The following is a 72,089-nucleotide window of genomic DNA, read 5'->3' on the forward strand; positions in this document are numbered from 1 at the left end:
ATCTCTGAACTTATGTAACTCAAGTTTGTCCCTTAAATGAGAAACAATGTCTCCCAGCTGCCGCTGGCTATCAAATTCTAACCCAGGGAAAGAATCTGCACAAAACACCTGTTTCTGTCTTTCAAAGCTTTTACTCATCATTTGTCTGGGATCCTCAATCCCAGTGACCAATCCATCCCAATTATGATTGTATGGTTTATGACACGTATGCATTTTCCTCCGAATTTCATATATCCTGTCACAGAAATATCTGGATCTGGGAGACACTGTTGGTTTTTCACAGAAACTCTCCCTTTTTCGTGTTGGTTTTTCAGAACTAATTAATTTCTGTTTTGATTGACTTTTTCTAACAAAATCGATAAATGTCGTACATTCGAATAGGGACTTTTTATTTAATGCCACCGCACAAGCTGCATTATCCAGGAAATTAAATTTCTTGATGAATAAATACATCATTCCATCCAATCTGACATTTGGAATGACCGCCCTATACAAACGTTCAAAAACGGACATAAATAAGAACGTACTCTCATTCTGTTCAATTTGTAATTCCTTCAACATCTCATAATTTGGATCAGATTCATTCCTTGCACAGAAGATGAGATTTTTCAGCCTTATGATATCGTTATCATTTGAACAATCAAATGTCTCATTGTCAGAAGACTTTTTTAATGCCAATTGTCTAAAGAAATGCTGAGGTATCCACATACGGAATAACTGATTCGTCTCACTATTGGTTAAATTTAACTTCTCGATGGAACTTTCAAATATCTCTGAATTTCTGCAAACATGTATTTTAGGATTATATGCGGGAATTAATTTGCATATGTCCAATAGACTCTTTCTAAGTTTAATTCCTAACTTAGCCTGTTCTATTTTTAGAAACTGATCGTCGCCATTTTCTCTCTGCACGTGTCCTTCTCTGACAACTTTCTGCACATGTCCCACTCTGGCTCCTCCCCCTTCTGGCTGCTCTATGTCATTTCCTGCTTCTTTCTCAGCATGCTGAGAGTCACCTTGATTTGGTAGCACGTGTCTGTCGCCATTGTCAAAATTCTGATTTGAATTACAGTCTAAATCTGATTTATCATTTCCAACATTACAGTCAGAATTCACAATATCACTGACTGACATTCCAGGTTCTAAGCAGTCTTTGGATTTCTCTATCACTGACTCTCCTGACAATTCAGGTTGTCTATTTCCACCATTTTTACATTTTTCTACGATTAACTTGTGAAAATCATAGACTAAATGACAGACATTTCTGATTTTCTGTTTCTCTCTATTAAAAGACCTTGCACATGCTATACGTGAATTCTCAAGTTCACACTCCTCATAAAAGCGTAACCAAAGCTCTTCCACATTAGAAATATCTGAATAAGTGAACTGAAGTTTACTTTGCTTAACACATGAAGAGATAAAATCCATTTTCTTACCTGAACTGATCAGATGATCTGATGGATGATCCTCTAAGACTTGGTTCACCTTGCTCAACACGTCCAATGCTTCTTATGGACTGACTTTATCTTTCTTGCTCAAAAATACGTCAAAAGTTAACTTCTGTAGCTTTTGTAAAGACTTTAAAGTTCATTCAAAAAAACTTTCATGCAACTTGACTTATACGTATTTCCTAGGTTCTGCGTGATTTTTATAAATTGTCGATTCCCTATCACTTTGCGGAGGCATATATCTCTCTCCCCCTTATGCAAAGTGAAGGAAGAAGCACAAAAATGAAAAAAAAAAAGACACGAATGACTGAGCTCGCCAAAATGTTAAAAATATACTTCTTAAATATATTTTTCTTCAAATACGTAAAAGCGCATGAAAGAAAGGACTTCGAAAATGTAAAAAATAAATGTATTTTATCTATTTAAGAATGGTTGCCAGGGTTCAGTTACAGAAAGGAAAAATAATATACTTTGTCAGCTTACGTAAAAAGAGTTCATTTAGTCCATACTGATCAATGGGAATTCTTCATCCATCTCTCCTTGGGTTCTGAATGGCAAGGCAGGGGATATACCGTAGGCTGGACAGCATGTGTTCATCTTGCAGCCTCGAGCCTTCTGACAGCTGACAACGTGTAGGAGCGAGCAATAGCCCCCTCCATCGTGTTATATATCAACTGTTCAGTCTATATAGGGTGTTTTAGTTGAACATAGTTCCATATGACATAATCTTCTAGAAGCTTCCAGAAGAATATATAAATATCCTTCCATGTCAGCACTTATGTATATTCAATATGGATATTTTAATACTTATTCCTTACAAAAACTTTATTAATAAACTATGCCCTCCAACATAAACAGAACTGTGAACATATATGTCTTACTATGAAATATTTGATAACTAGATGTATTAATTTTAATGTTTTTACACTCTTATAGCAGGAAGCATAGATGTACCAAACATATAGTAGTTAGCCTTGATGCGGACAAGGCCTTTGACAGGGTCTCTTGGGCCTATTTACATAATCTTTTGGCATGTCGTCAGGCGGGATCCTGGTTTTGCGAAGCAGTCAAGATGATATACACAGAACCCAAATCCAGACTATCTATAAATAATACATTCTCTGAGCCATTTGAGGTACAGAGGGGAACGAGTCAGGGGTGTCCCTTGTCACCTTTATTGTTTAATTTGGCTCTGGACCCAATGTTGAGGACCCTACATAATTTAGCAATATTTCAGGGCATGAGAGTCGGTGGGACAACAATTAAACTTTTGGCTTTTGCCGATGATATTTTATTGTTTATTGCCAATCCCTCTCAAGCGATCCCAGAGATAATGAACACATTGAATAATTTTGGAAAGGCCTCAGGCTTCAAGGTAAATTACAAAATAACTGAGGCATTGGCAATGTACAAATCGGGTAAAATTATTTCCCTTCCAGTGGTGTACCAGGTCCATTAAATATTTGGGGATTCAGCTCCCAGCAAACCCCGTGTTACTAGATCAAATTAATTATAAGCCTCTTATAAATTCATTAATACATCTACTCCAATCTTGGAAACATCTGAAAATAATCTTTTCAGGCTGATATCACTTAATTAAAATGGTAGCATTCCCCAAAATAATGTTCTTATGTCAGACTCTCCCGTTGCTTCTACGCAAATCAGACATTAAGCTACTAAATTCATCCTTTGTAAAATTCATTTGGGGGCACAAGGGGCGTACTAGGATCAGCTTAATCAAGCTTCAATTACCAAAAGGGGCAGGGGGCATAAATCTTCCAGATCTGGGCAGATATAATCTAGCAGCAAATTTGAGATATGTGGTGGACTGGGTGCGAGGAGTATCTCACTTTGCCAATGTACAATTGGAACAACAGCTATGTTCACAAGTCTCGTTAACAGCATTGCTGCATTTAGGGAACGATGAAATACCGAGTGAGGTTAGGGATCATCCAACACCATGGCATACTATACAAACGTGGAGGAAGGTGAGGAAACTTGGTAAAATTAACACTTCAAGTTCCCCATTTCAACCCTTTATTGGAAATCTGAGATTCCTCCAGGGTCGCCCTCCGAGGATTTATGAAACATTGTCAATGCAGGGTTGTGCTTATGCTGCAGATCTAATGGAGCCTGATTGGTCGTTGCTTTCTTACGAGAAGGCGGCACACCGATTTCCAGCCTTTGTAGGTCAGCCTTTTCTTTTTCTTCAGGCGCGTAGCTTGGCACAAAAATATCTTGTTCACAAGCCAAAGGGAGATCTTGGAGGAAGTGTGGATAACTTTCTTAGGAGGGCAAGAAGCCAGGCGTCCTCGACTAGTCAGGTTTATTCAATGTTGCGTACAGTTTGGACATGGGAGGGGAAAACAACGGGTCCAGCAAAATGGAAGGTAGACGTGCCAGAGTTCGAGGTAAAGGATTTTTTACAAGCCACGCTGTTGCAACGTAAATTTCTCTCGTCTAGTAGCTACAGAGATGTAGCCTTGATGATTCTACATAGAGCATACATTACTCCAAAAATTCAATAAAAAATGGACACAAATGCCTTATACTCTTGTTCTAAATGTGGCATAAGAGACACTGACCTGTTTCACCACTTATGGGACTGTGTTCAGATACAGGGAGTATGGAGAAGCGTTCACTCAGTCTTACAAAATACATACAATATTCAGTTTGCTCTGACACCACAGTGGGCGATTTTTAACATGTTGGAGGAGGCTCAACAAAGTCTTCCGAGAGGTACCAGGGCAATGTTAACTATTTGGGCCTCGGCCACTAGGAAAAGTATCCTACATCTCTGGGTAAATCCTGAAGCACCCTCTCTAGCGTTTATCCAAACAAAACTAATGTTCATATTCAAAATGGACTGGCTGGATGCACTGTCGAATAAGGAGAAGTTGACTAAGCGTTTCTTTGAAACATGGTCTTTATTTATACCTAACTTGGCTACAGTGCTTAAGGATAGACTTAAATCTCAGTTTGGACAGACCTCTTGGTACCTTTTTGAACTGCTCAATAGACACATACCAATTACATAAGTTACCATTTTAAGTTGCTTCTGGTCGCACGCAGAGCGGGGGGAGGGGTGGGCAGGACTGTTTTGATTATAATGTCATCAATGGAATGCTCTTTGTATAAGAGCAGATTGTAAAAGAAATTCGGTTAAAATTCAATAAAAAGATGTTTAAAAAAAAAAAAAGTTTGCTTCCAGCTCCTGCAAAATATTCTTCAAAGTGAAAATGTTTTTAAAAAACATTAATTTTATTGGTATTAGCAAAACATTGTTCAAATTGGAGCACAGATCTGTGCTCTATAATTTAAGGTATCATTCCAAAAAAACTTAAAGTACGTTGGTCAATTCGAAGTTGGAAACGGCCTGATGTCTAGTCCAATTGCGCAGCTTGACACTAATCTTTGCTGTCAAAAGTTCATGATCAGTTCCAAAGTCAGTTCCTAGCTTTGTTTTAATGATAATGATCAACGAACTCCATGTATGGCAAACAAATATGTAGTCAATATGATTCTAAGACTTCATTTGGTGATAGCAATGTGTTTAGTCTCCATTTGTTATTTTGGAAGATGCGTTAAAGAGATTAAAAAGTCTTATAATTCAGTCTGAGAAATCTTCAGAGTGTCATACAAGTCTATCAGAACAACTACAATCTATGGAGCACTTTTACTTCATGGAAAATATAAATTGATAGTTCAAATCAGCAAATCAAGCCCCAATTGAAATTTTGGAACTTCTCTTATGTGTAGTCCATCAAAAATAAGGTTTTGTAAAAAAACCCCAAACAAAACGTTTAAAATATGAAGATTACTGCTACGTTTTTAAATCTATTATTCCAACAAAATAAAAGAACGTTTCAAAAATGATTCTCATGCAAAGTAGGCATATTCAGTAGTAAGCATTATATAAAAAAAAGCTATATTCCAGCATCACGTCCCATGAATAAAAAAACAACTTTTACTTCTTCATGTAAAAACCCAACAATATGTTGGTAGGACATCCAAAAGTTTCAAATCTGCGTCTTGCACTTTTCGAAATCATGTAAGGCCTCATAAACACGTCAGTGATTCTGGTACGTAAGTGCTAGTTTTTATACGTACCAGAATCATGGACATACGCAGACCCATTATAATCAATGGGTCTGTGCACACACCAGTGATTTTCACTGACCGTGTCTCCGTGCGGCATACACGCATGTCCTTGTGCTTCGCATGGAGATATGTTCATTTTTTTCCTGGCATCACTGATGCCCCACGGACCACACTATGGTGTGATCTGTGAAACACGTACCAAAAAACACGTACATTTAAAATAAAATGATTTTTATACTCACCTTCTCCAGTGACGCTGTCTCCGGCCACTGCTGGCTGCTGCTTCCTGCCCGGCTAATTATATTCATTTATGCACGGCACAGCCGACCCGGAAGAAGCTGCAGAGGTGACACAGCCGCGGCCGGAGGCAGCATCTAGGAGAGTTCAGCACCATGGACAGCAGAAGTGAGGACAGGGGAATTTTTCTCCATGTGCAATCACGGATCACAGATTGCACATGGACAACCCATGTGTGCCATGAATCACGGCACACGGAGGGACATATGCGTTTTTTACACGTCAGTGAAAAATGTCTATTTTTCACTGACATGTGAAACAGGCCTAATAGTTCTTAATCATAGACATGCACTACAAAACTGACACACGCTAAATACATGAATAATGAATGAACACTCCTCCAGAGTTAGGCTCAGTTACGACATTTCCGGTCCTAATTATAAAACTGCTGAAAACTGATCTCAAAAAACATCAAAAACACATAAAAAAAATTGTTTAAAAGAACTGAGAGTCCTCAGTGGTTGATACCTTTTAATGGCTAACTGAAAAGATGGTAATAATTGCAAGCTTTCGAGACTACTCAGGTCTCTTCATCAGGCATGGTATAACACAAAATCTGAAGAGTCACATATTTATACACAACAGGACATAGAAAAGTGCAGTAAAAAAAAAAACAAAAAAAAAACAAAAAAAAACAAGTTATATAAAACAGAACTATCACTATGGCAGGGGGGCAAGCTGTTGTGGCCATAAATTTTGCTGCAGTTCAGTGTGAAAGTTTTATTGTCCTTTGATAAGGGTCTGGTCCAGGGCTGTGACACGCTCGGATGGTCAGAGGAGCACATCTCTTAATTGATGTAAAAAGACATGAATCCATGAGACACATTCATTCCTGCTCTGAATGTGTCAAAGGTCATCATAAGTTTGTACTCCCATAGCTTATGATGACCTTTGACACATTCAGAGCAGGAATGAATGTGTCTCATGGATTCATGTCTTTTTACATCAATTAAGAGATGTGCTTGTCAATGTATTGTATTCGTATTGAACTGATGATGCCCTACAACTTTGTAATACACTCTTTTTCTCTATCTCGTTCCGTTTTCGAGACAAAAATGCTAACTCCGCTGTTTTCCACCAGGTGGCCCTATAGGTGGTTTCATTGCGTAGCGCATGGATACTTTACTAGACCTAGACACCACTTCTATGCCTATAGCTGCCACCGTTCTCAAGTTAATGGCGGTGTACAGGATATGGGTGGACACACTGTATACAGCACCTACCTTCTATTCTTCAACTGCATAGGTTATAATAACGTAACATCTTACCATTTAGACTAACAAAGCAATATAGAGTCAATCAAGGGTACAAGATTAAAAGCAAATGTTTAATCATGATTAACAACAAGTTTTAACAACAACATTTTCTGAAATATTTTTCTTTTATCTGATTTATCAACAGTAGAGATGAGCGGACTCACAAAAAAACGGGACTGGTGGGTCCCTGATCTCTTTTTTTTAAAAAATCCAGTTCCGTGCCCCGTATAAGTCTATGGGGATCAGAAACTGAAGATTAAAAATGTTGCTGGAAGGGACAGATGAAAGGTATTTTCGGTCTGTTTTAGCACTTATTGAACCATTTGCCAGTGGTTTTAAATGAATCAACTTTTATTGCTGAGCTCCGAGATTCAGCAATCCACTGTTGCTTTCATCAGGTAAAATGAGATACCTGATGAAAGCAACAGTGGATTGCTGAAACGCGTAGTGTTAATAGGAGCTCGGCAAGAAAAGTTTATTCATTTAAAACCACTGGCAAATGGTTCAATAAGCGCTAAAACAGACCGAAAATACCTTTCATTTATGCTTACTCCCTTACGGGAAATTCGGTAGTAGCTGCTAAGGACCTGCCAAGTTCAATCAGAGAATCCAGCTGGAGGATGGATGATCGCACAGGATTCCTGAGATCCAAGGTGACAGTGGATACCAGGAGCCCGAAGCGATACCAAACCTGGATTCAGTAAGCGCGCTTACAGCAATAGAAACAGAGGAGGAATCCCTGTCTTTACACGCAACACTGGGGTTGTGCGGGGGCGCACAACCTGAAAAGGTAAGCAGATCTATATTATAATATATCAAAAATCCTATCCACGGGTGCCTCTCATTTGCGCTTTTATTGTATTTAGTATTCACATAGCTGGAAGGAATAGGGAAGATAGGGGCACGCTCGTTGTACTTACCGAAGATCTGTCATCACGGTATGCGGTTTCCAGGTCACACATTCAATTTTGGAGCAGCTAATTAACTTTCATTTAAAATGCACTGCTTTCTCCACTCATCGGCATCGGTGATTGGTTGCTTCCAATCACAGCTCATATATATCGTAGGCCGTAGACAAACTGGCGTATGGCATCGGATGCGACATGCTAATGACCCTTGTCTCAGGATCTGCTGCAAGCGTGAGCCGAGTGTCATGTGACTGAGATCAGAGCTGCAGAGGAGAGGGAGGGATAAATCCCCCCCATCTCCTCCATTGTCAGCCTGTGCGTATATCTCACTGCACTGATGTCATCCGAGTGTAGTCCGATGTTTCCCTTGCACCCATAGATTTGTATGGGTGCGAGTGAGAGGAGACTCACAGACAATCGCAGCAGTCTGCGATTTTTTCCTCAGTCCGATTAGAGCTCAGGAAAATCTCGCAAATGTGAGCTGCAGCATTAACTGACATGGGGCCGAGTGCAATGCCAGATTTTCTTGCATTGCACTTGGAAGTCATACGCCAGTACACCCATACAGTAAAAATAAATTAATTAAAAATTTGGCATAGGGTCCCCCATATTATGATATCCAGCACAGATAAAGCCCAAGGCTACAGGCTACAGCCCCCAGTCCTCAGCTTATCTTGGCTGTGTGCCAAAATAAAAGGAACCATATGCAACTTTTTTTTTTAATTATCTAAATAAATAATTTTAAAAAATAGTGTGCGGTCCACCCAATTTTGATACCCAGCCAAGATAAAGCCCAACAGCTAGGGGATGGTATTTTCAGACTGGTGAGGGCCCTGGCTATTGCCCCCCAGCCTAAAAATAGCAAGCTGCAGCTGCCCGAGATTGTCGCATCCATTAGACGCGACAAGCTCGGCACTTTACCCGGCTCTTCCCAATTGCCCTTGTGCGGTGGCAATTTGGGTAATGAGGGGTTAACCACTGCACACAACGGTCATTAAGCCCAAACTTAGTGATGGGTAGGGGTCTATGAGACCCCCCATTACTAACCGTAATAAGTAAAAAAATCAATAAACACAGGAAAATCCTTTATTTGGTATAAAATACTAAAAACACCCTCTATCACCACTTTATTAACCCCCTAAACACCCCTGTAGGTTTGACATAATCAACACGAGGTTCAACAGCATGAGTGCCCGCTGTCAGTGCAGACAGACAATGACTGAGCCGCGATGATGTCACTCAGGTTATTTGCAGTCACAGGTGGAAACCTCCAGTGTCATCGCGGCTCAATCGCTGTCTACAGTCACAGCGGGCAATCATGCTCTATGGCGGCGCTGTGACTGAGATGTAGCAGAGCTGAATCGTTGTGGGACCTCATGTTGATTATGTCGGACCTGAAGGGGTGTTTTGGGAGTTAATAAAGTGGTAAAAGAGGGGATTTTTTTGTATTTTATTCCAAATAAAGGCTTTTATTTGTGTTTATTTACTTTCACTTACAGATTAGTGATAGGTTGTCTCATAGACGCCTTCCATGACATATCTAAGGCTTAGTAGCAGCTGTGCTCTGTTATTAACCCGTGCTATTACCCCGATCACCACCACACCCGGGCAACGGGAAGAGCCGTGTAAAGTGCCGAGCTTGTTGCATCTAATAGATGTGGAAATCTTGGGCGCCTGCAGGTTGCTATATTTAGGCTGTGGGGCGGTCCAATATGCATGGACCTCCCCAGTCTGTGAATACCAGCCCCCAGCTGTCTTGCTTTATCTTGGCTGCAAATCAAAATTGGGGTGGGGTGGGGGGTATCGCAAGTAGGTTTTTTTTTTAAATTATTTATTTAAATAATAATAAAATGGAAAAATAAAAGCCTCATGTAGTTACTCTTATTTTGATGCACAGACAAGATGAGCACCCGGCTGGGGGCTGCAGCCTGTAGCCATGGACTTTATCTGTGCTGGGCATCATAATACGGGGGGACCCTCCAGCTATTGTTTTGTTTATTTATATGTATACCTCGTATTGACCCGCAGAAAGCTCCTGTGATTGCTTGCAGTCAGACGCTGTCACACAGGCTGAGAGCGCGTCTGACTGCAAACAATCACAGACACCAGGACTGGCAATGGGCGGGGAAAGCAGTGCATATGCGATGAGCAATAATGAGCGGCCCAGGAAGTAAATGCGTGACCTGGAAGCAGTTTGCCGCAACGACAGAGCCTCGGCAAGTATGAAGCGCTTGTTTCATTCTTATTTACTTCACCTGAGTGCCTTTGAAACCGCGCGGATCCAAACTTTTACAGTCCGGGTCCGCTCATCTCTAATCAAGAGGCATCTGATTTGGACAGTTTCAAAAGCAACGATCTGATTCCTAGCTGTTCTCATCTGATTAACTTCACCCTATCAATTAGATAAAAGCTACGCAGAGGTTGGGTGTCTCAGCAAGCGTTCTGATTAAGTATAGCAGCACCTCACCATGCCATTTTCTCATCCAACATAAGTCAGTCACTGAACAACCCCTTTAAGATGCAGTTATAATATGTGTATACTGTATGTGTATATATATTTGTGTGTATATATACACAGTTAGGTCCAGAAATATTTGGACAGTGACACAATTTTCGCCAGTTGGGCTCTGCATGCCACCACATTGGATTTGAAATGAAACCTCTACAACAGAATTCAAGTGCAGATTGTAACGTCTAATTTGAAGGTTTGAACAAAAATATCTGATAGAAATTGTAGGAATTGTACACATTTCTTTACAAACACTCCACATTTTAGGAGGTCAAAAGTAATTGGACAAATAAACCAAACCCAAACAAAATATTTTTATTTTCAATATTTTGTTGCGAATCCTTTGGAGGCAATCACTGCCTTAAGTCTGGAACCCATGGACATCACCAAACGCTGGGTTTCCTCCTTCTTAATGCTTTTCCAGGCCTTTACAGCCGCAGCCTTCAGGTCTTGCTTGTTTGTGGGTTTTTCCGTCTTAAGTCTGGATTTGAGCAAGTGAAATGCATGCTCAATTGGGTTAAGATCTGGTGATTGACTTGGCCATTGCAGAATGTTCCACTTTTTTGCACTCATGAACTCCTGGGTAGCTTTGGCTGTATGCTTGGGGACATTGTCCATCTGTACTATGAAGCGCCGTCCGATCAACTTTGCGGCATTTGGCTGAATCTGGGCTGAAAGTATATCCCGGTACATTTCAGAATTCATCCGGCTACTCTTGTCTGCTGTTATGTCATCAATAAACACAAGTGACCCAGTGCCATTGAAAGCCATGCATGCCCATGCCATCACGTTGCCTCCACCATGTTTTACAGAGGATGTGGTGTGCCTTGGATCATGTGCCGTTCCCTTTCTTCTCCAAACTTTTTTCTTCCCATCATTCTGGTACAGGTTGATCTTTGTCTCATCTGTCCATAGAATACTTTTCCAGAACTGAGCTGGCTTCATGAGGTGTTTTTCAGCAAATTTAACTCTGACCTGTCTATTTTTGGAATTGATGAATGGTTTGCATCTAGATGTGAACCCTTTGTATTTACTTTCATGGAGTCTTCTCTTTACTGTTGACTTAGAGACAGATACACCTACTTCACTGAGAGTGTTCTGGACTTCAGTTGATGTTGTGAACGGGTTCTTCTTCACCAAAGAAAGTATGCGGCGATCATCCACCACTGTTGTCATCCGTGGACGCCCAGGCCTTTTTGAGTTCCCAAGCTCACCAGTCAATTCCTTTTTTCTCAGAATGTACCCGACTGTTGATTTTGCTACTCCAAGCATGTCTGCTATCTCTCTGATGGATTTTTTCTTTTTTTCAGCCTCAGGATGTTCTGCTTCACCTCAATTGAGAGTTCCTTAGACCGCATGTTGTCTGGTCACAGCAACAGCTTCCAAATGCAAAACCACACACCTGTAATCAACCCCAGACCTTTTAACTACTTCATTGATTACAGGTTAACGAGGGAGACGCCTTCAGAGTTAATTGCAGCCCTTAGAGTCCCTTGTCCAATTACTTTTGGTCCCTTGAAAAAGAGGAGGCTATGCATTACAGAGCTATGATTCCTAAACCCTTTCTCCGATTTGGATGTGAAAACTCTCATATTGCAGCTGGGAGTGTGCACTTTCAGCCCATATTATATATATAATTGTATTTCTGAACATGTTTTTGTAAACAGCTAAAATAACAAAACTTGTGTCACTGTCCAAATATTTCTGGCCCTGACTGTATATATGTGTGAAATATTACATACACGTGATTGAATTATATAGGTATATTATTTTTATGCTTTTCGCTTTCTGATTACCAAAATTTACTGAGATTTTTTCCTTATTGGTATTTTGATAGTAACAGTTGTATTTTTTACTCCATTAATTTGTCAATACAATGATGAAAAAAAAAAAAAAAAAAGATGAAGGCTACTATCCTGTGTGACTTCTCTCATGTACAACAAGATTTGATTTCTGGTTAAAACATTTTCCACATTCTGAACATGAATATGGCTTTTGCCCTGTGTGAATTCTTTGATGTGCAACAAGATTTGATTTTTTAATAAAATATTTCCCACATTCTGGGCATGAAAATGCCTTTTGTCCGTTGTGAGTTCTCTCATGTATAACTAAATCTGATTTCTGTCTAAAACATTTTGCACAGTCTGAACATGAAAATGGCTTCTCCCCTGTGTGAGTTCTCTGATGTCTAACAAGATATGATTTTACTTTAAAATATTTCCCACATTCCAAACATGAAAATGCCTTCTCCTCCGTGTGAAGTCTCTGATGTGTAATAAGATTTGATTTCTCTGTAAAATGTTTCCCACATTCTGAACATGAATATGGCTTCTCCCCTGTGTGAGTTCTCAGATGTGCAATAAGCTCTGATGTCTGATTAAAACATTTCCCACATTCTGAACATGAAAATGGCTTCTCCCCTGTATGAATTCTTTGATGCTTAGCACGATCAGCTTTCTGAGAAAAACATTTCCCACATTCTGAACAAGAAAATGGCTTTTCCCCAGTGTGAATTCTTTGATGTGTAACAAGTTTTGATTTGACACTAAAAGATTTCCCACATTCTGAACATAAAAATAGTTTCTCCCCTGTGTGAATTTTGTGATGTCTAAATAAGCCTGATTTATAGGTAAAACATTTCCCACATTCTGAACATGAAAATGGCTTCTCCCCTGTGTGGATTTTCTGATGTTTGTCAAGATAGCGTTTTGCTGTAAAACACTTGCCACAATCTGAACATATAAATCGCTTATCTGTTAAGTGAGGTATTGGATGTTCAGTGTCCATCCTATTATCTTTATTTTGCATAACTGTCAGTGAGGAATCAGTAGTTAGCAATTGTTGAAACGGACCAAATAATGGAGTTTTGCTGTTAAGGACTGGAGTTATATCTTCCATTGTGGCATGCACTTCACATGTATCTGGTGTGATGTCATCATCATCTGTTTTAATATCTGAATATAGCAGAAGTCCCTCGGAGCTCCAGTTACAGTCATCTGCAAAAATAAAATTAATTTTATCATTTTCAATAACTTTGCCTTGCAATCATAATTATAAATTATACTGTTTATCGGATTTCTATACAAATTGTAGTAAAATTTAAGTATCAAGTGATTAAATGAGTGATTGCTACAGTAGACGTCACAGTAACCAACAATAGTAACAAAGTAACCAACAATAATGTTAAAGGGAATCTGTCAGCAGGTTTTTGCTATTTAAGCTGAAGACATCATGCCACAAGGGTTAACACAGAAAATTCAAGTATGCCTGTCTTGTCAAAGTCCGATCTGTTGTTTATTTGCTATGTTTATTTAAGCAGCAGGACCCTTATCATTACTCGAACTACAAAGTCATGCGCAGGGCAATCCGTTACACCTCCTGCTGTGATTGACTGATTGACACCTCACTGTCAATGTACAATCTTTACAGAGAGCCTGGTGTGGGCTGGGCGGCTCTGCTATATGACTACAATTAAAAAGTCTAATTGTATCAGAACGGCTGCACCCATCTATGTGATACATCATTAGATTCAAGATCTCTTTGCCTACATCATGATGCTCTCAGATGAGGTACCAAAACCCTGTTGGAAAATTCTCTTTAACCACTTCACGACCATGGACGGATCTATCCGTCATGGATCGTGTGCCGTTAAGCCCTGCCCCCTGCCACGGGCAGGGAGCGGCGATCAGCGCACATATCAGCCGTTTTCAACAGCTGACATGTGTGCCTGCATGTTATGAGTGGAATCGCATTCCACCCGTAACATTAACCCCTTACATCTCGCTGCCAAAGGCTGGCAGCGAGATGTATATACGCACGGTGAAGATTTTCACTTACCGCCGCCCCCACCGGAAGTCACGTGAGTGATCACGTGACTTTCGGTGGTTGCCATGGTAGCACAGGGTCGTGTGATGATGACGCCAGCAGCTATGATGTTTCACTTTCGTTTTCACTCGGCCTGGAGGCCAGTGAAGCAGGAAGTGACCGTATCTGCTGTTTACAGCTGTATAGCTGTGATCAGCAGATAGATCAGAGCGATCGGATTGCTGATCGCTATAGCCCCCTAGGGGGACTAGTAAAATAAAAAAAAGTAAAAAAAAGTTTTAAAAAATTAAAAAAAAGAAAACAAAAAAACCCTAAAAGTTCAAATCACCCCCCTTTCAACCCATTGAAAATTAAAGAGTTAAAAAAAACCCCAAAAATACACAGATTTGGTATCGCCGCGTTCAGAAATGCCCGATCTATCAAAATATAAAATCAATTAATCTGATCAGTAAACGGCGTAGTGTCAAAAAAATTCCAAACGCCAAAATTACGTTTTTTGGTCGCCGCAAGTTTTACGCAAAATGCAATAACAGGCGATCAAAACGTAGCATCTGCGCAAAAATGACACCATTAGAAACGTCAGCTAGAGACACAAAAAATAAGCCGTGACTGAGCCATAGATTTCAAAAAATGAGAACGCTACGGGTTTCGGAAAATGGCGCAAAACGTACGCCACTTTTGTTGGACAAGCTTGTGAATTTTTTTAACCCCTTAGATACAACTAAACCTATACATGTTTGGTGTCTACAAACTCGCAATGACCTCAGGCATCATACCCACACATCAGTTTTACCATATAGTGAACACCGTGAATAAAACATCCCAAAAACTATTGTGCCATCACACTTTTTTTGCAGTTTTTCCACACTTGGATTTTATTTGCTGTTTTCTAGTACACCATGTGGTAAAATGTATGGTTTCATTTAAAAGTACAACTTGTCCCGCAAAAAACAAGCCCTCATATGACAAGATTGACGGAAAAATAAAAAAAAGTTACGGCTCTTGGAAGAAAGGGTGCAAAAAAAAACAAAACGCAAAAACGGAAAGTGCCCTGGAGCTGAAAGGGTTAAAGGGAACCTGTCAGGTGCAATATGCACCCAGAACCACGAGCAGTTCTGGGTGCATATTTCTAATCCCTGTTTAACTGTCCCAGCATCTATTAGCATACATAAAGAGATCTTTAGAAAAGTATTTCTAAAGATCCTTTATGAAATGCTAATGAGCGCAGGGACTAATTGCAAGGGCATTAGTTCCTGAGCTCATTCCGCCCTCTTAGCATGTTAACACGCCCATGGGGGAGTGCTAATATGCTATTCAATATCCACTGCCTAACGTAATCAGCGGTGACATGCAACCTATGTCCGTTGTCACCGCATCAGAACTCCAGGCAGTGCACATAATCAGAAGTCCCCGGCACTTCCAGTCATGTGCACTATGAAGCTAGGTGTACGCATCCCGACTTCAGAGACGTCTAGTGCGCATGATCAGTAGTGACGGGGAGTTCTGATTATGCATACTACCTGGCATATTGATGCGGTGACAAGGACACAGGTACACTCGTCACCGCTGATGACACTAGGCAGTGGGCATTGAACAGAATGTTAGCATGCCCCTGTGGGCGTGCTAACATGCTAAGAGGGTAACATGAGCTCTGGAACTAATGCCATTGCGACTGGTACCTGCGCTCATTAGCATATCATAAAGGATCTTTAGAAATACTTTTTCTAAAAATTTCTGAAGTGTCCTTTAAAAGCTCCAGTCCCTGGTTCTTGGGTAGGTCACCTAAATTAAAATCATTAAAATGTATATTCTATAAGAAAAGTTTGGCTACTTCTACATAAAGGGTTTTTTTTTGCCTAAAGTAGCTCAAAACAAAATATCATATGAAACAGGATTTCATTAATAACTAGTGTACAGCAAATATAGAGCTACTACTTGAGAAATTACATGTTTGCATGTCAAACAAGGATTATGTTGTCCAGTGGCGTAACTACAGTTCGATGGGCCATGATGCAAAAATTGGAGACAGAGACTGATACAAAGACACACACACCCACACAGAAACAGACTGATACACACACACACACACACACACACACAGACAAACAGACTGATACAGACACACACACACACACACCCACACCCACACCCACACACAGAGACTGTTATGTTGAATATGTATATTTTATCTGTTGACTGTATTGTGCCTTTTAGTGTATTATATGAAAGTTGCATGTAGGATATGTCACAGTCCTGCCAGCTACCACTAGATGGCACTGTACTCTCTAAGTGCTAGGAGGGAGTTCAGATAGAAAGCACAGTGGCAGGACTGCAAGGGTTAATGAAGGAAGCCTGGCCCACAGGTTAGGGGGATATGGGAGGTAGGATTTCCTGTATTAGTTCAGTAAATGTAGAGATGAAGTGAGAGGAGTAGTAGAGAGGGAAAGAGCAGTGTGGTGTGCGGTAGAACAGGCAGAAGCATTGAGCAGGAGGGAGACTGAAGTCGGTGACCACAAAAGGTTGATACAGAGTGGCGACCGAGAGATATATCAGCAGCGCCTCCGAGGACAGCAGGCAGACTGAAGTAGTGCGAGAGAAGATCAGTCCCTTATTCCGACATTGCCAGTTCTGGGATCTTTGGATGGTAAATTCAGGGTAGCCTATCGTTAAGGGAGAAGTTACTTGCCAAAAGACTCGGAGAGGAGGATCTGTATACTCTGAGCCGGTGGGACGTTGTATACTTATGCCTGTAAAGAATGTGTGCCTCACCATGGGAGAAGATTGTTGGAGTTAAGTTGACTTGTTTTACAGCAACCCAGAGTGTGTTTTTGATTCCTATGAACAAAGATTCGCAGCCTGTTTACAGAACCTGCAGCCCTCAGGTAACCACACCACACACTGACTCCACCACACACTCAAACCCCTTTTCATGTAGTGCGTCGGGCGGGTGCATGACTACCACCCCAGGCCTCAGCCAACACCCGTACCGACCCTACAATGGCACTAGACTTTACTGTTTATTTAGCTGTATTGGTTACCTCTATTAGTAAACCTCAGTCAAAATCTGCAGGTGTAGAAGTGAGCTTCAGGGGAACTACAACTATTATTACAAAAAAATGCCAGATTATAATCATATTTCCAGACTCCCCTCTGCTGTGTTTCAGGCAGCTCACTAATCTAAGAAGACTAATTTTCAGATAATCCCTGTCCTCTCCAACAATAACAACAGGAACATTTCCCTGCAACCAAAAAAGAAAATGTAAAACCTGTCCATAAATAAACGATGACCAAGGAAAATATAATTCCCAACTCCCGTTAGGACTAAAACATTCCAGGTACTTTCATCTGCAACACAACTAATGAATAGTGACAAAAGATCATTACCATGCTTGGGTGGTCAGTACTCGTAATGAGCAGTTGATGCTCGGATGTGTGTGACTCGAGTACCCGAGTATAGCGAAAGTCAATGGGGAACTTGAATATTTTTCCAAGAACTTTTTGGGAAAAATGATCAAGTTCCCCATTGACTTCCATTATGCTAGGGTACTCAAGTGGTGCACATCTAAGCATCCACCTGCTCGTTACGCGTACTGAGCACTCAAGCATGGTGGTGCTTGCTCATCACTACTAATGAAGTGTACCTAATTATATTTATCAAAAGTCCAAATGAGGGTCTATATGTAGGAGACACAGGACAAAATAAAGGATGAACAGAATAAATATTAGAATAAAGGGTGGATTCTCATAGCCACATAATAATGGACAAAGGACACATCTAACTGTGGCTGAACATTTTTGTACCCCAATTACATAATGTACAATAAAATGTGCTTATCAAAAGGAACCTTAAAAACTCAAGAGTTTGGTAGTACAAACTTATGACAATCTATGACACATTCAGAGCAGAAATGAACGTGTCACATGCATTTATATCTTTCTAAATCAATCAAGGAATGTGCACCTCAAACTTGATCGGAGCATCACAACCATGGACCAGATCTCAAAACGGTGGACAATAAAACTTTAACCCTCCTTATCTATGAACTGCTACAATATTTACTGACAGGACTATTTTTCCACTTCCCTTATTGCTGCGTCACATCACTGGTGTCATCACGCACTATTCTATGTCCTGTTGTGTGTAAATATGTGACTTCAGATTCTGAGTTATACTCTGCCTGATGTAGAGACCTGTGTAGTCCACAGTGCTGCTTTTTCTTACAATATTATCAGCTAGCGACTAAAAGGTATCAACCACTGAGGACTCTCAATTTTGATATTTTTCTATCTTCTGTTTTTGTTGAATTTGGAAAATTTTAAACAAAGCCTTTTCCTCCACTACGAAAAAAAACCCCTGAATTGTTGTCGGAGATCTGCTTGTTATCAGAAGGCTTGGGAGATGTGAAGACATCAATTTAAGGGGGCTCATTACACAGTGATTACCGTATTTTTCGGACCATAAGACGCACTTTTTTTCCCCCAAATGTTGGGGGAAAGTGGGGGGTGCATCTTATGGTCTGAATGTGGCTGCGGGGAATGTGGGTGCTGTGGTGGAGCGGGTCATCGGGGGCACGAGCAGGCTGTAGCAGCCTGCCATGACCACGTGGACCCGCTCATTTAATATGCACGCCCATCCCCCGCCCATCATCCCTCAGCGCTGAAGACGGCGCTGACAGGTGGGCGGGATGATGGGCGGGGGATAAACAGCCAGCTCGCATAATCACCCCTGGCAACTACGGCCTGGAGTGATCATGTGCGGCTGTATTCACTGCACCCCGTGCATCATCATCAGCGCGGGGAGTAGTGAATCAGTGTACAGTACTCACCATTCCCCTGCAGCATCGCTCGTCCTCCCGTCTGTGTCAGCGGCAGCGCCGCTGATTGGAGCCGTCCTCATTACCCTGCTGGATCGCGATCATCTCCTGTGTTTGTGCCGGCGGCTGAGTGGAGACTAGCGGCGCGCACAGCGATGACGTCATCGCTGTGCGCACGTGTCCACACGCAGCCGCCGGGACACTGGCACAGACACAGGAGATGATCGCGATCCAGCAGGGTAATGAGGACGGCTCCAATCAGCGGCGCTGCCGCTGACACAGACGGGAGGACGAGCGATGCTGCAGGGAGTGAGGTAAAGTGAGGTGAGTATGAACGTTTATTTTTTTTATGTGCCACAGGATGCGGCCATACACCAGGATGGGGGCATATTATGAGCCGGATGGGGGCATATTATGAGCCAGATGGGGGCATATTATGAGCCAGATGGGGGCATATTATGAGCCGGATGAGGGGATATTATGAGCCGGATGGGGGCATATTATGAGCCGGATGGGGGCATATTATGAGCCGGATGGGGGCATATTATGAGCCGGATGGGGGCATATTATGAGCCGGATGGGGGCATATTATGAGCCGGATGGGGGCATATTATGAGCCGGATGGGGGCATATTATGAACCAGATGGGGCCATATGCCATGATGGGTTATATAGCAGGATGTGGCCACATGCCAGTATATAGCAGGATGCGGCCATATGGCAGGATTACGGTATATAGCAGGATGAGGGACATATACTGTATATACCAGGCAGCGGCACCTTAGTAGAGAATTTGGGGACATTACCCCCATAACAGTGTCAGCAGCAGATCCTCGCCCCATGACAGTGTGTCATGACCACATTTTTTGCTTAAAATTTTATTTTCCTATTTTCCTCCTCTAAAACCAGGGTGCGTCTTATAGTCCGAAAAATACGGTATGCCAACCACATCTGATCGTAGCTGGAATCCTAAGCACGTTTGCTGATATTTATTATTCTCCTACACTTTTGCATTACAGACAATGATGTGAAACCTTGTCGACTTGTCTTGTTTGCTTTTTTTAGACATCTGAACATCAGGGTGTGCGACTCCCTGCCAGAATCTCCCCAACCTTTGAGTTCCTTTATAGTTCGATGATACACCACGGTTCCACAGCAGTATGGAATTTTTAGCAGATTTAGTCAGCTTATATGATTTGTACAGTTATTTGGGTGATAGTGGTCCAGTTCTCCAAAATAGCGCACTTTCTTCTTTTAGCTGGTTTTATCCTACAACTACACATATTGAGGGAATATTGTGCTGTTGCTTGCAACACTGTAATAATAGGCTTTACATCCCGCCTGGGAGTACCATATTGCAAAAATCCAAACTTGTGGGAATTTAAAGTAGATCAGATAGCAAGTCACATGCCATTTTGTCCTATTAGGTTTAAACCCCCTCACAACCTTGAGATTTTGCGTTTTCATTTTTTTCTCACCTTCTTCCAAAAGCTATAGCTTTTTTATGTTTCCATCAATATAGGCATATGAGGGCTTGTTTTTTTGCGGGACGAGTTGTACTTTTGAATTACACCATTCAATCTACCAAATAGTGTACTTGAAAAAAGGAAAAAAAATCCAAGTGTGGTGAAATTGCACAAAAAAATTGTAACTCCATAATTGTTTTGTTTTTTTTATTTGCAATAGCCACTATATGTTACTGACCTGGCAATTTTATTCTCCAGGTCAGTCCAAGTACTTAGATACTAAACATGTATATTTTTTTTTATTTAAATAGTAAAAATGAATGCAGAAGTTTGGAAATAAATGTTTCTATTTTGATGCCGTTTTGCAAGAACCGGAAAGTTTTTAGTTTTCGGGATCTGAGGATAATGTGATAGTGATGGCTTATGTTTTGCGTCCTGAGCTGAAGTTTTTTGGGTATATGTGATATTTTGATCGCCTCTTATTGCATTTTATTGTAATGTTGCGAAGGCCAAAAAAAGCAATGATGGAGTTTTTATTTTTTTTTTCGTTACGCTGTTTACCGATCAGAATAATTTATTTTATATTTTAATAGATCGGACATTTCTGAATGCAGAGATATCAAATATGTGTGTTTTTAATTGTTTTATTTTCAATGGGGAAAATGGGGGGTGATTTAAACTTATGGGGGGGGTGTTAATTTTTTTTTTAAAACTTTATTATTTTATTTACTAGTCTACGTATGGGACTTGAATCTTGGGCTATACATAGCAGTGCATCAGTATCACTCTATACAGGAGAAATCATGATTTCCTATGAATGTGGCTTGCAGCCGGCATTCACAGGAAGATCATTTCGATGACAGCATGGGAGCAGGGAATGGAGCTTGCCGACACGTTTTTAATCCTGCTGTCAGAGAATGACAGTGGGATTTAACTGGTTAACAGCCGCAGGCGGATTTCCGATCCACCCGCGGCTGTTAGAGGCACATGTCGACTGATCAGATCAGCTGTAACGTGAAGGGAAAGGGGTGGGCTCAGTGTGTGAGCTCGCATGAAGGCAAGAGACACGACCTATGATGTACCAGTATGTCATAGGTTGTGAAGGGGTTAAACCAAGTTGACGGGAACGGCGTTTTTACATGTAAGGTCACGTTTCCTTTATGCTCACTTGACACAAGTCGCACCAGCTTTAAGTACATTCTTCCTATGAAAGGATTAATTTTGTCTATTGTCTTTGACACAAGTGTACAACTGGCATAAAGGTTTTGAAAATAATTTATAATCTGACCTGCATTTATTTCTACGTATTAAATTTTGAGCATTGCCATAAAAAAAATTCAACACATTTGTAGAAGCCAGTGACTAAAGGCCACTTTACACGCTGCGATATCGGTACCGATATCGCTAGCTTGGGTACCCGCCCCCATTTGTTGTACGACACGGGCAAAATCGCTGCCTGTGCCGCACAACATCGTCCAGACCCGTCACACTACTTACCTGCCCGGCGACGTCGCTGTGACCGGCAAACCGCCTCCTTTCTAAGGGGGCAGTTCGTTCAACGTCACAGCGAAGTCACAGCTGCGTCACCAAACCGCCGCCCAATAGAAGCGGAGGGGCGGAGATGAGCGGGACGTAACATCCCGCCCACCTCCTTCCTTCCGCATAGCGGCCGGGAGGCAGGTAAGGAGAGGCTTCTCGGTCCCACTGTGTCACACGGAGCGATGTGTGCTGCCGCAGGAACGAGGAACAACCTCGTTACTGCTGCAGTAACGATTTTTGAGAATGGACCCCCATGTCACCGATGAGCGATTTTGCACATTTTTGCAACAATGCAAAATCGCTCATAGGTGTCACACGCAACGACATCGCTAATGCGGCCGGATGTGCGTCACCAATTCCGTGACCCCAACGAGTTCGCATTAGCGATGTCGTAGCGTGTAAAGCCCCCTTAAGTAAAATATATGAGTTCTCTGTATTTAGCAGTTATCACTCACCTGGGTAGTCATATGTAGGACTCTCCTCTTTACACCGCTCATCACCCATCACATATGTCTCTATAGTATTAATATGGGTCAGATCTTCACCCTAAAACAAATGGATAGATGGAGAAGTCGTGTGAAATGATTTAGAAGAACAAAAAAGATTAAGATGATGACAAAACTGGTAGCAGTAGATATCACAGAGCTGTAGGTCTCCTGTATAATCCAACCTGTTGGCTCCTAACAGATCCGGAATGGTGGCCAGCCTGCGCTTTGCAGTCTGTGCACGGACTGTGATACATAGACGTCTGAATCCTGCCTCAGGACTCATGCACATGACCAATTACAAGTGCCATCTGTGGTTTTCATGTACAGCACTGGTACCTATGTTATTCTATTGGACTGTGCACATGTTCAATTTTTTTCCTCGGACTGAGTGGTCACCGGAAAAAAAATAAGAGGCATGTCCGATTTTGATGTGAGTGTTGGATCTAAATCGACAAAGCAAGTCTATAGGGTGCTTTACACGCTGCGATAGCACCCGCCCCCGTCGTTCCAGCGATATGTGGTGATCGCTGTCGTAGCGAACATTATCGCTACGGCACCGTCACACGCACATACCTTGTCAGCGTCGTCGCTGTGACCGCCGAACAATCTCTCTCTCAAGGGGGAGGTGTGTTCGGCGTCATAGCGACGTCACTAAGCGGCCGCCCAATAGAAGCGGAGGGGCGGAGATGAGCGGTACGTAACATACCGCCCACCTCCTTCCTTCCGCATTGCCGGTGGACGCAGGTAAGGAGATGTTCGTCGTTCCTGCGGTGTCACACATAGCAATGTGTGCTGCCGCAGGAACGATGAACAACATCGTTACAGTGGCAGCAGCAATATTAAGGAAATGAACAACGTGTCAACGATCACCGTTTTTGAACGATTTTGTGATCGTCGCTCATTGGTGTCACACGCTGCAATGTCGCTACCGGTATCGGATGTGCGTCACTAACGATGTGACCCCGACGATATATTGGTAGCGATGTCGCAGCGTGTAAAGCACCCTTAAGTGTCCAAGAAAAAAATTGGACTGCCATTGGATGTTATCAGAGTGTGGTCTAATTTTCACAAACTGACAGAATGGAGACAAAATGGAGAAGATAGAACTTTTTTTTTTTTCTTATTATTCTCCAAGGCTGAGAAAAACTGATGACACTCTGATCAGTTTTATCAGAACAATCAGACATTTTTTTCTCAGATGTAGAGAAAACAGTCGTGTGACCCTACACTCAGACAGATACTACACTATATCTCACCCTTGCATCTGCCACTTCTGTAGTTGCGGAGTTGTGAATAGAGGGGTGATGTCACCTCAATAGCGTGCGTCACTGCTCCAGTCAGCCAATCACTGAGATTAGCATGGTGTGCCATCAATCTCCAAATGAGGTCAGTAACTGGCTGACCAAAGTGGTGACATATTGATGTGACTGACCTAGTCACAACATCGGGACCATAGTGGTAGAGAAGCTGGCAATTGACTCTGGGGAGTATGCGGGGAGTACCTGTTGAGTTTTACTTATGTACTTTTTACACTATTGGAACTGCTTTACTGACAGTAAACATACCCTTTAATATAATGGGGCTGAGGGCTACAGTTAGGTCCAGAAATATTTGGACAGTGACACAAGTTTTGTTATTTTAGCTGTTTACAAAAACATGTTCAGAAATACAATTATATATATAATATGGGCTGAAAGTGCACACTCCCAGCTGCAATATGAGAGTTTTCACATCCAAATCGGAGAAAGGGTTTAGGAATCATAGCTCTGTAATGCATAGCCTCCTCTTTTTCAAGGGACCAAAAGTAATTGGACAAGGGACTCTAAGGGCTGCAATTAACTCTGAAGGCGTCTCCCTCGTTAACCTGTAATCAATGAAGTAGTTAAAAGGTCTGGGGTTGATAACAGGTGTGTGGTTTTGCATTTGGAAGCTGTTGCTGTGACCAGACAACATGCGGTCTAAGGAACTCTCAATTGAGGTGAAGCAGAACATCCTGAGGCTGAAAAAATCCATCAGAGAGATAGCAGACATGCTTGGAGTAGCAAAATCAACAGTCGGGTACATTCTGAGAAAAAAGGAATTGACTGGTGAGCTTGGGAACTCAAAAAGGCCTGGGCGTCCACGGATGACAACAGTGGTGGATGATCGCCGCATACTTTCTTTGGTGAAGAAGAACCCGTTCACAACATCAACTGAAGTCCAGAACACTCTCAGTGAAGTAGGTGTATCTGTCTCTAAGTCAACAGTAAAGAGAAGACTCCATGAAAGTAAATACAAAGGGTTCACATCTAGATGCAAACCATTCATCAATTCCAAAAATAGACAGGCCAGAGTTAAATTTGCTGAAAAACACCTCATGAAGCCAGCTCAGTTCTGGAAAAGTATTCCATGGACAGATGAGACAAAGATCAACCTGTACCAGAATGATGGGAAGAAAAAAGTTTGGAGAAGAAAGGGAACGGCACATGATCCAAGGCACACCACATCCTCTGTAAAACATGGTGCAGGCAACGTGATGGCATGGGCATGTATGGCTTTCAATGGCACTGGGTCACTTGTGTTTATTGATGACATAACAGCAGACAAGAGTAGCCAGATGAATTCTGAAGTGTACCGGGATATACTTTCAGCCCAGATTCAGCCAAATGCCGCAAAGTTGATCGGACGGCGCTTCATAGTACAGATGGACAATGACCCCAAGCATACAGCCAAAGCTACCCAGGAGTTCATGAGTGCAAAAAAGTGGAACATTCTGCAATGGCCAAGTCAATCACCAGATCTTAACCCAATTGAGCATGCATTTCACTTGCTCAAATCCAGACTTAAGACGGAAAGACCCACAAACAAGCAAGACCTGAAGGCTGCGGCTGTAAAGGCCTGGCAAAGCATTAAGAAGGAGGAAACCCAGCGTTTGGTGATGTCCATGGGTTCCAGACTTAAGGCAGTGATTGCCTCCAAAGGATTCGCAACAAAATATTGAAAATAAAAATATTTTGTTTGGGTTTGGTTTATTTGTCCAATTACTTTTGACCTCCTAAAATGTGGAGTGTTTGTAAAGAAATGTGTACAATTCCTACAATTTCTATCAGATATTTTTGTTCAAACCTTCAAATTAAATGTTACAATCTGCACTTGAATTCTGTTGTAGAGGTTTCATTTCAAATCCAATGTGGTGGCATGCAGAGCCCAACTCGCGAAAATTGTGTCACTGTCCAAATATTTCTGGAACTGTATTCAGTATGGTTCAGTGGTCCCATGTGTTGCATGTCATAGTGTAAGGGGGGGAGGGAGCCATAAATCTCTCAGATCTAGCACTAAATTTGTAATTCTCATACTATGTGCCCACACTGTTAAAAGACACAAAAAGGACATAAACATTTCTCTCTCAGAAGTGATGGTGGGGAGGGGAGGATCTGTGCTGCATCATGACACTTTTTCTCAACCTACCTGATGATCCTGAGGAACATTGGGATATTCTTGTTTACAGTCCTGTGGACAAAGAGGACATCTGTCTGGTGTTACCTTCTCACTGTATAGAACTGGAGGAAACACATACAGGGATTGAATTCAGTCTTAACATACAGATAATTATAGTCCATGTGTATTTAATCCTGTCTGTTACCTGGTGATGTGAGGGGCTTGGGAACCTCCACCATGATGTCCTTGTACAGATCTTTGTGTCCTTCTAAATACTCCCACTCCTCCATTTTGAAATAGATGGCAACATCCCGACACCTTATAGGAACCTGACACATACAATGATACTGTCATCCTTCGTTCCGTTAATAGCGTTACTGTATAATGTCTCAGCATTCCCAGCAGTGTCACCTCTCCAGTCAGCAGCTCAATCATCTTGTAGGTGAGTTCTAGGATCTTCTGGTCATTGATGTCCTCATGTTTCAGGGGATGAGGTGAAGGCCCTGTGATTGGGCTCAGGGGTCTTCCCCATCTCTCAGACACAGGGTCCTGACAGCGCTCACTAGAGGTCTTCACTACTGTGTAATTCTAGTTATGGAGAGACACATTAATAAATCTCACTACAGTTCTGTCCATCTGTTATTCCCATAGATAAGAATGATGTAATGTGACGTCATCAGAATCTCTCACCTCTCCAGTAAGCCGGAAGAGAATCTCTAGGGTGAGGTGTAATAACCTCTCTGCCATCTTGTCCCTGTCCCTATTCATCCTGGATGGGATCAATCAGAAAAACTCTCTTATCAGATCATCTCAGTGGAGATGTATATATTGTAGGGACCTGAATGAGAGCAAGAACAGCCGATGTAACACCATAAATAATCTCATGTAATAATGCAATTTATGGAGATAAGAGGAAACAAGGGAGATATACGGTAACATAGAGATGTTGTATTCTCTCTTCTTGTAAGGACTAAAGCGGGATTTACACGCTGCGACATCGCTAGCGATGTCGCGAGCGATAGCACCCGCCCTTGTCGGTGGCGCGGCGTCACGGGGTAATTGCTGCAGTAGCGAACAATATCACTACGGCAGCGTCACACGTAATTACCTGTTCACCGACGTCGCTGTGGACGCCGAACAATCTCTCCTTTAGGGGGGAGGTTCATTTGGCGTCACAGCGGCATCACTATGCGGCTGCCCAATAGAAGCGGAGGGGCGGAGATGAGCGGCCAGAACATAACGCCCACCTCCTTCATTCCTTATTGCCGGCGGCCGCAGGTACAATGTTGTTCCTCGTTCCTGAGGTGTCACACATAGCGATGTGTGCTGCCGCTGGAACGACAAACAACCTGTGTTCCAAACGAGGAACGATTTCTTAAAAATGGACGACATGTACACGACGAACGATTTGACACCTTTTTGCGATCATTACTGATCGCAAAAAGGTGTCATACACAACGACATCGCTAACGAGGCTGGATGTGCGTCACCAACACCGTGACCCCGACGATATCTCGTTAGCGATATCGTTGTGTGTAAATGGGCCTTTACCCTGTGTAGGCCACTAATTGGCTGTAGCGATAACATGTTCATTCGGATAGACAGGAAAAACAGATACCAATGGGAGTGGCGGGGTCGGTATCCTGAGTATTACTAGGTTTATTAGTTTACAGCATTTTGCAATGTTTTCTCTCTATGTCTACTGATAAAACCGATTTATTTTAGACCACACACAGTTAAAAACAGTTTCTTGCTCACAGTTGGCAGGTGAATATGCTGCTCATAGATTCATCTTCTGTAAAGCTCATTCATGTGTCCGTTACCTACACTGAATTTGGCATCACTAATGTTGCAGGACCTAGAGATGAGCAGACCCACTGAATTCTGTGTCTGCGGGTTTAGCAGGACTTTAGATAAAGTTGTTCGGGACCTGGACCTGAACCGAACCTCATTGGAAGTCACTGATTGGGCAGTTTGTCTCTTCTCCCACATACAGCCAACCATTAACAGAACATGTCCAGGGGAGGGAGGGGGGTTTCATATTACTATTATTTTACACACACAGTACATTCAATAATGTTGTATTTACCAACAGTGTGAGCCATTCAAACACTGCAATCAGCTGGCACTGGATCAAACACTGAGCGTACCCAAGCACAGCAATGCTCTCTCGAATGGACTGCATATGTAAAGCACACAAACTTGAACATACAGTCTGTATTTGGTACGAACGTCGAGCTTTACTCTTCAGGTTCGCTCATCTCTATAAGTATCAGGTTCACAAATAACTTCTACACGATCAACAGTTGTATATATATCTGCCCATAGTCCTACATGGATTACATTACCACCATCCACCAATACGAATCTTCTTAGCACTGGGATCAAATCCCATGTTAGAACACAATAAAAGAAATAAAGGATGGTTTAGGCTAGTGTGACGCCCTGGACTAGCCAGGTAGTCACAAACACAACATCACACACACACCCCTCCCCTGGATAGTCTACATCAGTCAAACAAAACCCTTGTTGCCTCCCTCCAGGGTCTGATGTCCACACCAGGTGAAGCGGAGCCAGGTGGTTGGCCCCACCCACCGAGGAGTACACAGGCCTGGAGGCGGGAAAAAGCAGTGAGTAGAGTTCAGTTTTGGAGTTCAGTGAAAGTGGAGTGGAGAAGTGGAGTGAGAAACTGCTAGCGTCTGGGTAGGAGCCCAGGCACTGTCAGGAAGGTCGGCAGACAGTGGTGGCCGTCTGCAGGAGGTGGTGCAAGTCAGCGGAACCGTAGGACCGGGAACGGGCAGTGGCCCGCCGGTACCGAGCCGGGGAGCAGATTTGTACCAAGCACAAAGGCAGGGCCATTGGACCCCGACCAGGCTGGGAGCCGCCGACAACGGTCAAATCTGAGAGTGACTGGAACCCCAGGGGTTCCCTAACACCCAAGTCCCGACAGAAGGCAACAGTCCACACAGTGAGGATAAAAAGCCACTGCCAAAGGCTAGAGATCCAAGGGCCAGCGCCTGCGGGCAAAACGGGCTCCTTCGGTACATACACGCCGGGGAGCGTACTACCGTTGGGCAACCATCGGAGTCAATACTTTCTACAGAGGTGCAGGGAAAGACAGCCACCATCAACCTGTCCGGGGAGAGCAAAGACACTGCAGCCGGCTGTGGGACCCGTCCATCCAGCCGTTTGGTTTACCAGAGACTCTGTGAATCTGTGCCTGAGTGAGTACAATAGTGCGATCCGGCACCGCGCCGCGCTGCCTCCGCAACCCTGCACCTCAGCTACCCTGCCTCCCCATATCACCACCGGGCCCCGGGATCACCAACCCCTACCCACGGAGGGGGAACCAACATCCTAGCTGCTCCCTGCCATCGCTCCCGGGATCCCCGTCACCAGCAGCGCTGGTGCCCATTATCACCACGACCCGTGGGTGGCGTCACGGACTATCTCCCCAAAACAAACCACCCCCCTTTTCACTCGTGGGAGAGGAGCGCTGCTCGAGTCCCCGTGTCCGGCCCACCACTCGAGCCACCGAGCAGCAGCAGCAGCCGCGGACCCGAGCGTAGCGAGCGCAGCCCCTCCGCCCACGACAACTTGGCGTCACGAACAGGATAGAACCAATCTACCTACCGGTAGAAGTGCGCCTTGCAGTCCCCGCCGGCGGCGTCCGGCTGAAAAATTTGAAGTTCCGCCATCTTGGGCGAGCAGGGAGGGCGCGAAAGTGAAGCCCCGCCCCCAGAAGGAGGAAGTGATAGAAAGAACCAAGGGGGGACGGAAAAAAGATGTCTGCGCCTGACGGGGCAGTCGGAGGAGCAGCGGCACTGCCCGAAAACGGAAATGGGGCGGCCCTTGCTCTGGTCGCAAGAGCAGGGGAGGCCGCGGGCCCAGCGGTCGCCCAGGTAATGCCGATCTCCCTGCCCTCTGTACCTGGTGCTGCCTGGCTACCGCAATACAATGGGAAGCCTGATGCTTTGCAGGCGTTCCGTAAAAAGATTAGCCCGGTACTCGATTTGTATGCCCTGACTGGCAGGCAACGGGCGGCGGTAGTATTAGGGCAGCTAACCGGCGCGGATGAGCAGGAGACGGAGACCTGGACCGACGCGGACCGGGCCTCAGTGACTACCATTTTTGAGAAACTCCAAACTGCTTTTGAGACCCGCACGGAAGCGGAATTGCGGATGCAGTTTTATCAGTGCCGGCAGCGGCCTGCGGATAATATAAGAGACTATGCCTTGCGCCTGCAAACAGCCCTCCATGCGCTGAAGCGGGTGGACACTATTAACGATGTGGACAGCAATAAGATGCTAGTAGAACAATTCCTGCAAGGGCTGGGGTCCACAAAAGACCGCAAGCAGCTACGGCTGTGGGCCCTGGAGCACCCCGATCTGGACTTTGCAGTAGTGAAAGAACGAGCCATCAAGGCCCTGCAAGCCCCAACACCAGACGCTCCTGAGGCGGCCCCATGGCCGGCTGAAACCGCTCCCATCTCGGTGGCACCTCCTCTCCCGGCTCTACCGGCCCCTGCAGCGCCCGTCGGGATGATGGAGGAGCTAGCTGCCCAGATCCACCGTATGGATGGAGACCTAGCCAAGATCCTCGCCGCACTCCAGCTTCTGACGAGAGTCAAGCATCCAGGGAAGATTCAGCTCGCCGACAGCCCAGAGGACATCCCCTGGATGCAGCGGAGAAGGACCAACGACTCGCGGTATGGGCATCCTATTTGTTACAGGTGCAACAAGCCTGGCCACTACTCTAGGCGATGCCCGTTAAACGAGCAACCCCTGGGGCCAAGGGCCAATCCTCAGGAGTAGACCCCAATGGCCCCCCCCGATTGGAGAGACCGGTACGTTGGAGCCCGCCCCATCATCCCCCTGGCGGTGGACGGCGTCCCGACCATGGCCCTATTGGACACAGGATCACAGGTAACCACTATGCCATATTCCTTGTACCAGCAGAATTGGGGTAATGGTGAACTTGCCCCCCCTGATGACAGCCTGACCATTGGGCTCCCTATGACCCAGGTGGGATACAAAGAAGTGGCCCTGACCATGGGACGTACGGAGCTAAAACACCAAGGGATGATTGTGGTGCTGAATGAATCCAGTGACCATAACCCAAAAGTAATTTTAGGGACTAATGTGATGGAGCATTGTATGGGTGAGGTGCTGATTTTGTTGCAGCAGTTGGCCGCCACTGCAGGAGGAGGCCGACAGAGGGCAGTACAGCGTGAGATCCGGGCCCTCCTACAGCGGCAGCAAGTGAACTTGACAGGTGGAGAGATTGGTGGAGTAAAGGTGATGGATGTGGCCCCCTTGGTGGTGCCACCAAGAAGCGAGATGATGATTTGGTGCAAGGCAGCAGTAGGCCCCCAGAGGCGCGATTACCCGGCGATGGTGGAGCCCACACCTTCAGAACACTGGCCCACGGTGATGGCGGCCAGAGGGGTGATTGACGTCAAAAGGGGAGAGTGCCTGTCAGAGTGCTGAATTGTGGGGAGGAAGAGGTTAGGCTTCCCCGCTACGCCACCATTGCCAAGTTGCTCACCATAGATCCCCACGCCGTACATGAAGCCACCCCTTCTATCTTTGCATCCTCCACAAACAGTGGCACACCCCTCGAGCAGTCTGAGGAGTGGTGCCAGGAACTGCATGCAGGCACTGCAGCAACACCTACGCATCACAAAGAGGGGGTATACAGGGTAGTACGGGAGTATGAGCAGGTTTTCAGCAAGCACCCGCTAGACTTCGGGAGGATTAAAGGAGTTCAACACCATATCCCCACAGGCACACATCCACCCATCAAGGAGAGGTACAGGCCAATCCCACCAGCACACTACCAATGCGCTAAGGACATGTTGAGGAACATGGAGGCAGGGGTCATTCGGGATAGTTATAGTCCCTGGGCAGCTCCACTGGTGCTGGTAAAGAAGAAGGATGGCACCATGAGAATGTGTGTGGATTACCAGAAGATCAATCAAATAACGCATAAAGATGCCTACCCTCTTCCCCGTATTGAAGAGTCGCTGGCTGCGCTGAAAACTGCTAACTATTTCTCTACCCTTGACCTTACCAGCGGGTACTGGCAGGTGGCGGTTGCACCAGAAGATCGTGAGAAGACTGCATTTGCCACCCCCATGGGACTCTGCGAGTTCAACAGCATGCCGTTTGGGCTGTGCAACGCCCCTGGGACCTTCCAACGACTCATGGAATGCTGCCTCGGACACCTCAATTTTGAGACCGTCTTGCTGTATCTGGATGACGTGATCGTGTATTCCCAGACGTACGAGGCGCACCTAGGGCACCTGGCTGAAGTATTCGCGTCCCTTGCCAAATACAGGATGAAGCTGAAGCCCTCCAAGTGCCACCTGTTGAAGCCCAAAGTGCAGTACCTGGGACACGTGGTAAGCGTAGAGGGTGTCGCCCCAGACCCCGAGAAGATTACCGCCATACAGGACTGGCCGCGACCAACTACAGTGAGAGAGGTGAGGCAGTTCCTGGGCCTGGTGGGCTATTATCGCCGCTTCATCAAGGAGTACACGAAGAAGGCCGCGCCTATGCAAGACCTCTTCGTGGGACAGACCAAGGGTGGCAGAGCCCCTGGACCCCCGTTTGTGTGGGAAGAGAAGCATGAGGAGTCCTTCCACCAACTGAAGTCGGCCTTGACTGGGGAAGAAATTCTAGCGTACCCAGATTACGGCCTCCAGTTCGTCCTCTACACCGACGCCAGCAATGTGGGCCTAGGGGCAGTCTTGTCCCAGGTCCAGGACGGGAAGGAGAAAGTGATCGCCTACGCCAGCAGGAAACTCAGGCCCACGGAAAGAAAGCCTGAGAATTACAGCTCCTTCAAGCTCGAGTTCTTGGCCCTGGTGTGGGCAATCACCGAAAGGTTTCAGCATTACCTTGCCGTGGCAAAATTCACTGCCTACACGGACAATAATCCGTTGACCCACTTGGATACGGCCAAGCTGGGTGCTCTAGAACAAAGGTGGGTGGCTCGGCTGTCTAACTACGACTTCACTATTAAGTACAGAGAGCCGGCCGCAAGAACAACAACGCGGACGCGTTATCCCGAATGCCACACTTACTTGATGGAGGGTCAGAAGAAGATGACCTTGAAGAAATCGAGTTACCAGCGTTTCACCGGCCACTGGCTGAAAAGCCCTGTGTCAGTCAGCAACAGGTGAACCTGGACCCGTTACCCAGTCAGGGATGGCAAGAAGCTCAAGATCAGGCGCCTGCTGTTCAGTTGGTCAAGACCATGATTGAACAGGGTTCTTCCAGAATGGACCCCGTTGCTCTCCCAGAAGCCCAGCAGCTATGGAAGGAAAGGGCCCGGCTGTGCCTATATCAAGGGAAGCTGTATCGAGAACTGATCAACCCAAAGACTCATGAGAAGGTTCGCCAGCTGGTGGTTCCTCAGTCTAACGTGCCCAAAGTTCTACAAGCTTACCATGACGGTGCCGGGCACTTTGGTTGGAAGAAGCTGGAGATGCTGTTGAGAGAACGGTTCTATTGGAGTGGGACGCGGGAGTCTGTAGAGGCCTGGTGCCGAGAGTGTGGTCCCTGTACACTGAGAAGAAGGGACGAAGCCAGCCAGAAGACCCCACTACGACCAATTATTACCCATCAACCGCTGGAGTTGGTCACTCTGGACCACGTCAAGCTCACACCTAGCCGAAGTGGTTACACCTATGCCTTGACCATCGTGGACCACTACTCAAGATTCATGGTGGTTGTTCCAGTCAAAGATCTGACCGGCCGTACTGCAGCTAGGGCGTTCCAGGCCTACTTTCGTCGACCGCACGGATACCCAGAAAGGGTGCTTACAAACCAGGGTTCGGCCTTCGAGGCAGAGGTGTTTCAAGAGTTCTGCCAATTATACGGTTGCAAGAGGATCAGGACCACACCATACCATGCCCAGACTAATGGGATGTGTGAAAAGATGAACCACCTGGTTCTGGATCTCCTCAAGATACTACCGCTAGAAGAGCGGAACCTGTGGCCTCAGAAGCTGCCTGACCTGGTAGACATGTACAATAACATCACCTGTGGTTCTACCAAATGCACACCGGCGTATCTGATGAGAGCCTGACCGGGCCGGTTGCCGGTGGACCTGGAAATGGACTTGGAATTTCCAGAGGCCCTCCCTTCGACTGCCGACTGGGGTACCCGGCGACAAACGCAGTACTGACGGGTCCAGGAATATGTGGAGAAGAATCTGCGTCAGAGCCGAGAAAAACAAGAACAGTGCTTCAACAGGCGGGCTCCAGCTGTTCCCTTTGACCTTTGAGCCCGGGGATGCAGTGCTGAAATGGAAGAGAAGAACCCATAAGCTTAATGACCAGAAAACCCCGTACGTCATACAGCCCACCGAATGGGAGAACAAGAAGACTTATCTGATTAGTCGCGACCAGGGGAAGACCTCGGCTACAGTTTCCAGGGACCACCTGAAGAGGTGCCCACACCCTTTGAGATTGGCAAACGAAGCTCCGATTCCCATACCAAACAGGGAGAAGGAAAAAGAGGTGATCCACACAGTGATGGGTGACTTTCCAGCAGACTGGCCTATGCAGAACGGTGCAGTGATTGTTCCGGTGATAATGTTCTCACAACCCGTGGAAGAAATGGAAACGGAATTAACTGCCAGTGAACCGCTTGAACCAGTGCCCAGGGATGCACCTATATCAAGCCCCCGTAGATCTCCACCTGCCATACATGACAGACGGGAAGAGGAACCAATTGTCTCCTCTGTCCCAGTGCCCCCCCAATGACGTCATTGGGCCCAGAAGGTCCACACGCCCCAACCTAGGTAGGCCCCCGCTTAGGTATAGGGAAACTACCATCTAGGGGTGCAGCATGTTGATTGTGTAAATATCTGAGTGAATGAATGAACACCAATTACCCGAATACGTCACCTGATTACCGCCCGAAAAAGAAGAAAAGTTGTCCCCGTGGGGACTTTATGTGTTTCCACTAACCCCCTTCCAGAGACAAGGCCGAGAACTTGCAAGCCAACCACTAACTTGTGGTCTTGTAAATAATTTGCTGGGCTGTGTTCCGTTACCGCCTCCGGAGAGGCAGATTGGAGGAAGGACCCGCAGCAGAGCAGGCTGGGATCCGGCCACCACCAGGAGCGGTGGCCATCCTCCGGGGGTCAGGGGTCCCCCTGGACGTGGGGTCCCCTGAAATGACAGCCAGGTGCGAGACACCGTACCCGTTCCCGCTTGGGTGACCTGGAACCGAGTTGCTGCTTCTTGACTGGGGAAGAGGGGTGCTGCCCGCTTCTTAGGGGCAGCATCAAGGTGTAGGTTGCTTGGGTGGGGAAGCGGAGGAACATGAACCCGTCCAATATTAATAAAAATGTTTTTATGCCGTTAAGTAACGTTTAAGAGAAAAGCCTCTTAATCTTAGTTTATCTGTTTTTATGTTAAACTATATTTTTCAGAAAAAAAAACGGTGATGAACGGGCAGCCCGCGGACGGTCTGCATTTCACCAAGGGGGAATGTGATGCCCTGGACTAGCCAGGTAGTCACAAACACAACATCACACACACACCCCTCCTCTGGATAGTCTACATAAGTCAAACAAAACCCTTGTTGCCTCTCTCCAGGGTCTGATGTCCACACTAGGTGGGGCGGAGCCAGGCGGTTGGCCCCACCCACCAAGGAGTACACAGGTCTGTTATGGCCGGGAAAAAGCAGTGAGTAGAGTTTAGTTTTGGAGTTCAGTGGAAATGGAGTGGAGAAGTGGAGTGAGAAACTGCTAGTGTCTGGGTGGTAGCCCAGGCGCTGTCAGGAAGGTCGGCAGACGATGGTGGCCGTCTGCAGGAGGTGGTGCAAGTCAGCGGAACCATAGGACCGGGGACGGGCGGTGGCCCGCCGGTACCGAGCCGGGGAGCAGATTTGTACCAAGCACAAAGGCAGGGCCATTGGACCCCGACCAGGCTGGGAGCGGCCGACAACGGTCAAATCCGAGAGTGACCGGAACCCCAGGGGTTCCCTAACACCCAAGTCCCGACAGAAGGCAACAGTCCACACAGTGAGGATAAAAAGCCACCGCCATAGGCTAGAGATCCAAGGGCCAGCGCCTGTGGGCAAAACGGGCTCCTTTGGTACATACACGCCAGGGAGCGGACTACCGTTGGGCAACCATCGGAGTCAATACTTTCTACAGAGGTGCAGGGAAAGACAGCCACCATCAACCTGTCCGGGGTGAGCAAAGACACTGCAGCGGGCTGCGGGACCCGTCCATCCAGCCGTTTGGTTTACCAGAGACTCTGTGAATCTGTGCCTGAGTGAGTACAACAGTGCAATCCGGCACCGCGCCGCGCTGCCTCCGCAACCCTGCACCCCAGCTAGCCTGCCTCCCCGTATCACCACCGGGCCCCGGGATCACCATTGTGAACGATCAGCTGATTGTTCTCTCTCCCTCGTTTTACAACGGAATCCGCTTTATCATGACAATGAATTCTAATTCTTGTCATCCGTTGTACAACGCATAAGTCACAAGCGTCAAGCAACGCATGTGACTGATGCAAAACAACGGAAATGTGAACCTAGCCTTACACAAAGCATTGCGACACATTTTTTCATCCAAAAACCTGCAGACTAATGTTACATTAAGGTCTATGGCAATTAACGATAAAAGACATCTATATAAACAGGGTTTGGAGCTTCCCTGTAATTTCTTTTTACTTTGGGTATGGTGATTTTATTTTTCTGATATTTTTTGTTTAGGCTTCATTCAAATCAAAAAAGGGAATGAAAAATATTGCTTAATTTTTCTGAAATTCTTACTCTGCAGCTTCCAGAGTATAGGAGGCTAAACAGAGGGATTTAAGAATGCAATGTCCAACATAGAGCGCATTTTACCAGTCCGTATGTGACTGGGATCCTGTCAGAAGCGATCAGTGTAAAGAAAGCTTGTTATCTCTCTACTGTAAAAGCCGCGTCACACTAAGCAACATCGCTAGCAACATCGCTGCTAAGGAACAACTTTTGTGACGTAGCAGCGATGTTGCTAGCGATGTTGCTGTGTGTGACATCCAGCAACAACCTGGCCCCTGCTGTGAGGTCGTTGGTTGTTGCTGAATGTCCTGGGCCATTTTTTAGTTGTTGCTCTCCCGCTGTGAAGCACACATCGCTGTGTGTGACAGCGACAGAGCAACAACTAAATGTGCAGGCAGCAGGAGCTGGCTTCTGCGGACGCTGGTAACCACGGTAAACATCGGGTAACCAAGAAGCCCTTACCTTGGTTACCCAATATTTACCTTCGTTACCAGCGTCCGCCGCTCTCACACTGCCAGTGCCGGCTCCCTGCTCTCTGCACACGTAGACACAGTACACATCGGGTAATTAACCCGATGTGTACTGTGGCTAGGAGTGCAGGGAACAGGGAGCCGGCACTGGCAGTGTGAGAGCGGCGGACGCTGGTAACGAAGGTAAATATCGGGTAACCAAGGTAAGGGCTTCTTGGTTACCCGATGTTTACCGTGGTTACCAGCGTCCGCAGAAGCCGGCTCCTGCTGCCTGCACACGTAGCAGAGTACACATCAGGTAATTAACCCGATGTGTACTGTGGCTAGGTGTGCAGTGAGCCAGCGGTAAGCGGTGTGCGCTGGTAACCAAGATAAATATCGGGTTGGTTACCCGATATTTACCTTAGTTACCAAGCGCAGCATCGCATCCACGCGGCGCTGGGGGCTGGTCACTGGTTGCTGGCGAGATCTGCCTGTGTGACAGCTCACCAGCAACCCGTGTAGTGATGCTCCAGCGATCCCTGCCAGGTCAGGTTGCTGGTGGGATCGCTGGAGCATCGCTTAGTGTGACATCTCACCAGCGACCTCCTAGCAACTTACCATCGATCCCTATCAGGTTGTATCGTTGTTGGGATCGCTGGTAAGTTGTTTAGTTTGACTGGGCCTTAACATGCAAAGAAAAGAAAACTAAATCTACCATCAACTACCGAGAGTAAGGCTATGTGCGCACTGGAAAATGGAATTTTCTCAAGAAAATTCCGCAGGTATTCAAAGATTACCGCACACGCGGTAAAAAACCGCGGCAAACCGCACCCGAAAACCGCATGCGGTTTGCCGCGGTTTTACCGCGGTATTGTTCGCGGTATTGCCGCGGTTTTGCCGCGTGCGGGTTGGGATGTGCTTTATTGCATTCAATGCAATAAAGCACATTGAAAAAAAAAGTCATTTCATTCTGAGATAGTAGATAGATAAAGAGACAGAAGAATAGATAGAGGGATAGACAGATAGATAGATAGATAGATAGATAGATAGATAGAGGACAGATCGCTGCATTTCCCACGGTCGGCAGTGAGTTCACATTACCGGCCGTGGGAAATGACCGGTAATTACCTCTGCTGTCTCGCTGCGAGACAGCAGAGGTAATTCAGCGCTGTGTGTCAGTCGCGGCTGGATGTAAGTAACGCAGGACCTGTGGATTACGCCGGAGCTTTGTTTCGGAAGGGGTTAATAAAATGGTGAACGAGGCTTGTTTGTTTTATTTAAAATAAAGGATTTTTCTGTGTGTTTTATTCACTTTACTTACGGGTTGATCATGTCAGCTGTCTCATAGATGCTGCCATGATCAAGCCTGGAGTTAATGGCGGTGATCCGCCACCATTAACCCCTTGTATTACCCTGACTGCCGGCGGCAGGAAGAGCCGGGGACACGCCGGTACTGCCGCATAATGCATGCGACAGTCCCGGGGCAGCTGCGGCTGATATTCTCGGCTGCGGGAGGGGAAGTGAGGCGGGGGACATTAACCCTGCCCCTCTCCCTCCCCAGCCTGAGAATACCGGGCCGCCGCTGTGTGCTTACCTCGGCTGGACGGTAAATATGCAGCGGAGCCCACGTGCTTTGTTTTCTATATTTCTGTTTTCTTTCTATGTGTGTTCTATGTGTCTGTGTTCTATGTCTGTGATGTCTGTGTGTGTGTGTGTGTGTGTGATCTGTGTGTGTTTACTCTCTGCTCCGCTTCCTCTTCCTGTAATGACATCACTTCCCTGCAAAACCGCAGACAAACGATGTACATTACCGGAGGTAAACCGCGAAATACCGCAGGGAATAACGCAGGAAAACGCAGTGAACCGCACAGAATTTGCTGCCTGCGTTATTCCCTGCGGGATTTCACGATTAACATTGGAGTCAATGGAGTGAAATCTTGCAGCGACATGCGGAAAAGAATTGACATGCAATTGTTTTTGCTGTGGGAATCCCGCAGCAAAACATGCAGCTGTCAAATTCCGCCCAGTGCGCACAGGATTTTTTTTGCCCATAGGTTTTGCTGGTGATTCACTGCAGAGATGTTATGAACATTTTCTGCAGCGAAACATGCAGCAAAACCGCAAAAAATCCGTGGCAAAATCCGGTAAGTGCGCACATAGCCTAAGACAGGAAGTGGGAGGAACTAGAAAAGTGAGTAAAAAAAATAAAAATTAAAGTTGGATGAATATTAGTCCTGTCAAGAAGTTACGAGAAGAGAGGATCCACTATAGTAATTTGACAGAGCATCTTCACTCTTTTTTTCTCAGGTAAAACAGAACATACTCATTCTTTAAGACTGAGACAATACATCTTCCATTTTCCTGAAGTACACTGATGGTGTGCTCCATTTTATCCGAGGTACAAATAAAGAAAGCATCTTTTATTTTATTCAAGGCTGAATGAAATAAATAGAGCCTCCTCCATTATATGTGAGGTAACTGACAGAAACAGCCTTGTCCATTATATCTGATGTAACTGACAGAGACAGAGCCTCCTCCATTATATCTGAGGTCACTGACAGAAACAGAGCTTCCTCCAGTATATCTGAGGTAACTGACAGAGACAGCGCCTACTCCAGTATATCTAAAGTCACAGAGAGACGGTGCCTCCTCCATTATATCTCAGGTAAATGACATAGTCTGAGCCTCCTTAATTATATCTGTGGTAAGTGACAGAGACAGCTTCTTCCATTATATCTGAAATAACTGACAAAGACTATTAAATCTGAGGTAACCGACAGATACAGTGCCTCCTCCATTATATCTGAGGTAAGGGACAGAGACGAAGCCTTTTCCATTATATCTGAGGTAAGGGACAGAGACGGAGCCTTCTCCATTATATCTGAGGTAAGTGACAGAGACAGAGCCTTCTCCATTATATCTGAGGTAAGTGACAGAGACAGAGCCTTCTCCATTATATCTGAGGTAAGTGACAGAGACAGAGCCTTCTCCATTATATCTGAGGTAAGGGACAGAGACGGAGCCTTCTCCATTATATCTGAGGTAACTGACAGAGACAGAGCCTTCTCTATTATATCTGAGGTAAGTGACAGAGACAGAGCCTTCTCCATTATATCTGAGGTAAGTGACAGAGACAGAGCCTTCTCCATTATATCTGAGGTAAGTGACAGAGACAGAGCCTTCTCCATTATATCTGAGGTAAGGGACAGAGACGGAGCCTTCTCCATTATATCTGAGGTAACTGACAGAGACAGAGCCTTCTCTATTATATCTGAGGTAAGTGACAGAGACAGAGCCTTCTCCATTATATCTGAGGTAAGTGACAGAGACAGAGCCTTCTCTATTATATCTGAGGTAAGGGACAGAGACGGAGCCTTCTCCATTATATGTAAGGAAAGTGACCAATAGTAAAAACTGATACACTGGCCAAAACCACTAATGAAACTAAGACCATTTTTGGGGGGCACGGGAAGAATCACTGACACTTAGGCAAAGGAATAGTCAAGTCCAAATAAAACTGTAAAATGTAAATGAAACACTTGTGAATCTGTGATCCCATCCCCAATGGAGTACAGTACATACCGTATTTGTTTGTTAGCTGTCTATCTATTAATATATATTACATGTTTGTTATCGTTTTTTCTTTATATTCTCTTACTTTTTTCTCACACCCACTGAGTTGTATTGGTAAGTCTCGTGCATGCTGCAATTTTATTCCTCAGGCTGATTGCAGCGCCAGAAAAACCTGCAGATCGACACTGCCTCATTGAATAACATTGGAGCAAGTGCAATCCGATTTTTTATCAGATTGCACTCGTCAGTTTTAAACACAAGTGGGAGCGAGAACTTACTGTAAAAATGAAAGGTCTGACTATGGCATGGTCGGTGTTGCTACGTAGTCTAGAAGAGGTCTTACATATAAAGGAGTATGTGCAGGGCTGCCATTAGGGCATTGCAACCATTACTGGTGTATGGGGTCCAGCAAGGGCCTGGGGTAATTACTTTATTAAGCCCCAAGCCAGACCCTCCTCTTCACCAGGTCCTAGTCACATTAGAGGGGGCCGGCAGTGTTTCTTTGGCCATTACACATGGCTAATTTGCATGCAAAGTGCTTCAGGGGCCTCGCATGCAAATTAGCTATGCAATGTCACCAGGGGCAATGGGGCAGAGCAGTGGGACTCATCCAGCGGGCAGCAGCGTGATGAGGTAATCACTCTGCAACCTGATCACAGTGATGTGGGTAACGCAGAGCCACAGAGATGGTGAGGACGCGGCAGCCAGCAGAGAAGGGTAAGCGCTGCATGAGCTGAAGACAGAGGTGGGAAGGTAGCAGGGGCCAGATGTGATGGCAGGGGGGCCCGCCGACCCCAGCTTCAGCTGGATGTGCATCCAAGACACAAATCCAGCAGAAATGCAGCGCAGAGAGAATACCAATCGACGTGAGAGTAGGGGAGGGTGCGAACAATGATTTTTTTTCTTGCGTTAAGAGGCAGAACGGAGACATATTTACCAGGATGGGGACATATATACCAGGAGGGACTTGGGATGGGAGACAAATATACCAGAAGGGGCTCAGGAAGGGGGACATATATATATACAAGAAGTACATACATACTAGGAAGGAGACAAAAAACAGGATAGGGACATAGATACCAGAATGGGCCCAGAAAGCGAACATACTGTATATACTAGAATAAGTACAAATAAACCAGAATGGGGACATATATACCAGGAGGGGCCCAGAAAGGAGACATATATACAACTTTCTTAAAGTGTTGTGAGGAGCAGTGTGTGTATGGGGGATATTCTAAAGAGAGGCAGCTTGTATTGCAGGAGATAGTATACAAAGGGGTAATTTGTGTGGGAGGAAATTATACAGAGAGTTAGTGTGTGTGTGTGTGTGTGTGTGTGTGTGTGTGTGTGTGTGTGTGTGTGTGTGTGTGTGTGTGTGTGTGTGTGTGTGTGTATATGATACAGAACGGCAGTGTGTGGGAGAGATATTATATAGAGGTGCAGTATGTACGGGGGACATTATACAAAGGAGCAGTGTGTGTCTGGGGATATTACACAGAGAGGTAGTGTGTGTGTGTGTGTGTGTGTGTGTGTGTGTGTGTGTGTGTGTGTGTGTGTGTGTATAGTATACAGAGGGGCAGGGTGTGTGGCAGGATATTATACTTAGGGGCAGTGTGGGAGAGATATTATTAAGAGTGGCGGTGTAAATGGTGTTTTATGGAGGGGCGGTGTACGGTGTGTATTATTAATTTTTCTGAGGGAAATACTACATTTTCTGGAACAACTTCAAGGGTGTTAACACATTTGGCTATGAGTGTGTATGTACATGGTGTTTGATGGTAGCTATTAATGTGTGACTGGTGACGACGTTTTGCAGAAGTGGCAGTGAGACTGTGGAAGGTTTGAGGGCTGGAGGCGGAGCCTCAAGGGGGCCCGAAAATTTTGCCTGTATGGGACCCTGAAATTCCTGGTGGTAACCCTGGGTACGTGATGTAGGCAAATTAGTAAAGGTTGATTGGCTGGCCATCAGCAGTTGGATAGTCCCATTGGCCGGCGGATGCAACGCAGGACCATCATCCGCAATGCATCGTCCAATAAAAGTCTATGGGAAGCAGCGGATAACGGATTCCCCAGCTCTGTAAAGCAGCAGCTTTAACGGATTCCGCTGTTTTCCAAAACGGCGGACTGCGACTGAAGGAAAAAAACGCAAGTGTGAAACTAGCCTTACTCAAAGCAGAAAACAATCTAAAATACTAATACATCAACAAGGATAGAAAGTGGTTATTACTGCTGCTTTACAGAGCTGGGGCAACATCTGCAAGGAGTTCGTATGTTCTCCATGTGTTGCATGGGTTATCTCCACACTTCAAAGACATACTGTTAGGCCAGAGTCACACTTGCAAGTGACTCGCATTGCATCACCCGGAACGACCGCACACTCTCCTGACAGGAACGTCTCAGCTGCCTAGAAATACATACAGCGGACCCGCTCCTGTCAGGAGAGTGTGCGGCAGTGCCAGGTGATGCCGATGCGAGACTCGCAAGTGTGACTCCGGATTTAAGGCCGCTTTATACGCAGCGACATCGCTAAAGTGATGTCGTTGGGGTCACGGAATTCGTGACGCACATCCGGCCTCGTTAGTAACGTTGTTGCGTGCGAAATGTACGAGCGACCGCTAACGAGCAAAAATACTCACCTTATCGTTGCTCGTTGACATGGTGCTCTATTCCCAAATATCGTTGCTGTTGCAGGACGCAGATTGTTCGTCGTTCCTGAGGCAGCACACATCGCTATGTGTGACACCGCAGGAACGAGGAACCTCACCTTACCTGCGGCTGGCCGCAATGAGGAAGGAAGGAGGTGGGCGGGAGGTTCGTCCTGCTCATCTCCGCCCCTCTGCTTCGATTGGGTGACCACTTAGTGACGTCGCATGAACCACCCCCTTAGAAAGGAGGCGGTTCGCTGGTCACAGCGACGTCGCTAGGAAGGTAAGAAGTGTGACGGGTCCGAGCGATATTGTGCGCCACGGGCAGCGATTTGCCCGTGACGCACAACCAATGGGGGCCGGTTGATATCGCAGCGTGTAAAGCAGCCTTTAGGCTAAGGACACACGGGTATTTAACATCCAATGCAAGAACATTGGATGCATTATGCTAATGACCCTCGGCTTCCGCTCTGCTGCGAGTGTAAGCTGAGTGTCATACTGTAATGTTATCCTGCGATTGGAGCACAGCTGCAGAGGAGAGGGAGGGACTCTCTATCTCCTCCATTGTCAGCTGATGTGTATATCGCACTGCACTACGTTGTAATGTGAGTGCAGTGCAATGTTTCTCTCGCACCCAAAGCAGACTTGTATGGGTGCGAGTGAAAATAAATTGGATTCAACCCACAGCATGCTGCGATTGTTTTCTCGGTCCGATTAGGGCTGAGGAAAAAAATTGCTCATGGGAGCGGGCCCATAGAGTAACATGGGTCCGAGTTGAATGCGATTTTTTTTTTTTTATCTCATTCCAGTCGCTCTGTTTTACTCGCTGTGTATGCTTAGCCTTAGGGAATTTATATTGTGGGCCCCCACCAGGTCTGTATTGCACTGCAGAATGTTCTATAACTATAAAACCAAGGAAATAAATCTGAATAGCACCCTGTGATGTATCCATTACAATGTATAGCTCATACCACAAAAAACAACACCTCACAGCCATCTGGACTTTAGCCCACCATTCCCAGATTTAGGAGGCGGCCCCGGGAAGTTGCAGCAAGCCCTTATGTCAACTGTATCTACGTCAAGTTCTGGCTCTTGGGACATAGACACAAATACATCTAAACAAGCTCAGCACTGAAATAGTTAATGCGCCCAGTAATGGGGAATCTCCACATACCTCCACCTGCAGAGCCGCACACTAGATATATGGCTACTCTGTGCTTCCAGGACCTGTGATGATGTCACATGGAGGGGAGGAGTCAGGGGTCACATGATCAGCTCCTCATTGTATGCAGGACTGGATGAGATGAAGTTTATCTGTGGGGTCAGGAGGGATTTACAGTGTGGATGTAGCAGAGCATGTGTACAAGATGTTCGAAGCAGAGCTGTGGGTTTACGAATGTGTACGTAGCAGATATGCGTGTGTACGACGCGTGCAAAGCCGCATTTGTACAACGAGTGTGGAGCCGTGTGTGTATGACGTGTGCGGAGTCATGTATGAATGATGTGTACAGAGCAGAGCTACGATGTGTATGGAGCAGAGCCGCATGTCTACAGAGAGAAGTCTGTGTATGACATGTACGGAGCGGAGCCATGCGTGCTTACTGTAGTAGCCGCTGATCTGGGTATATCATACCTCCCAACATTTAAAGATGAGAAAGAGGGATAAAGTCTGCTACGCACGCCGCGGCAATTTTAGGACATGCCTCTAACCACACCCATTTTGCAATCTGTCACGCCCACAACCAATCCTTTTCAGCACTGCTGATCATATTATTTAAGGCTGCGTGCCCACGATCAGTGTTTGCAGCATTTTGCTTGTTTTTTCTGCAGCAAACACTGACTTGCAGAGCGTCTTTCCAGACTGCAGCATATCAATTGTTTGCTGCAGTTGCATGCGTCCTCCGTAGGGAGAATACAGCAAGAGACCGCAGCACACTGAACCCTGATCATGGCACAGGCAGCTGCAGTCTCCTGCGTTCTCCTGCGGAGGAGACATGCAGCCCCGCAGGTCAGGACCCGCTGCCTCCAGGACACAGCGAGTCCTGATCATGGGCACAGGCAGCTGTGGTCTCCTGCGGAGGAGACGTGCAGCCCCGCAGGTCAGGACGCGCTGCCTCCAGGACACAGCGAGTCCTGATCATGGGCACAGACAGCTGTGGTCTCCTGCAAAGGAGAAGTGCAGCCCCGCAGGTCAGGACCCGCTGCCTCCAGGACACAGCGAGTCCTGATCATGGGCACAGGCAGCTGTGGTCTCCTGCGTTCTCCTGCGGAGGAGACGTGCAGCCCCGCAGGTCAGGACACGCTGCCTCCAGGACACAGTGAGTCCTGATCGTGGGCACAGGCAGCTGCGGTCTCCTGCGGAGGAGACGTCCAGCCCTGCAGGTCAGGACCCGCTGCCTCCAGGACACAGTGAGTCATGATCGTGGGCACAGGCAGCTGCGGTCTCCTGCGAAGGAGACGTGCAGCCCCGCAGGTCAGGACCCGCTGCCTCCAGGACACAGTGAGTCCTGATCGTGGGTACAGGCATACGCACATATACGGTACATATTTGAAGACAAATTCCCTGAATTACATATAAACAGACAAATCTATACACAGTCATCTACACTGACATACATAGATATATACATCATACACATACATACATTGGAGGTAATAATATGGGCAAGCCGGCAGCAGCCGCACTCACCTACCCCGCTTGTCTCTGTCCAGCAAATCCACGGCATGTGATCACTTGGCATCACTTTAACAGACCTAGCCATGCACAGTGCACACTGACACCGCTGTATATGTATCACAAGGGAGGATGGGGGTTTTATATACTAATATACACACTGTATATATACAGTATATATCAGAGGAGGGGATGGGGGCTACATCACAGGAGGGGCTGGGGGCTACAGTTTATTAATCACAGGAAGGGGCTGGGGTTATAGTATATACATCACAGGAGGGGCTGGGGGCTATAGTATATACCTCACAGGGGGGGCTGGGGGCTACAGTATATACATCACAGGAGGGGCTTGGGGCTACAGTATATACAGCACAGAAGGGACTGGGGGCTACAGTATTTACAGCACAGGAGGGGATTGGGGCTACAGTATATACAGCACAGGAGGGGCTGGGGGCTACAGTATATACATCACAGGAGGGGCTGGGGTTACAGTATAAACATCACAATAGGGACTGGGGGCTACAGTATACACATCACAGGAGGGACTGGGGGCTACAGCATATACAGCACAGGAGGGGCTGGGGTTATAGTATATACATCACAGGAGGGTCTTGGGCATAGACAGTACTTGAGGGGGCATACATATTAGGCCTGTTTCAGATGTCAGTGATTCTGGTATATATGTGCTAGTTTTTATACATACCAGAATCACTGACCTATGCAGACCCATTATAATCAATGGGTCTGCACACACATCAGAGATTTTTCACTGACCGTGTCTCTGTGCGGCGTACATGCGTATCCGTGATTGCCGCACAGAAACATGTCCGTTTTTTTTTCTGGCATCACTGATGTCCCATGGACCACACTATGGTGTGATCCGTGAAACACGTACCTGAAAAACACGGACATTGAAAATAAAAAGCTTTTTCAACTCACCTTCTCCAGCGATGCTGAGTTCGGCAGCTGCTCTCTGCTTCTTCCTGCCCGACTCATTATGGTATGCATATTCATTTATGCAGCCAGAGCCGACCCGGAAGTAGCTGCAGAGGTGAGAGAGCGGTGGCTGGATGCTGAATCGCGGGACTCTTCAGCACCACGGACAGCAGGAGCGGGGGCAGGTGAGTATATGTCCATGTACAATCACGGAGTACGGATCACGTATCACGGATTGCACATGGACAACCACTGTGTGCCGTGAATCACGAATTATGAAGGGACATATGCGTGTTTAACACGTCAGTGGAGTACGTCTGTGTTTTTCAATGAGGGGCATATACGTTACTAAGGGGTATACACATTACTGGGGGAAATACACTTTACTGTGGGGCATACAAATTACTGGTAGCATAGATATTACTAAGGGGCATATAGCTCTGGTGTTGGGGCTTATACAGCTCTGGGGGCACATACAGCTCCGATGGGGGGCTGGGGGCATACAGATCTGGTGGGAGGGGGCTGGAGGCATACAAATCTGGTGGGGGGGCTGGGGGCATACAGATCTGGTGGGGGGGCTGGGGGCATACAGATCTGGTGGGGGGGCTGGGGGCATAGAGATCTGGTGGCGGGGGCTGGGGGCATACAGATCTGGTGGAGAGGCTGGGGGCATACAGATTTGGTGGTGGGGGGGTGGCTGGGGCATACAGAGCAGGTGAGTGGGCTGGGGGATATACAGATCTGGTGAGGGGGCTGGGGGGCATACAGATCTGGGGGGGCTGGGGCATAAAGATCTGGTGAGGGGGCTGGGGGACATACAGATCTGGTGAGGGGGCTGGGGGGCATACAGATCTGGTGAGGGGGCTGGGGGCATACAGATCTGGTGGGGGGTGGCTGGGGCATACAGATCTGGTGGAGAGGCTGGGGGCATACAGATCTGGTGGGGGGGGTGGCTGGGGCATACAGAGCAGGTGAGTGGGCTGGGGGATATACAGATCTGGTGAGGGGGCATACAGATCTGGGGGGGCTGGGGCATACAGATCTGGTGAGGGGGCTGGGGGACATACAGATCTGGTGAGGGGGCTGGGGGGCATACAGATCTGGTGAGGGGGCTGGGGGCATACAGATCTGGTGGGGGGGTGGCTGGGGCATACAGATCTGGTGGGGGACTGGGGGGCATACAGATCTGGTGAGGGTGCTGGGGGGCATACAGATGTGGTGAGGGGGCTGGGGGGCATACAGATGTGGTGAGGGGCCTGGGGGCATACAGATCTAGTGAGGGGGCTGGGAGACATACAGATCTGGTGAGGGGGCATACAGATCTGGTGGGGGGGGGTGGCTGGAGGCATATAGCTCTGGTGAGGAGAGTGCTGGGGCATACAGCTCTGGGTAGGTGGGGGTCACATACATCGTTCCTTCGTGTTGCAGCTCCTCTTCCTCCAGTTTCTTCATCTGTGGACAGAGCTCAGCATGTCGGTGGTAGTTCCGCCCACAGATGCACTTCCGTACACAAGCAGCCCAGCTGAGAGCAATGCACTGGGCTGCAGGTTTCGGGATTAAAGCGCCGGCAGCCAGGAAAGTGCTGCTGCCGCCGACTCATGACAGCGGCAGCACACAGAGCCAGAGCAGTGAAGTAGCGCTCGGCTCGCTCATGTGAATAGGAGGATGAGAAAGTCAGACGGGTAGAGAGCGGGTGGGCGGAGCCACGGGACACATGGCTCACGATCGTCATACCGGTACACCCGTTCAAATCTGGTACAGTCCCGCTGTATCCGGGACAGTTGGGAGGTATGGTATATGTCTATATTACTTCTGAATACCCTTTTTACTAAACACCAGTCAGAAACGCCTCAGGTTGCCAACTGCTCAGAAATTCCAAGACAGTCCATAATAATAATAAGAATTTTTATTTATATAGCGGCATCAAATTCCATAGCGCTTTACAATTCACAGGTGAGATGTACTGATATGAGATAATATGAGGTTCCTGCTCGCTGCTTACAATCTATGAGGAAATAGGGGAAGCATATAAGATACATGGTAAAAGTCCTTGTAATGTCTGGTCAAGCCATCAATATAACAAAAAGGGTATTTAAATAACGCTGCATGAACCGGTTACCAGCCAGTACGTGAACAAGTACAGTTACAGAGTACTATTAAATGCATGGAGATGATAAAAAGGATCAGATTTGTATGACAATATTGTAAGAGCAAAATGGGAAAAGTTAGATAACTGAGGTGACGTGATAGACTAGTCTAAAGAAATGTGTCTTTAGGGCACGCTGAAAACTGTGTGTATTGTGAATTGATCGAATTGTCCTCGGTAGTGCATTCCAGAGAATTGACGCAGCTCTCAAGAAGTCTTGAAGATGGGAGTGGGAGGTTCAGATTATAAAGGATGTCAGTCTTAGGTCATTAATGGAATGGAGAGCATGGGTAGGGTGATAGAGATGAGGCAGGTGATGTATCGTGGTGCAGAACTGTGGAGGGCTTTGTGCATGAGAGTGAAAGTTTAGCGTAGCAGATGGAGAACCAGTGCAATGGCTGGCACAGGGTGGAGGCATCAGTGTAGCAGTTGGAGAGGAATATGGTCCTGACTGCTGCTTTCAGGATAGATTGGAGGGGAGAGTTTAGTATGAGGGAGACCGATTAGTAGAGAGCTGCAATAGTCCAGATGAGAAAGAATAAGAGCGACAGTTGTTTTTGCAAATTCAATGTTAAGAAAAAATCAAATTCTAGAGATGTTTTTGAGTTGTAGGTGACATGAGTGAGAGAGTGATCAGATATAGGGAGTGAAGGAGAGATCTGAGTAATATGACACCAAGACAGCGGGTATGCTACTGGGGAGTAATGGATGAACCACACAAGGAAATGGCAGTATTAGGCTATGTCCGCACATTGCTTTTTACCTGCTTTTTTGCTGCTTTCTCAACTGCAGCGTTTAATGCCAAAATGGTTGTGTTCTGCTTTTCAAGCAAAGTCTATGGGAATTTGGGTTTGTTGTCCGCACTTTGCAGTTCAAACTGCAGCTGACTCGCCCACCCCAGGGCTATGGGACACCCGGTGCCGGGCCGGACCAGTCCGGGGGTAGTCAGTGGTGGCGGGGCCCGACTCCGTGGCCCTGGTGGGTGTCAGTTTAAATATGGCTGGTGACTTGGGGTTTAATAAAGTTTGTGTTCGTGACGCCACCTGTGGTATGCGGCTATTAAGCCGACGCTGCTGTGTGAGGCCTCCGGGTGATGATATGGCAGCAATGGTGATACTGCTCCCCACAGGTGGAGCGGTGCCCCGGGGCACAGTTGGTGCTCGTGAAAGTCTATGGTGTTGTGTGGATAACACGGTGCAGGGCCGACAGGCAATGAAAGAACCAGGCGCAAACAACAGTCTCTTTACCTACTCCTCTTTTACTTTAAGAACAGTCCAGTCCTGGGAGACCGTCACAGGTGGTGAAGGGGATCCGGTCGGCCTGGAAGTACTTGGGGTGATCTTTTTGGCCACCTGAGTATGAGGCCTACTCCTGTTCTTTTCTTTACTATTATAGGACCCTGCTCTCTGGATCTAGCAATGGCCCTCTTGCTGCTGGGACCGGTGGTACGTCCCTTTCCCTCTGTGGTAGGCTGCGCAGGCCCTCTCTGGTGCTTCTCTGCTGGAGTCCACACCGGGCCCTGATGCTGCAGCTGTACCTTCGGGCTGTTTTTGGGCCAGGTGCTTGCAGCTCTCCTGCCCTTCGGATTCGGCTACCAGGGAGTATTTTAAGCCCTGGTGGCCACAGACTCCGATGTCCGAGTCTCTTCTCTGCCTCTCTGCTACTCCTGCTTCCCTGGGCCAAGCTGCTCCAGCTCTAGGCCCCAGATCCACAGGACAGCACACTCTGTGTCTGCTTGCTATCACTTCTCTCTACAGACTGAACACTACTTCCTCCATCAGGTCAGACTTAAGGAATGCTCCCTGGAATTCCAGGTTCAGAGCTCCCCCTGCTGGCCGGAGGGAGAACTGCGTTGGATGTTAAACTTACTGGCCAATAGACCTCCCAATTACCTCCAGGCTCAGCATTAACCCTTTGGGAGGGCAATGCTGTTGTGGCGACCAGGTCCTGGGGCGCCACACTCCCCCTTAGTTAAATTCAGTACTCCCGGACTGTAGAAACAAAACATAACATGTTAGAACATTTCATCCCATTATGGGAGGCGCATTACTTAAACGTTACAAACTTAAACACTACTATAAGAGTCCAGTGTGGCTCCCTGTCGGGTGTCCATTACACTGCTCCATGGGGGACCCGCCGCAATCAAACCCCCAACGTAGGCTCTGGGCGTGCGTCAGAGCATTGATGACCCCACTCTATGCACGCCGGACGAGTTTTTCTTCAGGGGTGTGGAGCACACTGGTGCTAACTATGTACAATTAGAGTGTTGGTCACCCATAGTCCAGTGGCCCAATTGTCCATTTACTTAATCACCTAAAACAAAACATTACATACCAGACATTTTCACATAACTATTTACACTCTGTTAGGTATTTTACTTTCTATGTTCTATACCTTGGAGGGGGCTGTCCCCGAGTGCTACATTGGGACCGGCGTAGCTCTGGGGTTTGTCCCTGACTACTTGGAGTGTCTGCCCCCCCCGTGTTATTGGTAGGCCTAACCCTGACAGGGATGCATGTTGGTTGCCTACGGGGTCTCAGATTCGCCAAGGGTACGGCAGGTTCACCACTGGCAGGGGGTTGAGCCTCCTGTTCTACTGCTGGTGTGTCATCTTGTGTTGGAGCGGACGGTTCTTTAGGTGGATCTGGAACCTCTTCTGTTTCTGGCTCGACCAACTGCGGGAACGTCAAGAATGGTACCACTATGGCATTGTTTATTCGGGTCCAAGATTTGGGGAATTTCCAAGGATTGTTTGGATCATCTCTTCCTCTTTTTCTTGACTTTGGGGACTTTCTTGTACTTCTTCTACTTCTTTTTGGGTTCTGCACCGTTCAGGGCACGCTTTCAGGCGGTCTCGAGAAACTGCTTGATAGGTCTTGCCTTCATCTTTGCTTATGAGGCATACCTTACTATTGTCAAAGTTGGAGGGAATAATGGTGTAGGGTTCATTCTCCCACTGATTATCTAATTTATGCGCCCTCCGCTTTTTCTTGAGGACCTGTTCTCCAGGTGCTAAGGGAGTTGCTGGGGCTGTTTGATTGTAGTTCTGCTCTTGTCTCGTTCTTGCTTGGGACAGGCTCCTTTCTACGCATTCCTGGACCTTGCGGTACTGCTGTTGTCGCTCTGTATCCCAATCTTCTATCTCCTGAACCGCTTCAGGTGACACAGTCCCCATCTCAAAATCTACAGGTAACTTGCCAGGTCTTGCTCGCATCAGGTAAGCAGGGCTGCAGTTGGTCGAATTTACTGGGATATGGTTGTACAGGTCTACCAGATCTGGTAACTTCTCTGGCCATTGGTTTCTTTCTTCCAGAGGTAGAGTCTTCAGCATATCAATAACCACATGGTTCATCTTCTCGCACAATCCATTGGTTTGGGGGTGGTACGGTGTTGTTCGGATTTTCTTACAGCCGTACATGTTACAGAACTCTTGGAACACTTCGGCCTCAAATGCAGGACCTTGATCAGTCAGTACCCTTTCCGGATAACCGTGAGGCCGACAAAAGTATGCCTGGAATGCTCTAGCTGCTGTTCTGGCTGTCTGGTCCTTCACAGGCACTACTACCAGGAAACGAGAGTAATGGTCCACAATGGTGAGGGCGTACACATAGCCTGACCGGCTTGGTGTTAACTTCACGTGGTCCAGGGCCACCAACTCCAGGGGCTGCTTCGTGACAATTGGCTGTAGGGGAGACCTCTGGCTGGCATCATCCTTCCGCCTCAGGTTACACGGACCACAGTCTCGGCACCACTTCTCGATCATCTTTCTCATGTGCACCCAGTAGAACCGATCGCGGAGTAGGGTCTCCAACTTCTTCCACCCGAAGTGTCCTGCTTTATAATGGTAAGCTGCTAGGACCATTGGAGCATCCCTCTGTGGGACCACTATCTGCCAGACGAGTTCATTCGTTCGCCAGTTGACATATCTCTTGCAGAGCTTGCCTTGGTAGGTGAACAGTCGTCCCCTCTCCTTCCACAGCTGCTGGGCTTCTTCTGGAGCATATGGGCCAAGATGGGTCTCAGCTTGTGCTAGCTTTTCTTTGACCAATCGCACGGCCGGGTCACCGTTCTGTGTCTCTTCCCAATTATGGTGGAGTAATGGGTTGACCGAGACCTCGTGCTGGCTCGAGCGCTTCTCTCCTACAGCATGCTCACACTGGGAAACACCTTGGTGATGGAAAGCCAGTAACTCTATCTCTTCGAGTTCATCCAGGTCTTCTCCAGACTCGGGTAAGTGAGGTATTCTGGACAGCGCATCAGCATTGTTATTCTTCTCCCAGCCCGGTACTTGATGGTAAAGTCAAAGTTAGACAGCCGGCCCATCCATCGCTGCTCCAACGCACCTAGCTTGGCTGCTGCCAGATGTGTCAACGGATTGTTGTCCGTGAAGATGGTGAACTTGGCCGACGCCAGATAGTGCTTGAAGCGTTCAGTCACTGCCCAAACAATAGCAAGGAACTCCAGCTTGAAGGAACTGTAGTTTTCTGGATTTCTTTCTGTGGGACGAAGCTTCCGGCTGGCGTAAGCGATCACCTTCTCTCTGCCTCCCTGCACCTGGGACAGAACTTCTCCCAGGCCCACGTTGCTGGCGTCTGTGTACAGTACAAACGGCTGGCTGTAGTCAGGGTAGGCCAGAATTTCTTCTCCCGTGAGAGCCCCTTTCAGCCGGACAAAAGACGTTTCTATTTGGCTGTTCCATTCAAATGGAGGGCTTTGCTTCTTAGCCTTCTTTGGCTGGCCCACCAGGAGATCTTGAAGAGGCGCTGCTATCTTGGTGAAACCATCAATGAACCTTCGGTAGTAGCCCACCAGCCCAAGGAACTGCCGCACCTCCTTTACCGTGGTGGGTCTCGGACAGTCCTTGATTACTGTGACTTTCTCTGGATCAGGTGCCACACCTTCTGCGCTGACCACATGACCCAAGTACTGTACCTTTGGCTTCAAGAGGTGACATTTGGACGGCTTTATCTTCAGGCCATACTCCGACAGGGACTCGAACACTTCTGCTAAGTGTCTCAGGTGGTCTTCGTAGGTCTTGGAGTAGACTATGACGTCATCCAGGTACAATAGCACGGTTTCAAAGTTGTGATGGCCCAAGCAGCACTCCATCAACCTTTGGAATGTCCCTGGGGCGTTGCAGAGCCCGAATGGCATACAGTTGAACTCGCAGAGGCCCATTGGTGTCGTGAATGCAGTCTTCTCCTTGTCCGCCTCTGCCACGGGAACCTGCCAATACCCACTGGTGAGATCCAAGGTGGAGAAATAGTTAGCTGACTTTAAGGCTGTTAGTGACTCCTCTATTCTGGGTAGTGGATAAGCATCTTTATGAGTAATGCGGTTAATTTGTCTGTAATCTACGCACATTCTCATTGTACCATCTTTTTTCTTTACGAGCACTAGTGGAGCTGCCCAGGGGCTACAACTATCTCTGATAACCCCAGCCTCCTTCATTTCCCGTAACATTTCATTGGCACGCTGATACTGTGCTGGGGGTACAGGGCGGTATCTCTCTTTAATGGGATGATGATCACCCGTGGGGATTTGATGTTTAACCCCTTTTACCTGCCCAAAATCTAGGGGGTGTTTGCTGAAGACCCGCTCGTACTCCTGTACCACCCGGTAAACCCCATGCTTTTGGTGTGAGGGGGTGGAGTCGGTGCCCACATGTAATTTTTGGCACCAGTCCTCCAGCTGTCCCTTGGAGCCATTGTCTTCCGCCTGGTCGGACGGGATCAAGGGTTCCACTGCTTTGATGGTATTGTTACTGACAGTGTACAGTTTTGCTACAGTGGCGTACCGGGGCAATTTGGCTTCCTCCTCCCCACAATTCAGGACACGGACGGGCACTCTTCCCTTGCGGACGTCTGCTACCCCTCTGGCTATCAGGACTGCAGGCCTGCTGTCTGAATACACCGGTTCTACCAAGGCCTGGTAATCTTGACCCTTGAGACCTATTGCTGCCCGACAGCATATCAGCATTTCACTTCTTGGGGGTATTTCAATGGGGAGGGGGTCACTTACCCTCACACTGCCAATTTCTCCTCCGGCCAGCTCTACCTGCTGCCTCCTCATCAGGGCTCTGATCTCCCTCTGTAGGGCACGCTGCTGCCCGGAGCTGGCACCTTCAGACGCCTGCTGCAACAAAATTATCACTTCGGCAATACAATTTTCCATCACATTTGTACCAATGGTTAGCAGTGGGTTAGATTCCTTGCGATCAATATCTACAATTATCATCCCCTGACATGGCAATTCTACCCGCCCCACTTTAATGGTTACTTCCTTGTACCCAATTTGAGGCAAGGGCTGACCATTACTGGCCACAATTGTTAAATCATCATCTGGGCCATGGTCAATGTCTGAATCAGCCCAATATCTTTTGTACAGTTTATAAGGGATGGTTGTTACCTGGGACCCCGTATCCAGGAGGGCATTCAAAGGGATCCCATCCAGCACAATAGGAAGGACCGGTCGTCCTCCCACATACTTGCTGCGGCTGGGGGTTGAGCCGGGCTTCCTTACACCTGGGGGTTGGCTCCTGGCCCCAGGCTCGGCCCATTTAAAGGACAGTGTCTTGCAATGTGGCCCGCCTGGCTGCAGCAGCGGCAGATCGGTTGTCCCGTTGAATCATACCGGTCTGTGTCTTTTCCTCGGGTCGGCGGAATCCTCCTCTGTCGCATCCATGGGACGTCATCTGGGCTGGAGGCCAACTCGATTCTTGCAGGCGATGGGGTCACTTGTAGAGACTGCACGGTCTTGGCAAGGGCAGCTACAGTCTTGGTCAGCTCCTGGACCTGCTGTCTGAGCTCTGCAGCGGGATCCTTATCCAGGGACTGCGCCTCAGCTCCTGCAGCGGCTCGTGTTGCAGGCACCACCCCATGGTACGTGATAGCAAGAGGCCGGAGGGGTACTGGGTCATTCAGTGTAGATTCTCTCAGTACCCGGATGGCCTGGTCCTTAAACTTTGCAAAGTCCAGAGCAGGGTTCTGCAGGACCATGATACGCAGCTGGGTCCTGTGGGCATCTGACAGGAGCCCCTCTATGATCTGCTCAGTTAGGAGTTTGTCTTCTTCACGTACACTCTCTGGGTCCACCTGTTTAATTGCTCTCAGGGCCTCCTGCAAGTTTAAGGCATAGTCCCTTATGCTGTCTGTGGCCCGTTGTTTGCACCCAAAGAATCTCATCTTTATCTCTGCTGCGGTGCGGGTGTCAAAAGTACTCTTTAACTTGGCCAGTATCTGGGTTGCTGTCCCTTTATCTGTGTCAGGCCAGGACTTCACTTCACGCTGGGCCGCACCGGCTAGCTGCCCCATTATTATGCCCACCTTTTGGCTCTCAGTCAGCGGATACACTCTAAACAAGCTGTGCAGCCTTTCTCTGAAGTCGCTCAGGGTATGTGACTCCCCGGAGTACTGTGGCAGCCATTCTGCTCCCGGGATGTACGGCATTGTGATTGGCATTACCGGCGCTACAGCGGGGGGCTGGGGCGACGGCGACTGGGATTACATCGGCCGGTGCTGCTGCGTCTTGAGCTACCACAGCCACCTGCTCTCCCTCCGTGTCGGACATCTTCCTCCCCCTTAGTGAGCCTTACCACACTCCGTTCACTTTTCAAATTCCCTTCTGGGTCACGCGGGGTTAACGGCGCTCTGCTCTGATGGCGCGCTCCCTTCGCGCTCTTTGTCAGGCACGCCCCCCTTCTTCCTGCGCTCAGTGAGGCTAATGGCGGCGGCAGTTTGCAAACAGTAACACAGTCTTTTAAGCACAGTTTCTGCAGGTGCACAGTACCCGGTGGGACCGGGCACGAAATCCTGTTCGTGACGCCAAAATTGACTCGCCCACCCCAGGGCTATGGGACACCCGGTGCCGGGCCGGACCAGTCCGGGGGTAGTCAGTGGTGGCGGGGCCCGACTCCGTGGCCCTGGTGGGTGTCAGTTTAAATATGGCTGGTGACTTGGGGTTTAATAAAGTTTGTGTTCGTGACGCCACCTGTGGTATGCGGCTATTAAGCCGCCGCTGCTGTGTGAGGCCTCCGGGGTGATGATATGGCAGCAATGGTGATACTGCTCCCCACAGGTGGAGCGGTGCCCCGGGGCACAGTTGGTGCTCGTGAAAGTCTATGGTGTTGTGTGGATGACACGGTGCAGGGCCGACAGGCAATGAAAGAACCAGGCACAAACAACAGTCTCTTTACCTTCTCCTCTTTTACTTTAAGAACAGTCCAGTCCTGGGAGACCGTCACAGGTGGTGAAGGGGATCCGGTCGGCCTGGAAGTACTTGGGGTGATCTTTTTGGCCAGCTGAGTATGAGGCATACTCCTGTTCTTTTCTTTACTATTATAGGACCCTGCTCTCTGGATCTAGCAATGGCCCTCTTGCTGCTGGGACCGGTGGTACGTCCCTTTCCCTCTGTGGTAGGCTGCGCAGGCCCTCTCTGGTGCTTCTCTGCTGGAGTCCACACCGGGCCCTGATGCTGCAGCTGTACCTTCGGGCTGTTTTTGGGCCAGGTGCTTGCAGCTCTCCTGCCCTTCGGATTCGGCTACCAGGGAGTATTTTAAGCCCTGGTGGCCACAGACTCCGATGTCCGAGTCTCTTCTCTGCCTCTCTGCTACTCCTGCTTCCCTGGGCCAAGCTGCTCCAGCTCTAGGCCCAAGATCCACAGGACAGCACAATCTGCGTAAGGAATGCTCCCTGGAATTCCAGGGTCAGAGCTCCCCCTGCTGGCCGGAGGGAGAACTGCGTTGGATGTTAAACTTACTGGCCAATAGACCTCCCAATTACCTCCAGGCTCAGCATTAACCCTTTGGGAGGGCAATGCTTTTGTGGCGACCAGGTCCTGGGGCACTGTTAAAAAATACGTTTGACGTGACATATGCAGTATATTAATGATTGGAGCAAAATAGGTGCAAAAACATATATGGATTTATTCAGTAAAAGTCATTACAGAAAAGTTACTGTCTTGGCTTGAGTTAATAGATAGGTAGATAGATAAGTAGAGAAAAAGAGAAAAAGTTAATTTATCTTACATAGCTGTGATGTTGTGATAAGCCGTCCCTCTCTGGATCGTCTGGTTGAATGCTCCCATTCTACCTCTGAGTCCTCTTCTTCTCCTTCCCTCTGACCCTTTGAAGTGTGGTCTTCTTTTATAATTCAAACCCCACCCCCTGATTGTCCTTATCTCTTTACATGGTCTTACAAGATCTAACTATCTTTTTTAGTTCTAGCTTATGTCATATCACGAAAACTAAACCACTTTGACATAGAGTATATAGAACTCTTTGAAGCTTGCTGACCCTTGACCTTAGTGTAACAGTAAGAAGATTCTCAAAGCTAATTTCAGATCTTTGCACAAATTCCAATTAGAATATAGCACTACGTTGTCAGCTTTGATGAACAATGTCAGATGGCTTGGTTCTACCATGTCAAAGACTTTGGTTAGAGATCTCAACTCACAGACACTCTTAAAGGCATGGGCGAATTACACACATTATATGAATGTATGTATTCAAGTTTATGAATCAAATCTCCATAAACTCACTATTTTACAGTCCCTCCTTTTGAAGATTTGATGAATCCCCGGGAAACCCTAACTCATTCATCATCATTCGTATCACATACATTCTTGTTGAAAATTCTAGACCAATATTTGACTTGATAAACCAATCTGAAACTTTCTGTCAAAAAGTCATCTTGCGATTTAACATTCCTCTAAGAATGTTATCTTCCTTTTTCATTTCTATTTTTATATTCTTATATATCTTCTGAATTCTACACATCACAAAAACTTGATAAATAATGCACATCAAAACTAATAAAAATATGATTATGATGGGATTAAATAAAACATTTCCAACCGCTGACTGAAAAGATGACTGAGACCAGGAATGTACCGATTTGCCAAAACTTCTCCACCAAGTTCTTTTTTAAATCAGGTTCATTTTTATTTAACATCAAAATTATACAACACATAAAATAATTCCCTCCATAGAAATATCACAGAAAGGGAAAAAACCTTTAGTCAATAAGAAAAACCACACAAATAACATAATAAACAATGCACCCGCAGTCCACGTCTCATTTCAATATGGGTCTCAAAGTGCATATTATTTCCCAATATATTCTCCATAGTATAGCTTACCCAGCATCATTATGACATTATATATATATACACATATACATACACGCACGCACGCACGCACACACATATACATGCACACACATATACATGCACACACATATACATGCACACACCTTCCAGCAGTACGCATATCACCCTATTTGAGGAAATTTGTTAACCGGTCAGAAGGAGAAGGACCTGGTCACTCGCACTGTCCTGCAGTAACGCCGAGGAGGGAAGGCCTGGGGTATCCAACCATGCCCCCCAGATCTTATAGAACTTTTTCAATGCATTTCTTTTAAGGTATACTCCTCTCTCCAGTCGAAGTATAGCGTTTACTCTTTCCCTAAAATCCCCGATGACCGGAGGCGCTGGGTCCAACCAGTGGTAGGCCAACAGTTTCCTAGCCTGGTACAAGAGACGTGTAATACCGACCATTACCGGCGAACTCAAGTCCACCCCCCCCTCCAGTAGACCCAGGATACATATAATAGGTCTTGGCTGTAGACGGATATTGAAAACTTGTCTAACCAAATCTAGTACTGCCCTCCAGTAATCTTCAATGTTCCCACAGGACCACATCATATGCATCAGATTCGCACCTTCCTGTCCGCACCTAGGACACAGATCATCCATCCTAACTCCCATCGTATGCAATAGACTAGGTGTCCTATATACTCTATGTAACAGGAATAGCTGTGACAGTCGTTGGCCTTCAGATACAGCAAGGCTTGGAGTCTGAGACAGGACCTCACCCCACTGTTCCTCTGTCATAGGGCCTAGGTCCCTCTCCCACTTCTCTCTAGCCTGCAAAGGGAATTTGTCGAGGTGTCTAGATAACATCACTGTATACAACCTAGAAATAATACCATAGGAGCGATCAGATGTCAACAATTCAGTAAGAGTGTGATTCCGCTCTATCCTAATGTCCATACGACGTGTCTGTGTCTCATAGGCATGACGGAGCTGCAGGTATTGGTAAAAGGAACTGTGCGGTATCCCAAACTCAGCTTGAAGCTGGTCAAATCTTTTAAGTATATTATTCTGAAGAATCTGAGACACCTGATGCACCCCCCTGCTCACCCACATTCTCCAACCCGGGAGTCTCTGCAGCTCCGCCAGTCCACGATTATGCCATAAGGGCCAGTACTCAGTCATTCCTGATATTCCCAGCAACTGCTTCCCTCTATCCCACACCTTGTACATCAATGATAATGTTGGATATAATGTTCCTCCTCTGGGTGAGTATCCTGCATCCAAAAAAGCCACTGGGTGTCCCCATTCTGCAAGGCCCCTCACCAATTTGCCCCCAGCGTCATATGCCTCATCCTTTCCCCACCCCCTGAAGTGCTGCATCTGTGCCGCAACATAATAAACCCACGGGTTGGGGACTGCCAGACCCCCATCCTCCTTCCCTCTCTGCAGGGTCTCAAGGCGGATTCTAGCCTGCTGCTTTTGCCACAAGAGTTCCCGAAACAAAGTGTTGATTTTACGGAAAAATTTCCAGTGGATCCATATTGGGGCGTTGTGGAGAAGATACAGAAGTTTGGGCATCAGTACCATTTTTAGTAGATTAGCACGGCCAATAAGGGACAGTGGGAGTCGACACCAGGCATCTATCTTGTTCCTAAACTGAGCCAGCACTGGTTCCAGATTTTGAGAGTAGTAATCACGCGGTCGGGCACTAACCACAATCCCCAGGTATTTAAATTTATCCACCGTCGGAATTGGCAGCCCCAGAGTACTAAAATTAGATGGGAGTGGATCTATAGGGAGCAGGGCCGATTTCTTCCAGTTAATAGGAGTCCCGAGCGCCTACCAAATTCTATAATAATATTTATTGCTGGGCCCACCGATGTCCCCACCTCCCTGAGATACAGCAACAAATCGTCCGCATAGAGGGAAACCTTATGCTCCAGACCGCCTATCTCAAACCCCTTTACGCCAGCGGAAGCACGAAGCATAGCCGCCAATGGCTCAATTGCCGCTGCAAATAGTAATGGAGAGAGAGGACAGCCCTGTCTCGTGCCCCTGGCCAAATTAAAAGACGAGGAGGTACAACGATTAACTCGAATCCTGGCCCTCGGAGAGGCATATAACAATTTGACCCAGCCAATAAATCTGGAGCCAAGACCCAATTTCTCCAAAACTACCCATAGGAAATTCCATTCAATACTGTCAAAGGCTTTGGCTGCATCTAATGACAGGACTGCTCTCTCCTTGTTTCTCCCCTCAGAACTTAGCTGTATCCCCAGGAATAAACGTCGCAAATTAATGGAAGTAGATTTATTGGGGATGAATCCAGTCTGATCCTCGTGGATCACTGACGTGATCACCCGGGACAATCTGTTAGCTAGAATTTTAGCGATTAATTTAATATCTAATGTAAGCAGCGAGATTGGGCGATAGGAGTCAGGCGCGGTCGGATCTTTCCCGGGTTTTAAAATCAGAACAATAATAGCCTCCCTCATGGATGCAGGGAGGGATCCCTTCTCCTCAGCATCTCTGAACACATCCAAGAGTCTTGGCAGCAGCAGATGGGTATATAATTTGTAGAATTCACCCGGGAGTCCGTCCGCACCTGGGGCCTTTTCATTTTGGATTTGACCGAGCGCCTCCTCCAGGTCTATATCTCTATTCAGGGATTCTCTCTCACTATCTGACAGACTGGGGAGAGTGATCTCCTCCACAAAGTCCCGCAGTTCCTCATCCCCATAATGCGATTTAGAGGAGTATAATTGGGTGTAATACTGTTGCATGACCTCCACAATCCTCCCGCTGTCCCTCACCTCCTCTCCAGTGTCAAGTTTCAATTTGGTGATATAGGTCAATCCCTCCTGCGCCCTAGCAATTGTAGCCAAGAGATGTCCCACACTCTCCCCCTCCGTAAAGTACCGCTGCTTAAGGAAAAAGCGTTTGTTAGTGGCCAAGGAAATCATATGGTCTCTCAGAGCTCTCTGTGCCCTCTCTAAGTCCCGCTTGGCATCATCTGTAGGGTTAGATATAAGAAGTCGTTCTGCATCACCTAAAGTGTCCGTCAGATACTTAGTGCGCTCTCTTGTTTTCGCCTTTCGGGTGCAAATTTCCCTAATATATGTCCCACGAACATACGCCTTCATTGCGTCCCACACTATATGTTTAGATGCCGTACCGTCATTTGTCACAAAATATTCCCGTATAGTGTCAGTCAGAGTGCCCCCTATCAGTTGTATCCAAAAAGGGTTGAGCCGCCAAGGTATCCCCGCCAGCCGGTCTGGGTCCCCAAGCCTTAGACGGACCTGTAGTGGGGAGTGGTCAGACACCCCCCTGGCCAGGTACGTGACTGAAGCTACACAAGGCAGCAGCTGAGCATTTCCAATGGCCAGGTCAATCCGGGACAGTGAATGATGAGAACTAGAATAGCATGAATACTGCCGGACCTGCGGGTTTCTAATACGCCAAATATCTACATATCCCACCTCCTCCATCAGTCTGGCAAGGGATGTAGCTGCCGCCCCCACTGAGATATTCCCTGTATGTAACTTATCCCAATACGGGTGCAAGTAATTATTATAGTCTCCTACTAATAGGGTGGGGACCTCAGGGAGGGAAGCAACAAAATTGAGGATACGTTTCAATGGTTCCCCTGTGTATGGCGGCGGAATATAAATTGCAACTAGAACACAGCGCACATTATGAAGGACACAGTAAAGACATACAAATCTACCCTCCTGATCCACAGAAGCTTTAAGACACTCAAACGGCACTGTCCTGTGTACCAGGACACTCACCCCCCTGGAATGTGTGGTATATACAGAGTGATACTCATGGGCTATCCATTTTTTGTGGAGCAAGTGGAGCCGCTCCTTCACCAAGTGCGTTTCTGATAAGAATATTATGTCTGGCTTAAGCTGCTGTAGAAACAGAAAAACTGCACATCTTTTAGTGGCTTCACCCAATCCTCGCACATTCCAGGCCACTATATTAACCTCCTTCGCCATAAGGGTGAGTGCACATATGTAACAGCAGGGGGCAGCAAGCGGGGACCCCCGGACCCATCTGCAGCAGTTCCCATAGATGAGCATAGACCAAACAGGTGCATAAAACGAAAAGGTCAAACAACATAAAAACATACACAGTAAACCAGGACATTCCTCTCAAACAGAGGGAAGTGGGGCTAAACATAACCGTAAGAGCACATAACGGTTTAAATTCCTGAACAGTCATCAACTGCATAGTAACCTATCTGGGTGGCTCCTGCCAACCGTCCATAAGTGTTCCAGCTGGGAAACATAGCACGTTCACCTCAGCAAGTCCAACAGCAAGGAATCCGCAATAATCCTCAGCGGTGATTTCTGCGCAGTCCTTTTTCATTGGTATCGAGCCATGCGGCTGCATCCTTTGGAGTGTCAAAAAACTTTGTCCCACCATCCGCCACCACTCGCAGCCTGGTAGGGTATAGCATTGAGTAAGAGATCTGCAGCTGCCTCAGGCGTTTTTTGACATCAATAAATTGCGCTCTCCTCTGCTGGATTTCAGTGGAAAAATCCGGGTACAGTGAGACCTTATGGCCGTCAATAGCCAGATCCTTAATCTCCCGGGCTCTGCGGAGCGCAGTGTCCCTGTCCCTGAAGTGCAGTAGCTTGAGGAGGATAGGACGAGGGGGTGCCCCTGGTGGTGGGGGTCTAGTGGGGACCCTATGTGCCCGCTCAATAGTGAAGAAAGGAGAAAACAGATCCATACCCAAAGTCTTGGGGAGCCACATTTCAAAAAAAGCTACTGGATTATTGCCTTCTGCCTTTTCTGGGACCCCGACCAGTCGGAGATTGCTTCTGCGTGATCTGTTTTCTAGATCGTCCACCTTAGCCCTAAGCAATGAGATATTGTGGATTGCTCTGCCAAGGTCCCGAGTCAGAGGGGGAAGCTTATCCTCTGTGGCACTGACCCGGTCTTCCAGGGCCCCCACCCGTACATTGACCCCCTGCAACTCGTGCCTGATAGATGAAATGTCCATTTTAATTCCTCCCATCTGTATGTTCAAAGTGGCTAGCATATTGTTGCAGGTGTTTACTGCTGCAAGCACATCACTGAGGGTGGGCTCTGCTCTCCCAGGATCTGTGTTTTCATCTGCAGCTCTAAGGTCCCCCTGCTCCACATTACTGGCAGCAGCCAACATACTCACAGCTCCCTGCTGCTCTTCCTCCTCCATCAGTTCTTGTCCTGGGATCTGTAGCTCCTCCACGCTGAGGTCAGAGAGCTTAACAGCTCCAGGTATCTCAGGCTGATCTCGTGCAAACTTGCTGAGGCGAGCTATTGCATCAGACGCCCTGCCCCCACCTGAAGCTCCAGCGTCCATGAGTGTGGCCTGTGTCCCGCGCTTCTTATCAGCCCGAGTTCTGGTCATATCACTCAGGTCTTTGAAGCCCCCTCAGTCTAGGAGAGGTCACCACTCCAGGAAAGCAGTAAAACAAACTTTAACCCCAGCTGGACAGGATTATACAGGAGTTTTTTGCAGGAGCTCTCTCTACACAGGTCTTCCTCACATGCTGCTCAGGCCACGCCCCTCTCCACCAAGTTCTACCTGACAATCCATTCCATTCGTGTTCAATATCACTTAATTCACCTTGTTCATGCCTGAATATAATTTCTGCTTCCTTTAACTGTTTCGTTAATAAATCTAACAAACCCTTATCTTTCTTTATTTCACTTGGCCACATATCCCAAGGAAAATCATTTATTTGTAATAAATTGAATTGTATGGGAAATGCCGTTAAGGTTCTCTTTCCTATAGAAGTGATATTAAAACTTCCTTCCTTCTTTGAAAGAGATCTCACATTTCCTTCTATACAATACAAACCCATAGGTAGGTTTTCCTTATGTACACAAGAATAGAAAGCAGAAACCATTTCTGTCTCACACATGACCTGGAAACAAATCTTATTTGGACTTACTGGAGTCACCAAATCATGTAGTGTCTGTACAGTCTCTATTCTCGCATGACAAGAAGAATGATTATGAAAACATGAATGATAGATCACCTTATCCTGTCCAGGTAAACACATCACCTTAGAAACAAAATGTAAACATGAAGAAATGTCTACTTGTTCAGTGTTCACTCCATCAAATGCAAAATCTGTGTACTGCAGTTGATAGAACACTTGTGTGTTACTCACAGGTATACCCAAAACTGTAACAGGAACAATAGTTCCCTCTCTTCCGATCACTGGGATTAGCGATGTGCCAACACAAATGTTTCGTTCACATCCTAACCACTTATTTACCCACAAATCCGTATGATTCAATGCAAAATCATACTCTACAGGTAAATTTCGCAGTATTCCAAGTGGAGTAATTCCACTCTGTAAAGCTTGTGCAATCAGCTTCAGATTAGAGGAATACTCTACCTGTATCTCCAGGCACGCTTTAGCTACTTGTGTTTCGTGTGTGCTTTCCACGAGAGCTAATGTAGCATCCTGTAGATGTGACACGGAAGACCCTAGTACAGCAGCTGTATTCATTACCATCTTTTCAAGAAGTTGATTCAAACTCTTCTAAATCTTTACACCTTTTCCTCCAATAAAACCAATATTATCCAAATCTGATTTAAGTGTCTGTATATTGATGGCATTAGTCAGACTTCCCACTGTCCCAACTCCTCCCAGAATTCCTTCTAACACTCCTCTCTTACTCCTAGTCTGAGTTGTTCTTCTCCCAAACCATTGTTCTATCCCCATCTCCATGTTTATGAGATGTGATTGACACTGAGGAAACCTGGTAGAGATCTTCCAATGAGACATATTGACAGTCCATACCATTGTCATAAATTCTCCATCCCTTAATAAGGACTTAGACTGAAATTGATTAATTTGGAAAGGAGTAGATGGCATGAATCTCGTGTTTGTGCATGCATTATCTGCTGCTGACCAAATATTCACACTAACATCTTTACAATGTCTGTAATGTGTCTTTGTTTCCACGCAACACTGGTAAATTCCAGAGTCCCTGGAAGATGGATTTTCTATGGAAAAAATGAAATTATCATCCATCCATCTGATATTACCAATCTGACCTCTGTGAATGACATTAGTTGGACTGTTTAAAAAACTTCCCAAAAATGATGAATTCTTGGTCCATGTCATCAGAGACTCAGAAGGCAATTTCAATCTTGTGTTACATTTTAACATTATAGGAAATGTATTTTCTTTGTTATGTACTGTCTGTGGTGAAACCCTTATTTCCGGAACTATAGTGTTAGTAACGGTAAACACTACAGATACCTGATTTTGTACAGGTTCCCGTGTTATCTGGAAATTCCATGTTTTGACCGAATCTTTATCTCCTTCTGTAATGGAGAGTAAAGAAGGATCCAGAATTTTCCCAAAAACCTGAGTTTTTAACAAAATTTCTGTTTTGGATCTTCCAAACTTTCCCTTAGCAATCATGTCATTTGTAATATCACCGGACCATACAGCAGGTTCATCACCTCTGATCTCTATGTTCCAGTATAGTACATCTGTAGGAGAACATTCCCATGTACCCGTTTTATTATTGTGTACATATTCTCCTTGTAATTGTGTGAATCTAGTTTTAGGTCCTGCAATAGCATGTAATATTATGTCTGTGTCGTGTACGAAATGTAATTCAATGCAACATTTTGTTCCATATCCCATGCAGATATTCCCTGTTATCTCCACAGAATCATCCGTGATGTTCTCTGTCAGTAAGTTCAATGTCTCTGATCCTCTTGGTCTTCGTGAATGTTGAATCTCTCTAGTCCGCTCATTCACATCATTGGCGATTGTTCCTTGATGTAACATGTAGACAATGACGGAAATAAAGCAAAGCAGCAGGAAAGTAGATCCCATCACATAGAAGCTTGTCTTGAGCTTGGGAAGATGTTCTTTTTCCAGAAGGCTTGATGTCATCTTTCCTTCAAAGTCTTTAGGTTCCTTATTCCAGTTCTTAAAGGAATCCATTTCTTCCTGGAAAGAAATGCAGTATCATTATTTTGTCACAAATATTTTGCACTGGTCAACGTGAACCCACACTTTTTGTGTTTTCCGGGTCTTTTTTACCACATTTGACACTCGTTGCACAAGAATCATGACTTGTCCCATAGTCTCAAGGACTTCAAATGGACCTTCCCAATTACACTCCCATGGACCACTCTTGCGAAAGGTTTTGATCATCACTAGAGCACCTTTCTTGAATTTGGACTCATAGGGTGGCTCCATTTTCTGCATTCTCGATGCCGCATATGGCAGAATCGCTTTCAGGTTCTCCTGTAGCGATCTCAACCATTGGGACCTTGAGATAGCATCTTTTTGTGGAGTGGATAAAAATGGCTCATGTGGAAACCACAATGGCATTTTCCTTCCCATCATCAACTCAAACGGAGTGAATTGAGTTGTAGAAGAGATTGAACCTCTTATACTCATGAGTATGAAGGGTACCTTGTCAACCCAAGTGTTACCTTTGTCCAAAAGCATCTTTGCAATTCTGGATTTGATTGTTATATTCATTCTTTCCACAATTCCCGCAGATTGTGGATGATAGGGGACATGAAATTGCTGTCGTGCCCCTAGAATAGCACAAGCAGTTTGCATGATTTTACTTGTGAAATGGCTTCCTCGATAGGAGGTAATCATCCTTGGGATCCCCCAAGTGCAAAAGACATGTTGTACCAATTCCTTTGCTGTGGACAAAGCATCATCTTTCCTAACAGGTAATATTTCTACCCATTTTTAGAACACATCTACCACAATCAATGCATACCTGAGACCATGTTTACCTGAGGGTAAAGGACCAATATAGTCTATTTGCAGTGTAGACCATGGACCATCTGCAGGTGCGATTCGTAGAAGTGGTGGTTTCTGTCCTTTAGGTCTTGGATTTATTTGGGCACAAATGAGACATGATAGTACAACACTTTGAACTGTTTCGTTCATTTTTTCCCAATAAAATTTCTCCTTGAGAATGACTAACAATTTCTGTTGACCCAAGTGACCTAAACTCTCATGGTTGTATCGAGTGAATTCTGCCTGTAGATGTTTTGGTACAACGGGACGCAATTCTCCATTTGAATTGTGACACAAAACCCCATTTTCACAGATAAAAGGAGGCTTTGGATCATCCTGAGAAGTAACAAGAGAAGGATCTTTTCTCTGTTCTTCTGCAAATGAAGGTATGTATGTGTCTGTTCTTTGAACCGCTGAATTCTCAGAAGGTTCAGAGTCAAACACTTCCTCTCCTGTCAGGGCAGCTTCTTTGGCTAGAGCATCTGGGGTTGCATTTCCTACAGATAACTCATCATCAGATCTTTGATGTGCAGCGACTTTCACTATAGCAAATCTATTTGGGGCCCTAGATGCCATCTCAAAAATTGATTCTAGAGTATCGCGGTGCACCAAGGCTTTGTTGGAGGAATCCACGTAACCTCTCCTCTCCCAAACAGGCAGATAATCGGTTAGGGATCTGACAACATAGGAGCTATCACTGTAGATTACCATTGGCGTTTGATCATCAGCTTCATTCAGCTGTAGGACCATTCTTACCGCTTCTATCTCTGCCCTTTGAGCTGAGAAATAACTCGGTAACTTGTGTTTTACCACTTGTCCTCTCTTGGAATAGAAAATATCCTGTGTGATAGTGTCCTTCCAGAAAAAATCTAGAACCGTCTACAAACACAGGTTCATCTGCGTCTTCCGACTGTCGTCTGAAGAGAGATGGACTTGGTTCATGGAACGTTTGTAGGCAATCATGGGTTTGTCCTTCATACTGCATCAATTGAGGAAGAACATATTTGGCCTTATAATCTACCTCAATTTGATTTGGAGACAATGAGAGCAACCAATGGGCAAATCTCTGATGTGACACACCTGGGATGTTTTTCTCAAAGAGAAGTTTCAGTGTGGAATGTGGCGTTTGGAGAATAACCTTTTGGAACCCGATGATGTGTTGAGTGATTTTTATTGCAAAATACACTCCCACCAGGTGTCTTGCGCACACCTCAAACCCCCTCTCAACAGGTGAGAGAAGCTTAGAGAAGTAACCCAAGATTCTCCATTCCCCCCTTGCAGCTGCAGCAAAACCACAGAGATACTTGTCTCTGAAGTGTGTGCTTGAAGCGCAAAAGGTGCGTTCTTTTCCACCATACTTAACGCAGGTGCGTGTTGTAGATCATGTTTCAATTGTGTGAAGGCTTTTTCCTGTTTGACACCCCAGGGACCAAAATAATCATCATTATCACCTTTTAAAAGATCATACAAAGGTCTGGCTTTGTCAGCAAAATTTTCAATGAAATCCCTTGAGTAGGAGTCCAAAATGGCCGCCGATGCAGGAGGATGTATCTGACAGAGCTCTGAGACATCCAGAGACATCTGAGCCCCTGCCCGACTTAGATCCATCTGAAGCCTCCATATACCGTCCCTGAGAGCCAGCGGACCCCAGGAGACGAGTATTGTGGGACAGGACCCTACCTGAATCCCAGCAGACATCATTCTCAAGGGAGGCCTGGGACCACGCTGCAGACGCTGAGACCAGGAGCGCGGTGAAAACCGCCCAGAGGAAGGAGAGCCGACGGGTGAAGAGGGAGCAGAGGCTTGAAAATCCGGGAAGAACACAAGGGAGGAAGGGATACCCAGAAGTCCCAAAGCGGAGGAGAAGCAGACACTTACCCGGCCTGGAGGAGGGAGAGACGCTGGAGGGGAGTGGAGCACGAGCCGGACACAGTGAGGGGGAGCCGCCTGGTGACTGTCGGGCCTGAGAGAGAGCCGGCTGGAGGCAGGCAGTGAAGTGACAGGCGAACGGCAAGAGAGAGGAGGCTGGTGAGTGGAAATCCCCCGTGCATAGGGGCGACAACCAGCCGGGTAACTGGCTGGTCCTAGGACGCATACACCCCCTGGCTCTAAAGCCAGTGCCACGCACTAGAGCACCATTACCCACTAGGGCTGTAAATTAACCCTCACCCCCACAGCACGAGTCGCATTGCTCTGATAAGAAGCACAGGGGTGACACACGGGTGTGGAGGAGTCTGAGGCTGGTTTCCCTGGAGGGGAGGGGGAAGAGGGAAAGCTAAGACCTCCAGAGAAGAAAGTAAGCCCTGAGATCTGATAACATCCAGTGCCCTTATAACATCTGAAGAGTTAACCCCTGACTCAAGTCTGATCCTGTGGCAGTACAGGAAGAGGGGTGCTACGGTTCCCTCTTCCATGATATAAGTAAAGAAGGGAGAAGGAAGAAACTTCGGGGCAGTGCTGCAGAATTGTCTTTTCAGAGCCTGCCTTTTCTCTATATAGAAAAATCCCTCACTTTCTGCACTGTACTCTGCTGCCATCTTGTGGACATTGGAATAATAGCTTGCTGCAAAGAGATTTTCACAGAACGGAGCCATGAAAGAGATGTACACCCCTGTATAATGTCTGAGTAGAGGGGGGCTTGTCTTACCGCCCAGATAGAGGACATAAGTGAACAACTATAACTTTAACGGTCTTACATCTATAAACAATATTGAAAGGCGACATAATATATTGTACAGACCAGGTGACGATCTGGCTGGGGTGAGGAGGAGAAGAGGTCCAAGCTGGTCATATAGATTGAAAGGGGGGCAGTCGTTTGTGACCCCTCTAGACAAGTTTCTTACTAAAAGAGACTGTGCTGTGAGTGACCCCATGCCACCAAAGTCACGACAACAATCAACCCATAAAAGCAATCAAGCGAAAAATAAAACTACGCGGTTGGGTTCCGTGGATATGGACCTAGACTCTACGCCTTCGCTGTCTGCTTTGGTGTCTCAACAGGAAGACGGAGGAGGGTCACGCGACTCCCCATCAGAATCTGAGCCGGGAGATATGGAACACCATTTTGACCACAGAAAATTAAAAAAGTATCTGGATCTCCTTCCTACCAAGGAAGACTTCAGATCCCTGATCTCGGAAGTAAAAGAAACCTGTAAGTCAGAGATTAACTCAATCCGCCAAGATGTTGGGCTACTAGCAGATAGAGTGGACTCGGTGGAAAGGGATCATGATACCACTAGACAGTACATCATCAAATTACAAAAGAACGTGACCTCTTATGCTCGGGCTCTGAGTGAAACTAACAAACATCTGGAGGACCTAGACAACAGAGGGCGCCGTAATAATATCCGAGTGAGAGGCGTCCCTGAGGCTACAGGTAATGAAGACGTCCATGCCATACTTGAAACCATATTCAACACTGTACTGGAGCGCCCTACAACTCAAAGGATAAAATTGGACAGAGCACATAGAGCATTACGCCCCAGGGGGCCTCAAAATTACTCTCGTGACATTATTTGCTGTGTCCATGACTTCCAACTAAAAGAGTCTATCATGGCCAAAGCCCGCACTTCGGAGGGAATTGAATATAAAGGGACTCGGATCCAATTATTCCCTGATCTATCTTGGATCACCTTACAGAAAAGGAGACATCTGCAGCCACTACTTGCATCCCTAAAAGATAAGGGCATCCGATACCGCTGGGGGTTCCCGTTTGCTCTCATAGCCTCAAAAGATGGTCGTACGGCTGTGCTACGCTCTACTCAGGACCTCCCAGCCTTCTGCACTGACCTGGGAATTCCTTCGCCCTCCCTGGTAGACTGGGAATTAGAGATGCCATCCAATCCACCCCGTCCGATCTGGCAACAAGTGGACTCTAAGGGGGGTTCTCCCTCATCACGGCCTAAGGCACGAC

At 46.7% G+C, this 72,089-nt stretch overlaps 1 protein-coding gene across 1 annotated transcript; it reads right to left on the reverse strand.

The window, feature by feature from the left end:
* Positions 1-12,144: 12,144 nt before the first annotated feature.
* On the reverse strand, positions 12,145-44,750 carry LOC142312046 (uncharacterized). The gene is made up of 7 exons (XM_075350921.1): positions 44,702-44,750; positions 26,758-26,905; positions 26,479-26,655; positions 26,273-26,396; positions 26,098-26,189; positions 22,618-22,708; positions 12,145-13,515 (listed from the first exon to the last, which is right to left on the reverse strand). Exons 2-7 carry the CDS (start codon positions 26,833-26,835, stop codon positions 12,431-12,433), a joined length of 1,647 nt encoding a protein of 548 aa, XP_075207036.1. The 5' UTR covers positions 26,836-26,905; positions 44,702-44,750; the 3' UTR covers positions 12,145-12,430.
* Between the last annotated feature and the right edge of the window lie 27,339 nt (positions 44,751-72,089).

Source organism: Anomaloglossus baeobatrachus, chromosome 5 (genome assembly GCF_048569485.1).
Source record: "Anomaloglossus baeobatrachus isolate aAnoBae1 chromosome 5, aAnoBae1.hap1, whole genome shotgun sequence".
NCBI lineage: Eukaryota > Metazoa > Chordata > Amphibia > Anura > Aromobatidae > Anomaloglossus > Anomaloglossus baeobatrachus.

Coding starts and splice junctions, on each gene's coding strand:
- LOC142312046 (XM_075350921.1), bottom strand. CDS start 26,835: ATGAATAGGGACAGGGACAAGATGGCAGAGAGGTTATTACACCTCACC. Junction 26,656..26,757: donor TCTTCCGGCTTACTGGAGAG/GTGAGAGATTCT, acceptor CTCCATAACTAG/AATTACACAGTAGTGAAGAC. Junction 13,516..22,617: donor TCCTACATATGACTACCCAG/GTGAGTGATAAC, acceptor TTATTTTTGCAG/ATGACTGTAACTGGAGCTCC.